The sequence below is a fragment of the Triticum aestivum genome, chromosome 2D (assembly GCF_018294505.1).
Source record: "Triticum aestivum cultivar Chinese Spring chromosome 2D, IWGSC CS RefSeq v2.1, whole genome shotgun sequence".
Taxonomy (NCBI): Eukaryota; Viridiplantae; Streptophyta; class Magnoliopsida; order Poales; family Poaceae; genus Triticum; species Triticum aestivum.
The window spans coordinates 365,744,516-365,816,604 of NC_057799.1; the positions used below are offsets into that span (position 1 = coordinate 365,744,516).

Here is a 72,089-nt window from a genome sequence, read left to right on the forward strand (position 1 = left end):
TTGGATCAAGCGCAAGTTCCTCAAGGCCATGATGCCTTCCCACAAGGCCATGTCCTCCGTCATCTGTCAAAGGCCGGACTTCCACACCTTGTCCTCAAGTGAAGTGTTGGATGAGTTTGTGGCAATGAGGATCTTGGACAAGACCGCCGACAATGCGGTGTTGCGTTCTCAAAGAGCTAAGAAGCCCAACCTTGCTTTGAAGGCCAAAGTTAGTGTGGAAGAATAGGATGAAGAGGAAGAATAGGAGAGCAACCCCAAAGATACAAACTATGCTTATCATGAGCACATGGCTCTCGCATCAAGGCAATTTTGGAGCAAGAAGAACACAAGGCCCAACTTCAACAAGAGCAACTCAAGTGGCACGAAGGGCAAGCAACGTGTGAGGACTTGCTATAATTGTGGCAATGTGAGCCACTTTGTTGCGGAATGCCCATATGAGAAGAGGGAAGACAATGGTGGCAAGCTCATCCGAAAAGACAAGGCCAAGTCTTTCCCCAACAAGAGCAACTTCACCAAGAAGACTCCTCCCAAGGGGTTGGTGGCACAAGAAAAGTACATGAGGATGATGATGATGATGAAGACAGTGAGTCGGTTGCCATGGCCTCCGTTGCCATTGAGAAAACTCCTAGGGTGTCTCTCTTCGACTCACCCAATGAGAACATCACCGCCAAGTGCCTCATGGCCAAAGCCATAAACAAGGTAACCCCCAACATCAAAACTACCATCATTACTACTCCTTCTTTGACGGATTGCATTGATGAAAATGAGGGGTCTAATGGGGAGGACAATGAATTTGAATCTTTTATGAGTAAGCTCAAGGGTAAATCCAAGAAGCACTTTGTTGCTCTCTTGGAACAACTTGGTGAAGCCAATGACATGATTGAGGCTCACGAAGAAACCATCTCTAAGATGGAGGGGCATAGTCGTGACTATGCCGATGAGATATCGGATCTCTCTAACGCTCTTGAGTAATAGCGTGGTCATCGTTTGGCTCTTGAGGAGTCATACAATGATGATCATGCTAAATTAAAGAAAGATCTTGATCATGCTCTTGTTGTATCTCGTGTGCTAAATTCCGAGAAGGCCAAACTTGGGATTGATCTTGCTAGACTCAAGCAGGAGTTTGATATACTTGACAAGGCTCACAAGGCCTTGAAGGGTACTCATGCTAGTCTTAAAGAGTCTCATGATCAACTCCAAGTGAAGCTAACCAAGGAGAAAGCCACTTTTTCTCATATGGTTTTAATTGATAATGCAAATGCTACTAACCCTTGTTGTGAGCATGTGCATCTTGTTGAGGAGAATGCAAAGTTGAAGGAGCAACTTGAGAAAGGCCTTGTGTCATGCATACAAGGTGAGAAGAACCTCAACGACCTTTTGAGCAATCAAAAGGAAGTTGTGGCCAAGGAAGGGATTGGGTTCGCACCCAAGTCCAAGAACAAGAAGAAGAATGACAAGACCAAACGACCTCCTGCTCTCAAGCAAACTTTTGTGAAAGAGGGAGAGGGTGCTTCTAAGGATAAGAAGAACAACGTGAAGGGTTGTGGTGTCAAGAAAGGCAATGCCACCCCTTCCAACAAAGCCGGCAACTTTAACCCTTCCTATGTGTTATGCCGTGCTAGTGATGGACATGTTTATGCTAAATTTGTTCGTTCTCCGTATGAGTACATTGAATGGTCTATTTGGGTTCCTAAGACCCTTGTCACTAACATCAAAGGACCCATTACAAAATGGGTACCTAAAACCAAGCATTGATCTCTTGTAGGTGTTTGCTTCCGGTGGGGGATCATGGTTGCTTGATAGTGGAGCTACTAATCATATGACCGGAAGCAAGGACTTGGTGGTGGATGTGCACAAGATTCCATCTATGCCCACCAATGTCGAGTGGGGTGATACCTCGTCCTCTAAGGTATTGGGACTTGGCAAGTTTGTCATTTCTCATGATCTCACGATCGAGAAGGTCATGCTTGTTGAGTCCCTTGCATACAATTTGCTTTCCGTTCGTCAACTTGCAATCATGGGCTTTGCCATTTTCTTTGATATTGATACCTGGCCCTCTTGTGGAGCAAGACTCTTAAAGTAGCCTTTGTTGGGCATGTCAAGAATGGTCTCTATGTGATTAACTTTTCGGAGCGACCCACTAAGACCGCGACATGCCTAATGTCTAAACTTGATGTGGGATGGCTTTGGCATCGCCGTTTAGCCCATGTCAATATGAGATCTTTGCAAAGTCTCCTCAAGGGGGACCATGTTCGTGGACTAACAAATGTTAGTTTTGCCAAAGATCGTGCTTGCAGTGCTTGCATCGAAGGAAAGCTACATGAGAAGGCTCACCCTCCCACGACCATCATCTACTCAAACAAGCCTTTGGAGCTCCTTCACTTGGATCTCTTTGGGCCTCCATTCTTTGATAGTCTTGGGGGTAGGAAGTATTGCTTGGTGATTGTGGATGATTACTCAAGATACACTTGGGTGTACTTCTTCAAGAGGAAGAGTGAGACCCAACAAACCGTCATCGACTTTGCGAATGAAGCTCAACGTCAACACAATGCAAAGATCTTGATGATAAGAAGTGACAACGGCACCGAGTTCAAGAACTACACCTTGGATGAGTTTCTTAGTGATGAGGGGATCAAGCATCAATAGTTCGCACCTTACACCCCTCAACAAAATGGTGTAGCGAAGAGGAAGAACCGGACATTGATGGATGCGGCAAGAACCATGATGGCGGAGTTCAAGTCTCCATACAACTTTTGGGCTGAAGCCATCAACACCGCGTGTCATGCATCCAATCGGCTCTATCGCCGCAAAGGCTTGAACAAAACTCCATATGAGATACTCACCGGTAACAAGCCCAACCTCAAGTACTTTTGGGTGTTCGGGTGTAAGTGTTTCATTCTCAAGAAACGTGTTCGTTTGTGTAAATTTGAGGCTAGAGCTCAAGAGGACATATTTGTTGGTTATGCTACAAACTCTCATGATTACCGTGTCCTCAATAATTCCACGGGACTTATTGAGGATATGTGTAACTTAGAGTTTGATGGGAATAACGGCTCCCAAGTGGAGCAAAGTGGCACTTGTGATGTAGGTGATGAAATTCCTCCCCAAGCCATAAGAAGAATGGGTGTTGATTTTATCCTACCCATTGAGGAACCCCTTGTGGCCGAAGGAGAAGGACAATGTTCCACTCAAGTGGCCATCACCAACCCAAGACCCACACGCTTCCGAAGAACAAAGTGAAGGCCCTCAACATCATGAACAAGACCAAGGGCAAGATCAACCTCAAGATGGTGTTGAACCACTAAGTGATGCCCAAGGTCAAGTTCGCTCCTCCGAGCAAGTTCAAGATCAAGAGCAAGCTCAAGATCAAGAACAAGCTCAAGACGACGCTCAAGATGATCAAGTAACCGCTCCTCAACTCACTTCTGAGGAGGAATTGGAGCGTCGTGCCGCCAAGATTGCATCCAAGCTCTCTACCAAAGGTCATCTCATGACAAACATGCTTGGAAGCATACGAAAGGGGGTAAGCACTTGTAGACAATTGGCAACCTATTGTGAACATCACGCGTTTGTCTCTTGTGTTGAACCCCCAAAAGGTCTATGAGGTGCTCGAAGATCCGGATTGGCTTAATGCCATGCATGAATAACTCAACAACTTCCAGCACAACAAGGTGTGGATATTGGTGCTAAGGCCAATGGGGAACCATAATGTCATTGGAACCAAGTGTATATTCAAGAACAAGCAAGATGCTCATGGAATTATAGTCCGCAACAAGGCTCATTTGGTAGCACAAGGCTACTCCCAAGTCGAGGGTATCGACTACGGTGAAACCTTTGCTCCCGTTGCTCACCTTGAATCTATTCGTTTGTTGATTGCCTATGCTTCCATCATAATTTCAAGTTGCAACAAATGGATGTGAAAAGTGCTTTTCTTAATGGTCCTATTAATGAGTTGGTGTATGTCAAACAACCCCCCGGGTTCGAGGATCCCTATTTCCCCGATAATGTGTACCAACTCGATAAGGCACTCTATGGCCTTAAACAAGCCCCACGTGCGTGGTATGACCACCTTACCGAGTTGTTGCAAGATCGTGGGTTTGAAATTGGGAAAATCGACCCCACTCTTTTTACTAAGAAGGTCAAAGGGGAGTTGTTTGTGTGCCAACTATATGTTGATGATATTATCTTTGTTTCCCCTAACAAAGCTTTCAATGAGGAATTTGCCGCTCTCGTGACCTCAAAGTCCAAGATGTCCATGATGGGAGAGTTGAAGTTCTTTCTCGGGTTCGAAGTCAAGCAAAGAAGAGAAGGGACCTTCATCAACCAAGCCAAATACACTCAAGACATGCTCAAGAGATTCAAGCTAAGTGATGTCAAGGCGGCTTCCACTCCAATGCCCGTCAAATGCCAACTTGACATAGATCCCAATGGTAAAGCAGTGGATCAAAAGGTATATTGCTCCATGATTGGCTCCTTGCTTTACCTTTGCGCATCTAGACCGGATATCATGTTGAGTGTGGGAATTTGTGCACGGTTTCAAGCCACACCTAAGGAAAGCCACTTTGTGGCAGTCAAGCAGATCTTTTGGTATTTGGCTCATACCCCAAACTTTGGCTTATCGTACCCAAGAGGAGCAAGCTTCAACCTTGCAGGATATTCGGACTCCGATTGGGCGGAAGACAAAGTGGATAGGAAGTCAACTTCCGGAGGGTGCCAATTCCTTGGTTGCTCTTTGGTGAGTTGGTCTTCTAAGAAGCAAAGTTGTGTGTCTCTCTCATCCACCGAAGTGGAGTATGTGGCCGCCGGTAGTTGCTGTGCACAACTTCTATGGATGAGGCAAACTTTAAAGGATTACGGTGTCATTTGTGATAAAGTGCCTCTTTGGTGTGACAATGAAAGTGCCATCAAGATTTCTCTCAACCCGGTGCAACACTTCAAGACGAAGCACATTGAGATTCGGTATCACTTCATCCGGGATCACATTAGGCGAGGGGAGATCGAGCTCAACTATGTCAACACTCATGACAACCTTGCAGATATCTTCACGAAGCCCTTGGATGAAGCAAGATTTCGCGAGTTAAGGCATGAGCTAAATATCATTGATTTGAGCAATGTGGCTTGAACCCTTGCACACCCCACCATACTCAACTTGTTATCTTGTTTAGGTGTAGGCATGGACATAGGGGGAGTGTTGGTCTCTCAATGAACTCTCCCTCCCCCCATTATGCGCAAATTGGTCAACTCTTTCACATTAGCCATTGTTGATGGTACTTGTGCTTCAAAGACGAGTTTCGGTCATGGGCCCAAGGATAATTCTTCGCGGTGCCATACCAATTGACTCAAACATAGGTGGCTCCGGCCACCACCCTCTTTTTGGAGAAGTTATGTTGTGTGTTTAGTCATGTTGTCTTTTGCCTTTCTTCTTCGTGCCGAGCTTGCGTGTGTCGTCTCGTGGTTTAGCGGTTTGGTGTGTCCGTTCGCTTGAAGGTTGCATTGCAAAGGCTGCCTTTTCTTCCTTTTGCGAAACATGCATTTTCTTGGGTCTATGGTACTACCGTGGCTGGCCACGGTACTACCGCAGGAGCTGCGCATGGTACTACCACAACCAGCACGGCAGTAATTTTTTACTGCCGCTGAGGGAGCGGTACTTCCACCCGGGCGGTACTACCGTGATGACGCGTGGTACTACCGCGTAGTCGCGAGCGCGTGGGGGTTAAGAGCGGGCAGGTGGAGTTCCAACTCCCCCATACCCATTCAACTCTTTTCCCCACGTCGCCTCTCTCTCTCTCTCTCCTGCCCAAGAACGGCGCCGGAGAACCTCGCCGGATCTCCGTCTCCGGCCGCTCTCCTTGCATTCCGTCCGGTGGGATCGTTCTCCACCACGCCCTCTTGCCATGGAACAAGGTTTCTCCCCAAATCCCTCTCTCTTTGGTTCATTCTTTAGTCTCTAGGTTTTTGGGGAGATGCATGTTGTTCTTGAGATTTTAGGCCAAATCTTTGCAAGAGTAGGATGTAGGAGAGTAGTAATGCGTAGAGATGGTATTTGGTATGTTGCCCCGTGGTAGACTTGATCAACCGTAGTACCGCTCCATTATCGCGGTTGTGCTCAGATCCATTTGTGCTTCGGATCCGACCTCATGCGGTACTACCGCACCTCCCGTGTGGTACTACCGCTCGTACGGTACTACTGCTCCTCAGGAGCGGTACTACCGCGCGAGGCACGGAAGTAAAATTTTACTTCTGCTCCCACCGCGGTACTACCATGCCCTCCTGGCGTGGTACTACCGTGGCTAGAGCAGCACTAAAATTTTAGTTCCGTACATCCGTGCGGTACTACCGTTAATGTCAAATCACCCATGTGGCAATTACCCAATGCTCTTTCTACTTGTTTCACTCGTTTTGCTGTGGTCTTTGCATTGATCCTTCTCGCTTCTTTTGCGTGTTCTTGTGTTGTGTGTCATAGGTGGTGGCTCCAGTTCCAATGTCCGTCGGTCGAACCATGTTCGCCACACGGGCTCGAAGCTCATGCGCAACCAAGATGAAGCTCCAGAGGGCTCCAATGCCCCCCAATGCAGAACCAATACCACCGCCAACAAGTACAAGGAGCCCTCAATGGGCATGGATGAGATACCACTGGCTGAGTTTGTCACTCAAAGGAAGATCAACCCCTATGTGAATCCCCATGCAAACTTCAGAGGAATGATTTGTTTTGGACCAAGCAGCAGAATCTTATCTATCTGGATGTGATCAAGGCCAAGCAGAACATCTATGTGGACGTACACTGGATTGACATGAATCATTTGAGGCAGGATAAGCACTGTGCCTATTTTGGTGAGGCTTTGGACCTGGTGGAGCAGTTTGACATTGAGGATGTGATCTCTTTCCACCTGGACTTTGACCCTGAGATTGTAGCACAGTTATTTGCTTCGGTCCACTTCCATCCTGACGAGGAACGGAGCATGACCTGGATGACCAATGGACAACGGATGACTGCTAAGTGGAAGGACTTCATGGATTTGCTTCAGGTTCCTGAGGAGGGGCTCAACACACCCGTTGGTGTCCGCCCTCATGCCAATCCCGAGTCAGCTAGCAAGAACAAGCTTCAGCTTACTATGTTGAGAAGACGCTTCCCAGTGGCAACAAGGCGTGGGTTCTGAACTCATTCCTTGACATCATGCATCGCATCTTCTGCAACTCCCTCTTTCCGCGCATTGGAGACAAGGACAAGGTGCATGCATATCTCGTGGATACGATGCTCATTTGTGAGGAGGCGCGTCATGCTCAGACGCAACCACTTGATGTCTCACATATCATGTGGTGCGAGCTTCGGTTTGCGGTGTTAAACCATAAGGTACCCATCTATGGACCTTACCTATTTCTTTTGATCACGAAGACTTGGGAGAAGCTCTATCCCGATGATGAGTTTCTTGCCCCTGACTAGACTCATCGTGAGCCCATCAAGCTCCCATCAAGACCCAGTGGGCCAACACCACTACCCGTGCTGAGGCAGCAGCTACTCAGATGGATGTGGATGAGGATGAGATCGAGGAGGAGGACGCTGATGAGGACAGCTCTGCTGGCTACTCGCCTTCATCTTCTGAGCCTTCTTGGGCTAAGAAGCTGAAGAACAAGATGCAGGCTCTGTTCTGCATGTAGGCCAAGGGGCAGTACAGGTCTCATGTTGCTCAGAAGGAGAGTCGCCGGCGCGACAAGAGGATCTTGAGGACGTTTGGCGAGGAGGTATCCAGCGGGTCCGAGAAGCACATTACCCCAGAGGCAGCTTGGGTGGCAAAGCAGGGCTACAAGTGGACTAATTCTGAGGAGGAGAAGGAGGAGACCATTCCCACTGCCGAGACCGACGAGGAGCGCGACGAGTGATCGTCTCAGCCTGAGCTACCACCTGTGTCATAGGTGTCCTCTCTGCCTTTTTGGTGTCTCGATGCCAAAGGGGGAGAAAGTGTAGGATTTGCGATTTGTGTCTTGTGTCGTGTTGTTTCGCTTTGTCTCTTTGCTTTCGTTCTATTGGACTTTAGTTTGGTTTGTGCTCGTAAGACCAAGTTCACTATCATATGGTGTAAGACATATGCACTCTAGCGTACCTTATTGTCTTTCATGCCTAGTTTCCCGTAAGCCTATGCTATCTTGTGCCCTTTACTTCATGCTCATAGTTATTATCTTGCCTCTTTCCTTAGTGTTAACTATATTGTTGCAAGATATGCCTTGTCTATAAAATATAGGGGGAGTGTTGATCCTAGTATGTGTGCCGTGCAGTCCAAAGCATTTCTCTAAAAAGCACACCTCTAGTGGGAGCCCGTCTATATTTTATAGATGTGGGGTTTGCCTATGTTTTATGTTATATCCCTTTGTGCAAATCATGTATTGTCATCAATCCACCAAAAAGGGGGAGATTGTAAGGGCATATTTATCCCTTAGTTGTTTTGGTGAGTGTGACAATGCGTTTTCGGACTAATCGTGTGCTTTGCCCATTTCAGACATATCGTGTCTAGGCACAAGATGATTAGGTGCCCCTCGAAGACTAGTGAAGACGGCGTTTCTCTACATTTCTTTTCAGTGGATTTGAGTCGTAGGAAAGCCGTACTATTAAGAGGGGGTCCGCGTTGGAAAGGATTGGGTGGAATCTTCACGTACATGTCTGTTCCTTTTTGCACCACCTTTCCTTTGGCACTTTGGGGCATCCTCCGTTTCTCCGTGTCTCTGCAAAATGGAGGACTCCTAGTGTTGCTGATATGGGGCATGCGATAGTACTGCTCTTCAGAGTGGTAGTACCGCAGGCTCTTGCGGTAGTACCGCAGGCTCTCACGGTAGTACCGCTCCCTGGGAGCGGTAGTACCGTGGCCTCAGGCCAGGCGCACTGCTCGAGCGGTAGTAGGGGCGGATGTAATTTTTTACATCCGCGCCCTACGTGGTAGTACCGCTCCGTTGGCGCGGTAGTACCGTGTGCTCTGGCCAAGCACAGCAACAAGAGCGGAAGTAGGGGCGGATGTAATTTTTTACATCCGCGCCCTGTGCAGTAGTACTGCTCCAAGCTTGTGGTAGTACCGTGTCAGATTTTTGCATAGATCAAAACTCAGCGGAAGTAGCCACGGATGTATTTTTATATGTCCGTGCCTTCCCAATCTAGACCAACCCTGCCTTGCGGTAGTACCGCAAGGGGGAGCGGTACTACCGCACCAGCGGCACTACCGCCCTCGGCTCCTATGCTACAGGCCTGGGCTAGCTCCTGCCGCGGTCGCGGTAGTACCGCAGGGCCTTGCGGTAGTACGGTGGGCTCGTGCGGTAGTACCGCTCGTCAGGAGCGGTAGTACCGCTTGTCGCGGGCTGAGTAAGTGGATAACGGTTGGATTTGTTCTTTCACTATATAAGGGGAGTCTTCTTCTCCGAGTTGACTATCTCTTCCATCCCCAAGCTCCATTGTTGCTCTAAGCTCCATTTTTGCCCGATCTCTCTCCCTAGCCAATCAAACTTGTTGATTTCCTAGGGATTGGTTGAGAAGGCCACGATCTACGCTTCCACCAAGAGAAATTTGATTCCCCCCACTAATCCCTTGCGGATCTTGTTACTCTTGGGTGTTTGAGCACCCTAGATGGTTGAGGTCACCTCGAAGCCATATTCCATTGTGGTGAAGCTCCGTGGTTTCGTTGGGAGCCTCCAATTCGGTTGTGGAGAGAGCCCCAACATTGTTTGTAAAGGTCCGGTCGCCGCCTCCAAGGGCACCAATAGTGGAATCATGGCATCTCGCATCGTGTGAGGGCGTGAGGAGAATACGGTGGCCCTAGTGGCTTCTTAGGGAGCATTGTGCCTCCACACCGCTCCAACGGAGACATACTTCCCCTCAAAAGGAAGGAACTTTGGTAACACATCCTCGTCTTCACAGGCTCCACTCTTGGTTATCTCCTACCTTTCCTTGTGCAAGTTTATTGTGTTGCATATCTTGCTTACTTGTGTACTTGTTGTTGTTGCATCATATAGGTTGCTCACCTAGTCGCATATCTAGACAACCTACTTTGATGCAAAGTTTAAATTGGTAAAGAAAAGCTAAAAATTGTTAGTTGCCTATTCACCCCCCCCCCTCTAGTCAACTATATCGATCCTTTCACGCGACCACCATGACACAACTGTGGTCTGGTGGGCTACATTTTAGAATGCAAGCAAATCTTCTTTCATTGGCAAACGAATCTTGTATGTATTACCAGGCCCGTGTTTTCCTTCCAAACAATTAGTCCTTCGAAACGAGATACTATAAATTAATTAATGAGGAGTTCTTTGAATTAGAGTGTGTTTGTCACATAGCGATCTCCAATTCTAACTTGGATTTCAAATTTCACGGTATCCGCGCTACTTTTTTAATACAAATTCATATGTATAAGATGAACACCATGGTAGTGAGAAAACTTTGGATGGATTCAAGCATATGACCACACACATACAAAATACCACAACAATCGAGTCAATATCAACCTTTCCAAACCTAGTATGGCATGAATTCGAAATAATTACGAAAACCATATGCATGGTCCTCAATTCAAATTTACAATGTACACTAAATTGAAACGTCAATATTAAGTCTAGTACTATCTACATTCAAATCTTGTTTTTAGGTCCCCCTGCCTCGGCACACATGCTACATACTTCGTTTATCAATCAATCTTACTCTCCTAACCACCTTACAAAGCTATTGGTTTCTGACACAAGTTTATTCTTTCTCTCCATGTTTCGATCTCTAACTCTCTCAACTACACAACCCCCTTTTCCACTATGTTAACAAATGTATCTCTCTCACACACCCGTCATTGCACTCCATGCCGAGATCTCTCTCTCTCCCTCCCACCCTATCTCGCTAGATACATGCATTGCCTATCTAGACCCCCCCCTCTCGTGCGCACGCACATTGTCTATCTAGGACACTCTCTCAAGATCGTCTCACTCTTTATTCCGCATGGCGGCCCACACTCGCTCAATTTCTCTCTCTCTTTATCTAAGTCTCGATTAACCTCGCTTTCTCTCACACACAAGCGATATATCTCCCTGTTCGGGCCTCGATCGACACACTCTATACTCTCTCACGCAGGTTGTCTATCTAGGTCAGTCTCTCCAAGCCGTCCCACTCTTTCGACCTCATGGCGGCCCACGCTCTCTCAATCTCTCTCTCTCTATGTATGTATGTCTCGATTGACCTCGCTTTTTCTCACACAAAAATGATATATCTCCATGTTTGGGCCCAATTCGACATATTTATATTGTATACTCTCTCACGCACATTGTCTATCTAGGTCACTCTCTCCAACCCATCTCACTCTTTTGATCGCATGACGACCCACACTCGCTAAATCCCTCTCTCTTTATCTATGTATAGATTGACCTTACTTCCTCCCACGCACAAACGATATATCTACCTGTCTGTGACTCGATCATCTCTCAAGCTCTCTCTTACAGCCCTCACCCTTCTCAAAAGCTCAATCGGACAATATCTCTCCATAGCATATATATATATATATCTTCTCAGCGAATGCCGGGCCACACTCACTTTGTCTCTCTATCTATCTATGGCTCGATTGACCTCGCTTTATCACGCCTTCTCTTCCACACATTGAAGCTACCTCTCCATCCCTCACAAAGCCAGAGCTATTTACATTGCGAGGGGAACTCCAACCATGGATTAATTCGTGAGGCATTTATTCCGCTGGGTTTAGATTATATTTTTGTAGCATCCGGCCCACAACTACTCCAAACACCATTGTAACCCCCGCCCCTCCCCCAATTGATTTCCCTCTGGCTCGGTCACCGCTCTCTCGCACGCCCTTTCTCACCTTCCTTGTCGCACCATGGTATTTTTGCAAAAATTAACTCTGGTGTTCTCTTTAATTATTACAAATAAGCTACAAACTACACACCGGGAGTCCACCTGTAATGAAACAAATTTCGACCCAGAAATTAAAGTGCTACAGACTACACACTAGGGGGCCCACCTGTCATGGAACAAATTTGGACCCATATATAAATTAAAAATGAAAAAGGATGAGGATCGAACATGCGACCAGGACCTTCAAGCCGCATGTCAATAGGTAGCATAGTAGCAACCTTTGTTGTACTCCCCTTTGTTGATATAATGTTTTTATATTATCACAATCTATTTAATGGATAACATGTTTTATACTAATTTTAGTACATTAGTGGGACCGGCTCATGAGCACGTACTATTCCCCTTCACTTACTAGTGGGTTCCATGTCTGCTCTCTCTCTCTCCTCCCTTTCTACGTTTAGATGCATGGGCAAACACGAAGAACGCGTGGGCGGTGTTGCCGCTGACCGTATCTGGACGCGTTCACAAGTTACGGCACCAGTTTCATGTACTAGTAGATATGTAACAAGTTTAGGAACAAAAGTGACCATGACGGATAAGTTAGGCTAGTAATAATATACTATTTATCTACTAACAATTAAATGCGTGGATAAATAGATCTATCGCCTAGTGCTCAAACAAGGGGACTGGTCGCACCCTACAAGTATTTGGAATTAATTTCCCTAAAAACTATTTGGAAATGACGTGGTATTCAATATGAAATGTTTGCGATGAGAAGGAATACATGCCGCTTGATGACGTTATATATTTAATTTTATACGGCTCTAGAAGAACATTCAATTGATCAAACCATAGATTTTATTCAGTCTGACTGCGACTTTACATTCATACCACGATCAAACTAAAATAAGCAGAAATGATAAATCCCAAATGTTCGGATTTTAAGCATGGCAATCCGAATGTTTTTCATGGCAAATTTAGATCACGCGGCAGCGACGGAGGCATCTTGCTGCGGGAAGCGGCTCCTCTGTCGTGCTCTGTGTGTCGTCGGGCCACTGACTGGTGGCGACGGCGGCATCTTGCGCCCCTGTCGATGTACTCCTGGACATTGGCCCTAGCTTCAAGGAAGGCCAGAATGTTCTGGACTTCGGTCTCCAGGAGCCAGTCAACTGGCGGGAGGAGGCGACTGGCGTTGGTGCAAGGAAGCGGTCGACGGCGGTGATCCATGTCACTGAGGGGGCACTAACATCGGCGTGGGGACATGCGCTTGCAACAGCGTGGCGAAGACATTCATGTGCACGGGCACCAGCACAAGTGCACGTGTTAGTGCACACGCAGGCGCATGCACTGGCAGGGGCACGGGCGCGTGAAAGTCAGCGGGGACCTCGTGGAACCCCGTGGCTTCAAGCTCGGCGACAATGTGCGGCTCTCCCAGCCCATCAAAGCCATGGGGATCTGGCGCAGTCGGGGCGACGGGAGCTGGAACGGGAGTGGGGACAGGCGCGGCGCCCTTCCGCAAGGCCAGTTCAAGCTCGTCCCAAAGCGCCTTATGTTCTAGAGACTCCGGTTGGGTGTCTTCCTTAGGAAACTGGAAGACTAAGGGCAACCCATCATGATGCGGCATGGCGTATGGTGAGGTCATACTGATTGGAGGTAGACGACAGGAGAATCTGAGAGGAAGAGAGAATATTGTAGCGAGACCCGGGAGTGCGGGGGTGATTTAAACTGTGGCGCCGGCGCCATTAAAAGTGGGAGCAGTTGGGAGGAAGGTGGCCGGCGGAGCCTGGTCAAAGGGCTCGCCTCCCAGTGAGCCTGCACAGCGGCCTACTCGCACACCTCCTGGTCAGCCTGCTTGTGCTCATAGGGATCGGTATGGACGTCCACGGTCCCGCTATCGGTCATTGAATAAAGAGGTTTCGCTCATGTCTATGTGATACCGAACCTATGGGGTGACAAGCTTAAGGCAATCACGATTTGGTGAGTGTTACTAGGACAAGAGTGATGAGAATATATATGTAGAATTGTTCCATTAATATTCGGAATAGTCCCAAGAGGATTCGGAAGCGTTTCGGGGTCACCAGAAGGGTTTCGGTGAATATCAGGTAATACCGGGTATTACCGATAATTATATATAGGTGGAAAATGTCTCGAGGGATGTTAAATTATATATATAATGGTCTGAAAGTATTTATAACTATTTTACATTTATAACTATTTTATATTTAGTTAAATATCAACGGGCCTTAAAACGCCAAGAGGTGGAAGGCAACTTGGGCCACAAAGGCCCAAGTGGGGAGGCGCCTCCCTTCCCCAAGGAAGGAAGCCGAATTTGAGTGGGGAAGGAGTCCAAATCATCCTCCCTTGGCCGGCCAAAGGAGAGGGACTTTCCCTCCCCTTGTGGCGCACCTCCTCTCCCCTCCAACCTATATATACTAGAGGATTTCCACCCTTTGAACATACAAGTTTTGGAGCCTCCTCTAGTTCTTTTAGTTCTAGTTCTAGTTGGTCCTAGTTGACTAACCAGAGCTAGGACAATCTTCTTGTCCTCATAATTACAAGCTCTGTGTGGTTCTAATCTCCTCCCTCTAATTATCCGGCGACGATTAGCTCTAGACGGCGAAGCGCTGCTGGATCGTGAATGCTGCATACTTGCAACCAAGTAGGTCGTGCTTTCGGTCTTCGGTTCGAGGAACTATTCATGGGCAGTTCATGGGACCGTTCATCGACGGTCCTAGGGACTCCAAGTACGATCTACACCGACATGTTCTTCTTCTGCTGCAACTCAGTGATGGTAACGATCGTGATCACAGCCCGTTATGCATCTTCATATTGATCTTGGGTGGTGTAGGAGCGTTTTTTTTGTTTTCTATTATATTTCCTAACATAGGGGTCTCGGTGATACATCTCTGTCGTATCTATAATTTTTTATTGTTCCGTGCCAATATTCTACAACTTTTACATACTTTTGGCAACTTTTTATACTATTTTTGGGACTAACATATTGATCCAGTGCCCAGTCCAGTTCCTGTTTGTTGCATGTTTTTTGTTTTGCAGAAAATCCATATCAAACAGAGTCCAAACGGCATAAAAACTGACGGATATTTTTTTGGAATATATGTGATTTTGGGAAGAAGAATCAACGCGAGACGATGCCCGAGGGGGCCACGAGGCAGGGGGCGCGCCCCTGACCCTCGTGGCCACCCCGTAAGGCGGTTGGTGCCCTTCTTTCGCCGCAAGAAAGCCAATATCCGGATAGAAGTCGTGTTCAAATTTCAGCCCAATCGGAGTTACAGATCTCCGGGAATATAAGAAACGGTGGAAGGCCAGAATCAGGAGCGCAGAAACAGAGAGAGACAGAGAGACAAATCCAATCTCGGAGGGGCTCTCGCCCCTCCGCCGCCATGGAGGCCATCGACCAGAGGGGAAACCCTTCTCCCATCTATGGAGAAGGTCAAGGAAGAAGAACAAGAAGGGGGCCCCTCTCCCCCCTCTCCCGGTGGCGCCGGAACGCCGCCGGGGCCATCATCGTGTGACGGCGATCTACACCAACACCTCCGTCATCTTCACCAACATATTCATCACCTTCCCCCATCTATCTACAGCGGCCCACTCTCCCGCAACTCGTTGTACCCTCTACTTGAAGATGGTGCTTTATGCTTCATATTATTATCCAATGATGTGTTGCAATCCTATGATGTCTGAGTAGATTTTCGTTGTCCTATCGGTAATTGGTGAATTGCTATGACTAGTTTAATTTGCTTGTGGTTATGTTGCTGTCCTTTGGTGCCCATCATATGAGCGCGCACGTGGATCACACCATAGGGTTACTTGTATGTTGATAGGACTATGTATTGGAGGGCGAGAGTGACAGAAGCTTCAACCTAGCATCGAAATTGATGCATACGGGATTGAAGGGGGACCAATATATCTTAATGCTATGGTTGGGTTTTACCTTAATGAACGTTAGTAGTTGCGGATGCTTGCTAATAGTTTCAATCATAAGTGCATAGAATTCCATGTCAGGGATGACATGCTAGCAGTGGCCTCTCCCACATAAAACTTGCTATCGGTCTAGTAGAGTAGTCAATTGCTTAGGGACAATTTCGCAACTCCTACCACCACTTTTCCACACTCGCTATACTAACTTTATTGTGTCTTTATCTAAACAGCCCCTAGTTTTTATTTATGCGCTCTTTATTATCTTGTAAACCTATCCAACAACACCTACAAACATTAAGCATGCATAGAGTTGTATCGGTGGTCGATAGAACTTGAGGGAATATTTGTTCTACCTTTAGCTCTTCGTTGGGTTCGACACTCTTACTTATCGAAAGAGGCTACAATTGATCCCCTATACTTGTGGGTTTCAAGACCTTTTTCTGGCGCCGTTGCCGGGGAGTTATAGCGTGGGGTGAATATTCTCGTGTGTGCTTGTTTGCTTTATCACTAAGTAGTTTTTATTTTGTGCTCTTGTTTTCTATCTTTAGTTATGGGTAGGAAACGCGAAATACCAAAAAACATTAGTTGTACCTACTACACCAATGGTTGAAGAACCACCCAAAATCTATCACACTCCTGAAGCTTTTTACTTGGATCATCTTCGATCCCTTTGTGCTCGTGCTGAAACCCCAACTAGCTTAGTTGAGGGAAAATCTTTAGATGAGCATGCTTGTTATGTGCGACTCCGCATATCTGAAAAAGGAAAACTTTTACTGGATCAAATTCATCATTTGCAATGCTATGCTTGGAATTTATGTGAAATATATGATGTTACTTGTTGTTCTCAAGACCCTAAGAAACACCTTCCCTACCAATGTGAGTTTAGTGATCATGGAATCGCATCTTCGTATGCTAAGGGTGTTTATAATTACTATGATGTTCAACAAATTGAAGAATTTGTTGCTTTCAAGGGTGCTTATGAAATTGCTTCTTTGCTTGAAAAGTATGATGCTACTCTTTACAAATCTGAAAATTTTGCCATACTTAAATATTGTTATGATAATTATGCTTCTAATGCCTATGTTAAACCATATATTGAGGACTCCTCCGCTGTCCAAGAAGAGACTAATATTTTGCAGGAGTCTATGGAAGAAGGAATTGATGAAACTGTGGGCTCATTGGATGAAAAAGATGATGAGGAGAGCGAAGAACAAAAGGAGGAAGAGCGGATTAGCTACCCGTGCCCACCTTCTAATGAGAGTAACTCTTCAACTCATACATTATTTAATTTCCCTTCGTGCTTACCAAAAGATGATTGCTATGATGATTGTTATGATCCCGTTGATTCTTTTGAAATATCCCTTTTTGATGATGCTTGCTATGCTTGTGGCCAAGATGCAAATATGAATTATGCTTATGGAGATGAACTTGCTATAGTTCCTTATGTTAAAAATGAAATTGTTGCTATTGCACCCACGCATGATAGTCTTATTATCTTTTTGAATTCTCCCGACTACACTATATCGGAGAAGCTTGCCCTTATTAAGGATTATATAGATGCATTGCGTTTTACTACTACGCATGATGATTTGGATGAATATAATATGCATGTGCTTGCTGCTCCTACTTGCAATTATTATGAGAGAGGAACTACATCTCCGCCTCTTTATGTTTCGAACACGATAGAATTGCAAGAAACTCCTTATGCTATGCATTGGCCTTTACTTTGTGTGCATGAATTGTTCTTTTATGACATGCCGATGCATAGGAAGAGAGTTAGAATTCGTCATTACATGATATATGTTACTTTGTGCTCACTACTAAATTACAAATCATTGTTAATTAAAATTGGCTTTGATATACCTTGGGATCCGGGTGGATCCATTACTTCAGCACTATATGCCTAGCTTAATGGCTTTAAAGAAAGCACTGCCAGGGAGACAACCCGGAATTTTTAGAGAGTCATTTATTTCTGTTGTGTGCTTTTATAAAGTTTCAAAATAAAAATAATGTGCCAAGATTTGCCTTTAGGATGTTTACATTGCGTGTTGGTTTGTGCGGTACAAAACAGAAACTTTGGCTGTAGTGCGCGATTTTACATTTTTTACTGGAATGTCAAACGGTTCTAAAACGTTTTGCACTGTCTTGCTATACAAATTGTTTATTTTTACAAATTTTAGCAGAATTTTTGGAGTACCAGAAGTATGGTGAATTTTCAGATTACTACAGACTGTCCTGTTTAAGACAGATTCTGTTTTTGATGCATAGTTTGCTTGTTTTGATGGAACTGTCGATTCCTATCAGTGGATTAAGCCATGGAAAAGTTATATTACAGTAGCTACAGTGCAAAAACAAAATATGAATTGGTTTGCAACAGTACTTAGAGTAGTGATTTGCTTTATTATACTAACGGATCTTACCGAGCTTTCTGTTGAAGTTTTGTGTGGATGCAGTGTTCGAAGATCGAGGAGGTCTCGATGTGAGGAGAAGGAGGAGAGGCAAGAGCTCAAGCTTGGGGATTCCCAAGGCACCCCAAGTAAATATTCAAGGAGACTCAAGCGTCTAAGCTTGGGGATGCCCCGGAAGGCATCCCATCTTTCTTCAACAAGTATCGGTATGTTTTCGGATTCGTTTCGTTCATGCGATATGTGCAAATCTTGGAGCGTCTTTTGCATTTAGTTTTCACTTTTATTTTATGCACCATGCTGGTATGAGATAGTCCTTGGTTGATTTATAGAATGCTCTTTGCACTTCACTTATATCTTTTGAGTATGGCTTTATAGAATGCTTCATGTGCTTCACTTATATCATTTGAAGTTTGGATTGCTTGTTTCTCTTCACATAGAAAACCGCCATTTGTAGAATGCTCTTTTGCTTCACTTATATTTGTTAGAGCGTGGGCATATCTTTTGTAGAAAGAATTAAACTCTCTTGCTTCACTTATATCTATTTAGAGAGTTGACAGGAATTGGTCATTCACATGGTTAGTCATAAAATCCTACATAAAACTTGTAGATCACTGAATATGATATGTTTGATTCCTTGCAATAGTTTTGCGATATAAAGATGGTGATATTAGAGTCATTCTAGTGGGTAGTTGTGGATTGTAGAAATACTTGTGTTGAAGTTTGTGATTCCCGTAGCATGCACGTATGGTGAACCGTTATGTAACGAAGTTGGAGCATGAGGTATTTATTGATTGTCTTCCTTATGAGTGGCGGTCGGGGATGAGCGATGGTCTTTTCCTACCAATCTATCCCCCTAGAAGCATGCGCGTAGTACTTTGTTTCAATGACTAATAGATTTTTGCAATAAGTATGTGAGTTCTTTATGACTAATGTTGAGTCCATGGATTATACGCACTCTCACCCTTACATCACTCCTAGCCTCTTCGGTACCGTGCATTGCCCTTTCTCATCTCGAGAGTTGGTGCAAACTTCGCCGGTGCATCCAAACCCCGTGATACGATACGCTCTATCACACATAAGCCTCCTTATATCTTCCTCAAAACAGCCACCATACCTACCTATCATGGCATTTCCATAGCCATTCCGAGATATATTGCCATGCAACTTCCATCATCATCATATACATGACTTGAGCATTTATTGTCATATTGCTTTGCATGACCGTAAGATAGCTAGCATGGTGTTTTCATGGCTTGTCCATTTTTTGATGTCATTGCTACGCTAGATCATTGCACATCCCGGTACACCACCGGAGGCAGTCATATAGAGTCATATTTTGTTCTAGTATCGAGTTGTAATCATTTGAGTTGTAAATAAATAGAAGTGTGATGATCATCATTATTAGAGCATTGTCCCCAAAAAAAATAGAAAGGCCAAATAAAAAAAGGAAAGGCCAAATAAAAAAAGAAGAAAAAAATAGAAGGGACAATGCTACTATCCTTTTTCCACACTTGTCCTTCAAAGTAGCACCATGATCTTCATGGTAGAGAGTCTCTTATTTTGTCACTTTCATATACTAGTGGGAATTTTTCATTATAGAACTTGGCTTGTATATTCCAACAATGGGCTTCCTCAAATGCCCTAGGTCTTCGTGAGCAAGCAAGTTGGATGCACACCCACTTAGTTTGTTTTGTTGAGCTTTCATATTTATAGCTCTAGTGCATCTATTGCATGGCAATCCCTACTCCTCACATTGACATCAATTGATGGGCATATCCATATCCCGTTGATTAGCCGCGTCGATGTTAGACTTTCTCCCTTTTTTGTCTTCTCCACACAACCTCCATCATCATATTCTATTCCACCTATAGTGCTATGTCCATGACTCACTCTCATGTATTGCGTGAAAGTTAAAAAGGTTTGAGAACGTCAAAAGTATGAAACAATTGCTTGGCTTGTCATCGGGGTTGTGCATGATTTGAATATTTTGTGTGGTGAAGATGGAGCATAGCCAGCCTATATGATTTTGTAGGGATAACTTTCTTTGGTCATATTATTTTGAAAAGACATGATTGCTTTATTAGTATGCTTGAAGGATCATTGTCTTAATGTCAAATGATAGACTATTGCTTTGAATCACTCGTGTCTTAATATTCATGCCATGATTAGATTATGTGATCAAGATTATGCTAGGTAGCATTGCACACCAAAAATTATCTTTTTTATCATTTACCTACTCGAGGACGAACAGGAATTAAGCTTGGGGATGCTGATACATCTCTATCGTATCTATAATTTTTTATTGTTCCATGCCAATATTCTACAACTTTTACATACTTTTGGCAACTTTTTATACTATTTTTGGGACTAACATATTGATCCAATGCCCAGTGCCAGTTCCTGTTTGTTGCATTTTTTGTTTCGCAAAAAATCCATATCAAACGGAGTCCAAACGGGATAAAAACTGATGGAGATTTTTTTGGAATATATGTGATTTTTTGGAAGAAGAATCAACGCGAGACGATGCCCGAGGGGGCCACGAGGCAGGGGGAGCGCCCCAGGGGGGTGGGCGCGCCCCTGACCCTCGTGGCCACCCCGTATGGTGGTTGGTGCCCTTCTTTCGCCGCAAGAAAGCCAATATCCGGATGGAAATCGTGTTCAAATTTCAGCCCAATAGGAGTTACGGATCTCCGGGAATATAAGAGACGGTGAAAGGCCAGAATCAGGAGCGCAGAAACAGAGAGAGACAGATCCAATCTCGGAGGGGGTCTCGCCCCCCCTCCGCCATGGAGGCCATGGACCAGAGGGGAAACCCTTCTCCCATCTAGGGAGAAGGTCAAGGAAGAAGAAGAAGAAGGGGGGCCCTCTCCCCCTCTCTCCCGGTGGCGTCGGAACGCCGCCGGGGCCATCATCGTGTGACGGCGATCTACACCAACACCTCCATCATCTTCACCAACATCTTCATCACCTTCCCCCATCTATCTACAGCGGTCCACTCTCCCGCAACCCGCTGCACCCTCTACTTGAAGATGGTGCTTTATGCTTCATATTATTTTCCAATCATGTGTTGCCATCCTATGATGTCTGAGTAGATTTTCGTTGTCCTATCGGTAATTGGTGAATTGCTATGACTGGTTTAATTTGCTTATGGTTATGTTGCTGTCCTTTGGTGCCCATCATATGAGCGCGCGCGTGGATCACACCGTAGGGTTAGTTGTATGTCGATAGGACTATGTATTGGAGGGCGAGAGTGACAGAAGCTTCAACCTAGCATAGAAATTGATGCATACGGGATTGAAGGGGGACCAATATATCTTAATGCTATGGTTGGGTTTTACCTTAATGAACGTTAGTAGTTGCGGATGCTTGCTAATAGTTCCAATCATAAGTGCATAGAATTCCAAGTCAGGGATGACATGCTAGCAGTGGCCTCTCCCACATAAAACTTGCTATCGGTCTAGTAGAGTAGTCAATTGCTTAGGGACAATTTCGCAACTCCTACCACCACTTTTCCACACTCGCTATACTAACTTTATCGTGTCTTTATCTAAACAGCCCCTAGTTTTTATTTACGCGCTCTTTATTATCTTGCAAACCTATCCAACAACACCTACAAAGTACTTCTAGTTTCATACTTGTTTTAGGTAAAACGAACGTTAAGCGTGCGTAGAGTTGTATCGGTGGTCGATAGAACTTGAGGGAATATTTGTTCTACCTTTAGCTCCTCATTGGGTTCGACACTCCTACTTATCGAAAGAGGCTACAATTGATCCCCTATACTTGTGGGTTATCACTCGGCTTGGCCCGTATGCCCAGGAGCTAACGTGGCTAGCACCCCCTAGTCCAGGACAACATCACTCGTAAGTCTGACGTGGCGGACGTGTCCGGGCATCGTCATGTCCGCCCCACATATGGATTGAGTTTAGAGGGTGTCGGGCAGCCCAAACTTTAGGGCTAGATGTGGGGAGTCAGGTTGTAGATGCTATAACCGTCTTATGGGGAAATCAATTATGATGGAAAAACCGGATGGTTGTGAGTAAAACCCAAGGAGAAAATCCTTCAACATGGCACACACCAGGACTTAAGGGTGTGTTTGGTAGCATGTATGTACCTAGCCTGGTTGTTCTCCCCTGATACATGCTGAGTGTAGACATGCTGAGTCCATGCATTTGCTGTTGTTTGGCAGCGGTGTATGCGCTGAGACATGCTGAGCTGAGACTTTGTTTGGCAACCTACATGTGTTTAGACATGTTGAACAATTTCGAATTCCGGGCAAATTTTTTTTTGAATGGTGAACAAAATTGAAAAAACATGAACAAAAATTAAAACATATTTGGAAATTCTGAACATTTATTGAAAGTTTAAACAAAATTTGAAATTCTAAACACTTTTTTGAAAATTTGAATAAACTTTGAAATTCTAAACATTTTTTGTAAATTAAAAAAATGAAATTTTGAACATTTTTTGAAAATTTAAACAAAATTTGAATTTTTGATTTTTTTTGAAAATTTTGAAAATTTTCAAAAATTTAAAAGAATTTTAAAATTCTGAACTTTTTGGAAAATTTAAATAAATTTTGAAATTCCGAACTTTTTGTAAATTTAAACATATCCGAACGTGGTCTGGTGGGTGGGGACGAGGGTCGGGGCGAGCATGGCTGCCTCCATGTACCCTCTCTGGGGTGCATGAGAGGGGCATGGCCGAGGGCCCTTTTTTGCATCAGATGTGCATAGCCCAGGTGAGCCCATGCACCCTACCAAACAAGCAAAAGTGGGTCGGATTGGGAACTTTTGCCCCTATGCACCCTACCGAACACACCCTAAAGGTCAGGACCCGCCTGTCAGGCCGCTCACAAAACTTTAAAAATGAAAAAAATCTAATAAAACGTCTGTTAAATGTGATAAGTGAGGTAAAGAGCTGCTAAATAACGTAATTTATGCGAAAACTTCCGATCTAGTATTAATCAAACATCATGGTAGTACTAGTACTGAGCGAGTCCAAGGCGCGGCGCGTCATCGCCCCTCCCGCACCGGAGACAAGTGTTGTAGTAGACAGTCAGGAAGTCGTCGTGTTAAGACCCCAAAGAACCAGCGAGGCTGATCAACAACCGTTGTCAATGAGGAGAAGTGTCAATCGAAAGGATCCAACCTATAGATGGACAAAAGCAGACGAAGACCGGATCTAAGCAGATCCACCAAGGACAAACACCAAAAGAATCCCGCAAAATCCATCGAAGACACACCTCCACACGCCCTTCAACGAGGCTAGAAGAACCGCCAAGATGAGGGTTAGGCGGAAAGAACTTTATTTCATTTTCAGAGAGCCGTCGTCGCCTTTCCTTCGTGAGCTTGACATCAACCCTAAAAACAAAAAACAAAAAAAACACCTAAAAAGGAGCAGGAGCCCTCCCGCCGGCAAGGGCGGGGATCCTCCGCGCCTCTATAGAAGACAAGGCAGATCGGCGGCGGCCACAGGAGGCAGGGTAGCCCTAGAAGCGTTTGGGGCGTCGCTCGTGGATGAGGAGGAAAGTGTTTCGGCATAGTTGCTAAATAATGTGTTATACTAAATCAGCGAGAATTTATATGGATCGGAGTGAGTATATAAGTATTGTAAAAGAAATTATGATTTCTTAGTAAGGACGGTCATTTGCACATTTTTGTTTGAGCGCTCACAATCTTTGGCTAATTTTGGATGTGCCACCGTGGCTCGACATGCAGAAGCCAGTGCAACCGCGCAGAAACCCACACGGAAGCTTTAAGCAGGGCGGCGCATGTCACGCACCACATCGTTTAGCGCTGTAGGGTAAATCATGCCACGCCACACGTACTGCCGCGCGGGGTCCGCAGCTCACGACCGCTCTTTTGGTTCTTCCAAAAGAGCCCCTGGATGACTGAGCTATTCGCCTAAGCAAACCCGCGGTTAAATATCTGGAGCTTCTGTTCTTTTTGTCCCTGCGACCGCGAGGACTCAAAAGTTAAAAAGGATAGAGAGAGAGAGGAGCGGCCCCTTTCTCACTCTAGGAAGGACGACTCGAGTTGCTCGGGTTTTCTCTCTCTACCCCCTTCTGAAACTATTTGATCTCCGATCGACCGAGGTCTCTCTCTCCGCCCCTCTTCCTTTCCGCTGCCTCGTGCCATGCTGCTACGGCTCCTCCTCCTCTAGCTACTTCTCCTTGCGCGCCTACCTAATACTCTCTCTCTCTCTCTCTTCGTCATCTTCTTCCTCCGATCTCCTGTGGCCAAAGGTACGTGCCTCGCGCGTGCCGACGTCGTGTGTGCCGCGCGCGCGTCTCGGTCTCTCCGACGTTCTAGCGAGCGGAGAGAGAGGGGGGGTGGCGCTGGGCCGGGCCGGGCCGGCCGGGTGGATGGAATGAACCGGCGGCAGCCCGGATGGTCCCGGCTCGGAACCTGCAGCTCCTCCGCGACGCGCATGGCACGCCTTTCATCCGCGACGTTGCCGCCGGCGTCAACGCTCTGACGGCACAGCCGACGCCGAGGCCGAGCCACCACATGGCCCAGGAGCCCATTAACCAGGACCCGTCAAAGCCGCCGCCGCCGCAGGAGAGGCAGGAAGTACACCAGGAGGAGCGCCGCGGGGAGGAGCTAGTAGTGTTGCCGCCGCAGCAGCCCCATCCCGCCGGCACAAGCGGCAGTAGCAGTGGCGGCAGCAGCAGCAACGGAGGCGGCGGCGCCGGGGGAGGGGACTGGTTGCGCCTCGGCCTCGGCCCGGCGTCCCCGGGCCCCAGTGGCGCAGCGCCCGACATCGATCTCTTTGCGGCGGACCGCGCGGGGACGGCGGGGCCGCGGCAGGAGACGCTCCCGGGCATGGACATGCCGCCCGGAGCCTTCCTGCGCCCCGCCATGCCCGGCATTCCGCAGGCGTCGTTACAAATGTCCGTGCCGCGCGCTGGGCCACCTTGGCTGCCGCCTTGGAGCCACGCGGCGCAACAACCGCAGCTGCTTCTCCCGTTCGGACACCGCGGGCTCTACGGGCCTGGCTCGCCGGCCGCGGGCCCCTCCGGCTTCGACACGACCAGGGTTGTGCTGCCTCCACCGGCGGCCACTGCCGCCGCCGCCGCCGGAGTCTGGTTCGTCTTCCAGGCCGCGCCCCACCAGTGAGTGCATACACGTCCTACCACTCGCCGCGACTGCACTAGCTACATGGGTACACGCGAGCATTTCATGTGTTCATCGCTACTTACTCCTCCTCATCCTACATATTTCACTCGCTGCATGCCAGTTGATTAATTCGTCCTTGAATGATCAATTCCTGCAAATGCAGCGCCTTCATCTGCACGTTCTTAATCATTCTTGCTTCGATTCGTGTTGTTTTGCTAGGAGGACTAGCTGTCGGGTGTTTTATTGACTTTGTTTTTTGGCCTCTTGATTTGTGCAGAGGGAGGGAACCGTTCTTGCCTCAGATTCCAAGAAGCTACTTAAGAATCAAGTAATACTCTACAACCCTCTTTCTTTTTTCTTTCATCGTAATCTTATTATGTTGCTTCGATTAGTTGCCTCTCATCCTGCATTTGCATATTCTTTATGCGCCTCCAAATCTGCGAGGCTATGAGATGTATTAATTCATCTAAAAACATGCTTCAAATATAATGTGGTTTATGCTTACTGCTGCGGCGTGGAAAATATGCGAATTTAACATGCGATTTCCTTGTGTTTCGATAATTTTCAGAGATGGGAGGGTGACAGTTAGATTGTTGATCAAGTACCTGGCTAACAAGCTCGGATTGGAAGACGAATCAGAGGTATTTAAATATCAGCACAAGTCTGATTAATATCCGTTTATGTACTACTAGCATTTTGCATTTTATTCTTCTTCCCCCCTTCTCCGGTCTTTTGTGTTATGGTGAACTTCTTTATTTATTTTTATTACTGCCAAGATGCATTGTTTTCCCCTTTGCTTTTTCCAACATCGGTGATGAAAGGAACATCAGAGCTAGAAAAGAGACTAGTACGTGTACGGTACAGATGTAGGTATAAAGAAAATAACATTAGACATATGCTTGCACTCCTGAATGAAATATATAAAATATTAATCAAGCATGACATTAAGGGTCCTGTGTGTGCTTGTTCCTATTGTAGGTGAGGGGTGTGTGTCTTGGGTGGCACATCATCCCCTCACCACTTGACAAGAACTCCTCCATCGGAGAGAGAGACGCAAAGAGGGACTAGTGTGAGGTTGTTAGATACTAGTCTAGATGGTTAGTTATATGGCTTGTGATGGAGCTTTACTTGTTTCTTCTTCTTGCTCTCTGTCGGTTCATGCAAACAATGAAGCTGTATATATATATACTCATTTTATATTGTACTTATTAATTATTAATTATATATTAGGGAGGGAGCCTTGGCTAGCTAAGCTAACTATAGGTAGAGGCGTAGAGCCCTCACAAGCCTTTCTGTTCTTTCTTTTCCTATGCATCCTAGGGGTCAGGATATGGCCAAGGAGCTCATCATTGCCTAAAGCCCTTTCTCCCCAGTGCAATGCCTCAAATGGAGGCATAGGAAGGGCTAGCATGCAATGCATGCAACAGAGGCTTTCAGAGCTATGCTCATATATAGGACACATGAGTAGGCATATATGTGTGTGTGCTCCTACATGCATGTAGAGAGAACCTCTTGCTACGGCGTGGCTAGCCAGTGTGCGCGTCTGTGTGTGGGGCCGTGCTTGTGTAAAGCTATAGCATTGTGAGGGAGGGAGGGAGGGAGGGAGGGAGGGAGATAGATGGTGCATGCCCAGCCCTAGAGAAAGAAAAGCGCTCCTTCACCTACCATGCATCACTGAAAGCTATGCACCATCCTCACCTCACCATATGGAAGCATCAAGTAGGGCTTTCGAGTGTTTGTATGTGTGTGTGCATGAGAGAGAGAGAGAGAGGGGGGGGGGGGGGGGGGGAGTGTGTGCGTGAGAGAGACAGAGAGAGAGTGTGTGTGTGTGTGTGCACCACAACATAACGCGCGCACACACACACAAACACACACCATTTCCTGCTCCATCACGTACAGTGATGGATCCTTTTCATTATGACTCGAGATCTTGCTTCCTTTTGCACTCGATAGGCCTACCTAGCAAGCCTGCATATGTTCTCAGTAACTGCAATGATATATCGGCTCCTTTTTGTTCAGGAGTACACGCATATACAAAAAAAACACAATATAATCACCATGCAGACGGCCGGCCCTACAATAAACCTTTGGTTTTCTTATCTACATTTCTCCATATGTTAATCTACTCATTTACTTTCCTACCTAGCTACATTGCCTGGCTGTTTCATTGACCGATATCATGCATGCATGCACGGTCACGCAGGAATCTTCTTGCGTATATATACAGAAAGAAATATTACATTAATGATTACAATATGTATCTAGGTAACAATATGTAAGCCGTACTCAATGATGAAAGGATAGCTAACTTTTAAGGTGCCTAATATATAATGTATGATATATTTGTTGCAACAACCTTAGGTGATGCGCCTTTCTGTTTGAAGAGTATACTTCGTTCCTTTTCTAATTCTTTGATCTTGGTACGCAGAAGTGTTACCGTGCATGTACATACGAGCCTTAATTACATCAGATCCCGCTTTTGCTTTGAACTCCAATAAATCGAGGCTTTTATCATGTACCGTTTTATATATTTCTGGGAATTGACCTGCTAACCACAGCATGGCCTCACGCTATAGTGTCTCTCGCCCACACCGAGTGCCGAATATGTTTGCTTCAATGGCGTTGCATATACATACAAGTATAACTATATGTATGATGGGTTTCATATGCGCTCACCAATCACCACTCGGCCAGAAATACTCACTAATAAGTTTAGTTGGAAACAAAGTGCAATATAGTTTATTACTTCCAAAATTCACCATAACTTCTTGGGTCTCATAACTAAATGGGGGTCTACTCCATAGAAGCATATAATTAGGTACGACCAGTAAGTTACTATCTACACGCCAGTACTATAGAGGAGAATATATTCCTGAAATAACTAGCATTGACCGGGGCAATGACGAAAAATAAAATTCAGCTTTATCTGTCGTATGCACAACTTAATTATGATATATTTTTTTGCAGTTAAGGTCATCGGATCAACCATGTAGTTGATCCCAATATCCTACATCTTTTCTTGAATTTTTTTCCTATATCCTATATATCTAAGTGTACCATTTAAATGTGCATGCAAGCCATCCACATCATCAAGTGCATGCAGCATTTCCACTTTCCACACATGCAAGCCTCCACATCATAAAAAAAAATCGGCAACATATAATTAACCTTCAATGCCCATTTTCCACCACATGCAAACCCTCTGTATATTTTTATTTTTATTTTTGATACTTGCATTGCTATGAATTTCTACAGCAGTGTGCAGGATGTTATCTAGTTTATTTAGATTGCAAGCTTCACATTCCAGTTTATCTCATTTATAAAAAGTTATAGTATGTAATGCAATAAAATGTTGCTTACCTTATTGGTGGAACAAAGGGAAGACAATTTTTTTTGTCTTCTCTTTTGGTAAGCAGTTTTAATGTATTGATGTTTTTGTGCTCTTTGAACATTATGTCTGGTCAATTTCTGAGTTCAAGCCGGGCACTTGAACCCAGCTAGTGAAAATGTACATCCACTCTCCTAACCAAGTGAGCTATCTTTTGCACACTCACTTATTCACGGAATACACATGTTATAAGGTTTCTAATTGCTCAAACTTGATTTAAAAGTAAGTTCCCTTCTCATTGCATATACCTTAAATTAGTTACATAGGACTTTGAAAGGATTGCACACCACATGTAAGAACTATGTAAAACGTAGGAAAATCTTAATTACTTAACACTTCTAATGTAAATTCCTGAAATTAGGTCCAGAAATTTAACTAATTGTTTTTAAGCATCAGAACATTTAAAGTGAGATATTAGAAGGATTGCTAATATTGAATCACCATGACCTGTATAATCACAAAATCAATAACCTAGTATATCACCATGGCTCCCGTCAATCAGCATGCATGCACGCACGATGTATAGTATAGTAGAATGATTGATCAACTGAACATGCAAGTTGGTGTAGGATTTCTTTTTTCACTTTAATTGTCTCCTACACCCTAAAATGGGCCTAGTTTAACCGGCGCCATGGATGTATAACAATTCGTTTTTCTTTTGTGCAAAGATGCCATTCAAATAAATATTTCCAGGGTCAACTTTGTCTCTACCAGCCAATTCTTTATAATCCAAAACTTTAATGTCAATCAAGGAGGTTCTTTGCTAAAAAGAGGGTGATGGTTTTACCAGGTTAAAATGTGTGTCAGTCTTGAGCAGTGAAAGTTCCCCATGACTAGGGATGCGTGTTTGATTTAACAATCTACACAGAATATGGAATGTGGCCATGCTGCGACTAGGATAATATGTAGTATTAATCAGAGTTTAGTGGCAGCTCTTAGCTAATCAAAAGATTCCATCTGTTGATAGATGCCTTTATATACTAGTACTACACATCATGCATGCACCAAATGGCTCCACCACTTTGTATATGCATACGACTCGTACTTTCTTCTTTGTCTTTAGCAGTCTGATGCTCTTTTCCTCAATTGCTATCTTAGTCGTTCACTTAATGTGGCAGGCATCTATAGCCTTCGCTTAAAAATTACTAAAGATATATAAAACACATATATATGGGGATTGATTGGGAACAAATCCAATGCATCGTGTCTCTCGTGTAGACTATGATGGTAAGTGGTTCAGAGCAATATTGCATTTAATTCACTTGGTCGGAATTTTGATCTGATCATGTCACCAGTCCATAAGTACTTGGTATCCATTTCATACGCTAGAAATATGAATGCTATATATAGAGTATCCTTCATTTTTTTTAGAAAAGGAGGATGACGGCCTCTGCATCTGGGCAATGCATACAACCATTTTATTAATTATTCTCACAAGACCTTACAAAGTAATACAACAGTAAGACTAAAGCCGCCGCCTAAGCAACTCTATCCAGTTGATGAAGGGGCGCAGATAGCCTGGGCCTAATACCAAACAGACATCGCAGCCAAACCTAACATCTAAGACCCGAGGTCCTATCCAGGATGCCTGCCGGGCATGGGTCTCACCGGTCCGGCGTGCACACAGAGGCCGCCGCCGCCAACTGCCACTGCTCCATCTTCAGAACTGTACTGATGCATCAACCTTGCTCGGTCCAGCTATCGTCGACGCCACCACGGCGCCCAACGGTACCTCCTCCCTGCGCGCAGACAGCTGAGCACAGAGCAGGCTTGTGCAAAGTTGTTAGATCATCAACCGACCTTGTGCATGTGCACGGATGCAGCAAACTAGGCTTGGATTTCTTCAGAGTATTTATTGGCGTCATGCCATCGTCGACCTTACCTCACGTATTAACGGACCGTGCACCTAGCTAGCTCATGAAAGCCAAACTAGAAATTCTCATGGGAGACAAAGCCTAAGGGGAAGGTAAGATAGCTTAGATATATAGCTTTGGTTGTGTGGTTAGATGACAAATCGAAGAACCTTATTAAGTGGGTGCACTTGCACTTTGTGGTGGAATATTTTTACACATACGTGCATGCATGTGGCCCCACCTTGGTAGCCAATGAAACAGACCCACCAAATCACCTGTTTTATGCTCGTATGATTGGTTTCGAGAAGAAAAAGGAAAATAATTAATGTGCATGGGAGTGGGGCCATGCGAGAAATGCGTGCACAGTAGAGACTAGAGAGAGACGGCCGGAGAAGTAGAGAAAGAGTGAGGGGGGTAGAGAGAGAATAATGCCAAGTTGGTGAAGGGTGAGGCATCTCAATGAAAGTGAAGCAGGAGGAAGGAATAGACGGATGGACAAAAGCCAAAAGGACCACTAACTACTGGTACTGCTACAACGTCGCAAACACTAGCTCTGCAACTCCGTCTCATGCATGCATTCCTTGGATCGGACGTGTCGTCCGTAGTAGTAGTAGCAGTAGCTAGGGGGTTAAAAGCAGCGGAAGCAACGCACTTTGGACAAGACCCTCGAAACAAGGAGCGGTGGAGAATTGCACCTTCATACTATTACTAGGGCATCCAAGTAGTACGTAGTATTGATTTCCCACTATTTTATGTCCATATATATATATACTGTACTTAACAAAACTGGTAGTAAATAAATTAGCTGCTTTTAGTTACGCTATGTGTAAATTGAGAATCATCGGAGGGCTGGAGGGAGTATATTGCCACCACTCCTCCCTTTTTTTTGTCATGCTTATGGATCGGGGGACCATGTGCATATATGCTAACCCCCTTTTCTTCTGGAGAGACTGATTAATTAGCCAGCTAGACTAGAGGGGGTGCAAGTTGAGTTGAATTGATTTTTGGTGATTTGCACGGGAAGAAATTGTACGTACCAATTGCCATTGGAAATTTAATTAAGAGGGTTTTTTGGCAGAGAAACCTACGTACCAACAAGAGCAGAATCTAATAGTTTAAGCACACCTGAATCACTATGCAGTGCAGCATTAATTGCATGCAGGCACGCACGCCTCGTCCCTCCAACTATTAGCAGCTAAACCAGAGGCGTACTTAACCACTAATCAAGTACGTACGAACCCCACGATGATTATATTAGATGCCGATGGCTCGAGCGTTAGTTGGAGGGTACTTGTTTGTGGCCATGCTAGAATTATATTCCCTCCCTAGCTAGCCAGCGAGCGGGGGCAAAGGGTTTATGCATGCCGCCAAGCCTAACAAAAACGTGTGAGCTCTCATATACAAGGGCCACTGGTTGGTTGGGACCTGGCACATCAATCAAAGCCAGCAATTCCCTTGCAATATATGATAAAAAGAAGAGTATAGTAAGTATAAGATATATAGTAAGTAATATATGGACGTTCCTAAGTGCTCGACGAGTAGTGCTACTACTAGACTGGTAGAGGTAGTCGCTCGTGGGTCACATTGATGTAGCTAGGTGTGCTTCTTTGGGGGCAAAGCTAGGGACGTTGGACGTTTGGCCGGCCGCACAAACATACGTACATCATGGGTCACATGATGGAAAGCCAAATAAGTGCCGAGATTTTTATTTACATATATTGTAGTATATTAGTAGAGGAAACTTATCATACTCCTGTAGAAAACTACACCAATCCAAAGGAAGACAAATAATTAGAGATCTACATACACTATGACTACGTTGGTTTCTTGCACGACTGCTAATAAGCTTATGTGCCGATGTAGTGCATGCATGATCATGCATATAATTGGCACGACATGGACAGCTATTATGAACTGGGTATAATGCTGATCATGGCCTCGGGGATTTCAATAATTAGTACTACTGATCTTTGGTCTTTATATAATTCTGCTTGCTGCCAAAGTGTTGGGCACGTCAAATGGCGTCATATATGCACGATCGATTCGATTAAAGATTCGCAGATTGGCAATAGGTGTTCTTTCCTTTTTGTTCTCTTCTTAGTGTGTGGTGCTTGGTTAGGTTTCTATATATATTAACCCTTTGTCTAGCTTGGCTGTCTTTGATTGGTAGATGGTTGCATTCTATGTAGAAAAATGCACGCCTGCATGATCATGTGAGACCTAGCACACTACTACTTGTCCTATTGCTAGTTTGGACTCGCTGGCAGTTTTTGATGGTTAGGAATATCAAATGGACTTGATCGGAAAAAAACTCATATATCCTTGTACATTTTGGTTGTTAAAAAAATAAGAGTAGAGCTTTGGAAATGTTTAAATAAGAGGATCAATCTCAAAGCACACAAAATGACTACAGCAGCTCCATAAAGAATTTACGCCTTTTACACACTTCTTCCACCATCTAAATATTCATCCTACAATCCTCGTAAGATTGCTAAGATAAGCTTCTATCAAGAATTAGTTAACTACTCTCTCCATTCCTAAATATATGTCTTTTAAGAGATTTCAATATGAACTACATTCGGATGTATAGACGTATTTTAGAATGTAGATTCACTCATTTTGCTCTGTATGTAGTCCAATTGAAATCTCTAAAAAGACTTATATTTAGGAACAGAGGGAGTATATCCCACACTGAAGTGCTGAACTAGTACTGATTTGTAGCTAGGACTTAGGAATGATTTCTACTTGTTGTCTACGAAATTCCATTTGAGACTGACCGCTGCCATTTGAACACCCCCTTAGATAGGGATCAAGATTCTAGCCAGTACCATTTTTTGTGCACTTAAATTTTACAAGATCTAGCTTGAGTTAGATTTACAACCGTATTCGGCTTTTTTCCCCCATGAGCAAGAGAACAGCTAGTATTGAATTTTAATTCACTATAAGGCCAAATAACTAGATGCTCCGTGTCACTCCTATATCTAGATGTTACTACATACTATCGCTTATAGTATCTTAACCAATGAAATTAACCCTCTCAGCGAGGTCACAGATGCGCATAGGATTGTCTAGAGGTAGATATGACGTATTTCTTGTATAATTTTTAGTATTAGGTCATGCACTGGACAACTGATGTATTACTTATGTATTAGGTAATATGTGTATACAACACAAATAACTTGATTTTTTTTATTTGCATGTTGTGTACTTCTAGACTCCAAGGAGACCTACATTTAAACACTTACAGTGTACTAGAGATAGTCAATACATCACGCGTAGGAATTTTTCATTTGCTTCAAATTAATTTGAAGAAAAAATATATATAATTTGCGTGGAACTATATTATACTACAGTGTTATGGTGGATGTTTTTCATGAACTGAACATAGAAATCTTACTCTCAAGGCTAGATATGAGCGAGGTCAAACATCACTAGAAAGTCCTATATATTGAAACTGACACCTAACTAAAAAACATAGTGTGCCATGCAAGATTATAATTTTCACTTGAGCTGGGGCGTTGGTTGCTACATGGATTGTCATGGGGAGAGAGGTTGAAGGGTGAGGATTCTTCAACCTGTAAACATGTGCCCACAAATGAGCCCCATTCATGCATCTAGGCACTGTGCCGCATACTGCCATAAACAAGCCATATCCTTGGGACCAATTTTATTTTCACCAAACCTTGTGTATCTTTTCACTGATAGAAGGAGAGTGACATCATAAGGGTTACATCAGCTCACTAAGCCATGTACACAGGATGGCATGAAAATGAGCAGTGGAGCATACAGAGAAGGGGTTGCTTAGCCCCTCCTTGGGACAAATTATCAGCTTGGTTCGTGATTATTAATTAATTTGAATCACGAGGTCCATTTTGCGCTCTGTACCATGATCTGCTGTCATTGTCAACAATGTCGGTGGCGCTCTCGCTCTGGGTATCATCTAGAAATCATAATCAAGGGTAGGGCCAGACGTCCTTGTCATGCCATGGAAATGGCATGTTTGGTGGAGAAGCACGGTCAGAGAAGCTGGAATACTTGCACGCTCTTGTTGTCATGCCATGGAAGATGAACCATTCAATCAATCAGCATCCTGTGTAGATTAGGCTCAGTAAGTGTTAAGTTTTGTCTTACTTAGATGAGCACTTGTTTCTAGGACTCCACCCATTGACTTGATGAGCCTGAGGTGGTGATTAGTTAAATAAAGTATACGCTCATGGGCACGACAGGTGATAATCAAGGGTTGCAGTAGCTTGACATCTCAGATCTGTGCAATTGCAATTGCAAGCACGTTTAGTATAGTTTAGCTTCGGTTGGTTGGGCTGGGCATCTCATCTCACATGTGGCCGGGTAATGGAATGCCATCATCACAAACTAACAGGGGAATCCGACATCAGTATCAGGCATGCATCACTTGGACCTGCCTGCTCTTTTCTGCATTGTACTTTTAAGGGCATCAGCCATGGAATTGCAATGCATGTTTGTGGTTGCACAAAGGAGAAAGTCCCAATAACATCACTATGTTCCTCTCGCCAGAAGCAATCCCATGCTTCTCATCCATCTTCTCACCTCACTGTAATTGACGCCTTACCTTAAAAACAGTAACATTAATTGATGCCCTGCTAAACTACTTGCTTCACTTGTAATCCATTTTGTGTCCTGTTTGTTAATTTGGTCACAGTTCACTAGCATCCAATCCGTGCATCAGTGTGGAGTCATGTGCGCATCATCATTTCGCTTGCCCTATGAACAAGTTTAGGTTTTTTTGCTGACAAAGTGAAGAAAATGTGTGTGTTTGCAGGTGGAGATTACATGCCGAGGGCGACCGCTCCTCCCGTTCATGACCCTTCAGCATGTCCGCGACAGCATCTGGTGCCAGAGAGGCGCCGTGTCCACATCGGTTGCACCGGACACGTCAACCGCTAACCACATTATGGTTTTGCAGTATGGCAGAAGGCCGTAGTAGACAGTCCCCCCCTCCCTTCTGATGTCACTCAGAAAAATGTAGATTCTACCCCCTTTTTTAACCATTTTCCGGCACGGCACAACGGGCGGCATGACGGACGACAACTCCTGACCGCCTGGGCTCGGAGGCTGCTGATGATCTATCTATTGATGAACCACAGAAGAGAAGGTGCGGAATGGAGCATTTTTTCCCGTAACAAACGGCGCGGTTATTCATCGGCACACCAGACCAGAGGCTTTTTTTCTTGGCCACCCCTTTTGTATACAGGCTATGTTTTCTCCAGCGAATCACTAGAGAAAACAGCTTGGAAGCTGCCTGACATGATTAGATCAAATCAAACTGTGAGAGGAAGGGATTTCACTCAAGAGTGCGCTTCCAAGCCATTGTGGCCTTCGCTTCACCTGATTTACTAATTTGAGGTTCCAGCTGTCACATTTTGTTCTCCGCGGCCTGCTTCCTTTCTTCGTGTTGGAAGCAGCCAATGTTGCCCTTACTACACCGGGCATTTTTTTTGTTTGTCCGCGACTTGTCCATTGAAGATCTTACTTTTCTTTTGTTCAGTGGTTTGTGCCACACAACTAATTTAGTTTCTAACATCTTTCACTTGAGAGATTTCCCCTCCTATTGTATCAAGCCCATAAAACTGTACTACCGAGCATTATTTATCTCTGATGACAGTCAAATGTGCACGAAGTTCATCCTGCAGAGAATAAGAGACATTTCATCTCACATGATGCCAAGAATAATGCAGTCTTCCACTTTCTAAAAAATATACTTACGATACAACTATGCAACACAAAATCTGACAGTAACGCCCAAATCACGCCATGTATAATTTCTGAAGCCTGAAGTGAGACAAGTTCACAAAGCCTTGAGCTACCCTAACGAAACAAATTGCTAGCTTTTGGCTCCGGCCGGGGCCGGTCAGGGAGCAGGCCAACAAGTAATAGAACAAATTACAGCAGGCGCTGATTAATACAACAACAAGGGAGGATTAAGGCAATATAATCAGACGGAAAGCTACACCACATCAGACGTCAATGTGTCACCGAATACCCTCCCCAGTCAGGCGCCACCACGCCAGTATAGGGTCGCCATCACCAGCATGATGCTGCTGCGACGATGAGGTGAGGTCAAGAAGCTCCAAACAACCGACAGAGATCACACGTAGCAGGCATTACAACGCACACTGCTACTGAGAAAGACAAGGGAGGGGGTCATCAGTGCAGCTGCAGGGTAAACGCTATCAAGGCGGCGTAAACATGATTAAGACAAGCTGAGTGAGGTTCACAGCAGGTCGACGGAGCTGATGCCGGCTCGGCTCTAGTTAAAACCCGGCATCCGATAATAATAGAACCGAGCAGGCATAGTTAAGAGAAGATGATGCCCTAAACTAAAAGGTCGGCGCGATAACTTAAAACCAGCCCGCGCGTGCAGGCGCTTGACAGCTGACAAAGCCACCTGAACAACCACATTTCTGAACCCTGAACCTGCGCCTCAACTTTCAACCGGGATAATGATAACAAGGTCATTGCAGTTGTTGCTCCTCACTTATATGATCTCTGCACTATTCCCTAGTGGCTAGTGCTCCCTCGCTACAGCACCTACTGCGCAAAATAGACGGGGAAAGAAACGTGGCGTAAGGTAGCAAACCAGGCGGCGCTTAGAAGAATGTTAATGATGGGAAAACCAAGTGTAGCCGTAAATTCATGCATGCTCCACTTGGCCTTCTTGTCCTGGCGGTGTGTTTCGGTGAAGCTTCTGAAAATGAAGCACGCGGGCGTTGCCAAGGTTGCATCATCCCAGTTAAGATTGGCGTCATCGCCTATTCACAACGTATATAATACGTACTGTTTTGGTTCTTCGGTTCGGGAAATGGTTATTAAGCTGCGTCAGAGAATCATCAGGTAGGGCATTGTCTGATGGAAGGTTCCTTGCACACACGCACACACCGGAAAAACGCACATGACAAATGTGAATTCTGCAGCGAGCTGTAGTAATTCAGATAGATTTCTTGACATAATAAGGACCATCAGCTCCCATGCTGCATGCAACTAACAGTATTTGCATTGATGTTAACTACAGTAAGACGGAATCAGAAAAAACACTGAGAAGAAACAAAAAGAAAAAGGAAAGGGAAACCAAGATACGAACTGTTCCACCCACCTCATCTTCTGTATTAGTTGCAAGTGGAAACTAAGACTTAATTGTTGCATATTCAGCAAAGCTCAACAAATCATGAGGGCCATTAAAGACTTGGGGCTGTCTAGAAGCTTCTGCTTTCAGGTGACACAGAAAGAGGAACAGAAACCAAATGCTATATATTATCCACGGCTTGTCAAAATCATCTAGTACTTGAAGAAGGCGATGATTCAGCTGTGCACTGCAGCTTGCTTGGAATCCATGCAATGGTCAAGACCCAAGAGCAGCTCTATTGTGGAAGCACCATGCGTGCATTTCATCATCGCTTACTTGCTTTAAAGGCTGGAAAACCAAAAGCACTTGATGTAAAAGCAATTGCCATTTACAGTCTAGCACGCACTAGTGAACTTCACACTGCTTAAATAACAAGAACTGAATTGCAAGCTGCTGCGTATGGGATAAAACACTTGAACATAATCATCTATATATCCAAAGGAAGATTGTGTTGTACTAGTTTTGGCAGTTCAAACTTTGATCTGCCAAAACATGTTATGCCTCGGTAATATATGGTTCAGGCTGGCGTAAGCCCGCCGTAGACGCGTAAAAAAAAGATCTGCCATAACATCTTACGTGTAGAAACAGAGGGTATAACTTTTAGCATGGTCTTGATTTGACAGGGAGTTGACTCCAGTTTTGCAGCACAAAGTTTCTGCTTATTTGTAAAACTAAAGACCACGGCCAGAGATAAACCAAGTTGGAATTCACCTGAACTTTGAACAGGTGCGAGGAAACAGGAGATGTCAAAGCCATTAACCATGATAGCATATATCAAGACACTGACAGATTAACACCCATACTGTTGCAGAGACGCTGTACGCAATAATCCACACATGTCACTAGAGAGCTAAAACGACAGCTCGTCATGCATGTTTTTTGCATACTAAAAGTCTCTAAATGATCGAGTGATAGAGGAAAAGTCTTACAATACTCTAAACCGAAAAAACATGACAAAAAAGAAAGGAAAAGAAAGGAGAAGGAATCAGGAAGAACTCCTTTCGTTGGAAAGAAAAGGAATATCTCACTACCTTTCATCATTCAATTCTACGTCTGTATTCGGTGCTTTGCTTTAGGACGCCGCTCTTTTCTCGAACACGACCCAAAGCGTGTGTCATATTGTATTAGTAGAAGAGGAACGCCAACGAAGGCGTCAAGTTATGCTAAACTGGCAAGAAGGAATGCCATAAACACAATCACAATATGTGGTTCGAAGCAATTCATATTCACGATGGGAATGGGCCAACCTTACCCGTTGTCCAGCCCATAATTTCATGGTCGATAGGTCCTCTAGGTCGGCTTCATAAGAAAATTGGGTTTGGGGAGCCGGTCACCGTCAGCCCACCGGGACAAGCGAGTCGACCCAAATTTAGTTGCCCAATGTTGTAGTCTACATTTATAATGCACAGGTCTTTGCAAGGTTGTTATTTCGTATTTGTGTACCCGCCGTCCGTCGTAGGGCCGGCCGCCCGTGTACGTCCCGCCCCATACACCCGCGTCGTACGCATATCGTGGCGTTCGGTAGTTCGATCGGGAAAGGGAAAAGAAAGACACCCCACCCCCGACACCCCATCCCCGCCTATGAAACCCTAGCGGCATCAACGCCGCCGTGGTCCACCGCCGTCACGACGTCGGGCAGCGGCCGTAGTCACCCACGCGCCATGTCGCCGGTGTCGCGTGAAACCGACACCCCATCCCCGCCTAGGAAACCCTAGCAGCATCAACGCCGCCGTGGTCCACCGCCGTCACGACGTCGACCCCGACGTGCCCGTCTAGTCGCGAGCACGGGCGGCGTCCGTAGTCACCCACGCGCCGTGTCGCCGGTGAAACGCCCAGCGCGCCCACGTCAACGTTCTGTCCTAGTACGCGCCCTCCAAGACGTGGGTGGCAGCAGCGCATCGGCGTTGAGGACCCCTCGACGGCGGAGAGTAGGTTCTCTGGCTCTCTTTTTGTTCTTTTTGATTTTTCCATTGCATTTTTTATGCAAAATGATTCCCTACTTGGCTAAATAAGAGAGGAGAGTAGTGACCTCTTAATGATTTTTGTACATTCAAATTTGTATGCATGACACATAGTCATGTCACTGTTGATGAATTTACTGTATTCGCGATGATGTTGTGGAATGTTGGCATTGATCTCACACCTTATTTGTATGTGTATAGATGGAGCAAGAAACCGGATACGCCAGTGATGATTCCGGTAGCGATAATGGATCCTCGTCATTGAATGCGAACCAACCTCCCAGAGACAACTATATGAGTCAGGATGAATCGTACAGTGGTAATGTAAGTGCCTTGAATGTTGACCAAAACATATTGAATACAAACTAGTTCTTTGACACTTACATGTCTTTTTAAATTTGTACAGCTACATGGCAATGATGATGATGAGGAATATGATATAGATGAACAATTTTATGCAGATAGTGCGAGCCAGGTACATTGAAAAAATTATAGGACAATGATTGACATTAAAAATGTATTACCACTTATTTTACTTTAAATGTGCATAGATAAATGCTAATGGTGACAATAAGCGTAAGAGTATAGATGATGACAATGCCGAGAGCGAGGTCGATGCATCTCGTAGTGGGAGCGCTAGCCAAGTAAGTTTTTTACATTATTTATGGTAAGTAACAATACAAGAACAGATTGACATGCAAGGTTATATGTCATATTTTGCAGGGAGGTGTTGATGGTCCTAGCGGGAACGATGAGCACAGCGATGATGATCAGTTTGACCTTGACATGGGCTATGATGAATATCAGCAAGAGTCACTTGATAGGCATTGGGAAGTGATGGCAAAGGCATTCAGGTCATTAGATGAGGTGTACACGTTCTACAACAAGCACGCGAGAGAACGTGGGTTCAGCATCAGGAAGGACTTGCTGAAACGTTCAAAGGATCACGCAAGGACTGTGCGCTTGAGGAGGTATCTCTGTTCCACCGCAGGAAAACGACAGGCCAAGTTCTGTACCATGGAAGGCCGGACCCGCAGGCTTAGACCGGAGAGTCGATTCTTCTGCGAAGCCCATTTGACAGTTAAGGTTGATAAAAAGCGTAATGTATGGTATGTCAGCAGTTTCTCCGATGATCACAGCCACATTCTTGCACGACCGGACGAAGTCCCTTTCCTCCGATCTCATAATCAGATCAAAGCATTTGAGAGAGCAGAGATCTTAGCTATGGCAGGAGCTGGGATAAGAAAACATCTTATTTTTGACAACTTCGTTAGTAGGTATGGGTCGTATGCAAAGTCACCGTTTCAGAGGACAAAGCTGTATAACATGTGCTACAGGGAGAAGATGAAATTGCTTGCACAGGGTGATGCTGATACTGCCATAGGAATCATGTTGACCAGAAAGGACAGAGATCCAGATTTCTTCTTTGAGCACACAGTTGACGCTGAAGGTAGGCTCCAAAACCTGTTCTGGTGTGATTCGCAGTCACGCCGGGATTATCTTGACTACGGTGATGTTGTCGTCTTCGACATCACATACAAGATGAACAGGTATGGAATGTCGTTCATCCCTTTTGTGGGTCTGAACAACCACCGTTGCACTACGGTATTCGTCTGCGCCATTGTTTCCAACGAGACCGAGGCTACGTATGTTTGGTTGCTTAACACGTTCTTGAAAGCTCACTGTCAAAAGAGGCCCAAATCGGTAATTACCGATGGAGATGCAGCGATGATAAGGGCTATCAGGAAGGTGCTTTCTGACGTGTGGCATCGTCTATGTTCATGGCATATTGAAAAGAATATGCAGAAACACCTCAAACATAAGTCATTGAAGGAGTTCAGGGCATTATTGTACTATGCCACTACACATAAATTTTTTGAGGAGAGATGGGCCGCGTTTGTGCGCAAATGGTAGACGGAGAGAACAAAAACATGGCTCCATAGGATGTACAAGAAGAGGATGCTTTGGGCTGCATCATATTTGTCTGGTGGGTTTTTTCTTGGTATGCGCAGTAATCAGAGGAGTGAGAGTCTGAACTCTAGCCTGCACCTCCATCTTGACTATGGTATGATGATCATTGACATGATTGTACACTACGAGAATTGTATCGTTCGCCTCCGTGAGAATGAAGCTTATGATGACTACACGGCCTCATAGACTGTCCCAGTAACAGTGACTGAGTGTGAGACCATTGAGTCGTATGCTGCCAAAGCATTCATGCAGGCAAACTTTTATATGTTGCAACAAGATATGAAGAAGGTACAGGAGCTTGAGGTAATTGATAGACTGACAGGGACCGATAGTCAGAGATTCGTGGTTGCGTGGAAGAATAACAGGGATCACAGATTTAATGTGGACTATACGCCAGGTAACTCGGCAGAAACTATAAAGTGCAGTTGCCGAAATATGACTCGCAAAGGGCTTCCTTGCAAGCATATTCTTCATGTTTTGAATGCACTGAACTTACCTGTGATACCCAAGTGTTGTGTCCTGCGAAGGTTCAAAAAAAAGCACGAGTTGGACTGCCCGTGAAGCGCACCAGCGATCTGTTTGTCTGGGGTTGGTCGAGTGCTGAGGACAGAGCTAGATATAGTGAGTTAACCATCAAATCTGCAGAAGCATCTCATCTCGCCTGCAGTAATCCATTCTTATTCGACAAGTTGATGGTGCTCTGGATGATATTATAGCGAATAAGGACGTTCAGGGGAATGAAGATGATAGTTAGCGAAGCTTCGTGAATGATAATCCATTTAAGCCTAACCGAGATCAGATTCTACTTCGTGATCCAGTAAAGGTTTCCACCAAGGGCGCACCTAAGCAGAACAGTAGAGGTCGCGGTAAGGGTGGCCCAGATGTGACAAAAATGAGAGACCTAAAGCATTTGACGAGAAATCTGGATGAAAATGTAGCTTATGCAGCCTCCCAGGTCATAACAGGAGCACATGCAGCAAAAATGAAGAGTATGTCTATTGTTTGTTTATGTTAGTTTTGTTGTTTCATTTACTGTACATTGATTCACATAGTTTATAATTTATTCTATGCAACAATTGGGCTTGAAGACACAAGTGAGCACGGTGCATCTGTTTTACTTCATCCATTTATATGTAACTCTATGTCTTTTTGCTTTGTTTATGTTAGTTTCGCGGAAATTGGCAATGGTTCCTAGGTGCATATGCACCCATTATCTAAATACACATTTTGAAAAGTTAAAAAATTCCGAACAAAAATCTTGCGTGTATATCCGGACATTCTATGTGCGTGCACAAAGTTTTCAATCAAAAACGAGGTTTTTTGTGGCTTGTGTAAAAAAACAATTTCTGATGCTTCATTACAACTATTCATTTTGCATTTCTTAATCTTTTTTTACACAAGCCACAAAAAAAGTTGTTTTTCACCGAAACTTTGTGCATGCACATAGAATGTCCGGATATACCCACGGGTTTTTGTTCCGAATTTTTCAATTTTTCAAAATGCGTATTTAGACAATGGGTGCATATGCACCTGGGAGCCAAATTCATTTACCGTACATTGATTCTCACAATTTTTAATTTATTCTATGCAGCAACTGGGCTTCAAGACTCAAGTGAAGACGATGCAAGTGTTTTACCTCTTCCATCTATATGAAAGACATTTGTTAAATTTATGTTTGTGTTGAGTATTTTATGTGTGAAATCAAGATTATTGGCTATGAGACTTGATATTTTCTGTCGACTATAATAAAATTACTGTGGTGACAATTGTTATGTTGAGACATCATTATTGTTGATATAAATGTACACTATTCATTGTTTATACTATGAATTATGTACTGGTATTTACTACAGCCCCGTTGGCTGACAAATATATTTAAAAAACTCAATTATGGCTGCGAGTTGTTATATAAAAACGGAAAAAATAGCCCACCCCTCCACGAGCGTGTCTTAATAAGACTGATGTTATCAAGCCCACCGGGCGACTACGACGGCGTTTCAGATCACGACGTGGTAACAGGCCACAACAGGGCAGCCGAGTCGACGGGGCAGAAGATCAGAGGAGTTCAAAGTGACAACGGGGGCTGGGTATTGCTACCTCTTGAGAATGCATTAGTTTTCCCTTGAAGAGGAAAGGGTGATGCAACAAAGTAGCGTAAGTATTTCCCTCAGTTTTTGAGAACCAAGGTATCAATCAGTAGGAGGTTACACGCAAGTCGCCTTGTACCTGCGCAAACAAATAAGAACCTTGCAACCAACGCGATAAAGAGGTTGTCAATCCCTTCACGGCCACTTGCAAAAGTGAGATCTAATGGAGATAATAAGATAAATATTTTTGGTATTTTTATGATATAGATTGGAAAGTAAAGATTGCAAAATAAACGGCGGTAGAAATAGCAAATTGATAGGAAAATAATATGATGGAAGATAGACCCGGGGGCCATAGGTTTCACTAGTGGCTTCTCTCAAGATTGCAAATTCTACGGTGGGTGAACAAATTACTGTCGAGCAATTGATAGAAAAGTGCATAGTTATGAGAATATCTAGGCATGATCATGTATATAGGCATCATGTCCGCGACAAGTAGACCGAAACGATTCTGCATCTACTACTATTACTCCACACATCGACCGCTATCCAGCATGCACCTAGAGTATTACGTTCATAAGAACATAGTAACGCATTAGGAAAGATGACATGATGTAGAGGGATAAAATCAAGCAATATGATATAAACCCCATCTTTTTATCCTCGATGGCAACAATACAATACGTGCCTTGCTGCCCCTGCTGTCACTGGGAAAGGACACCGCAAGATTGAACCCAAAGCTAAGCACTTCTCCTATTGCAAGAAATATAATTCTAGTAGGCCATACCAAACTGATAATTCGAAGAGACTTGCAAAGATATCAAACCATACATATAAGAATTCAGAGAAGAACCAAATATTGTCCATAGATAATCTTGATCATAAACCCCAAATTCATCGGATCTCGACAAACACACCGCAAAAAGAATTACATCGAATAGATCTCCAAGAGAATCGAGGAGAACTTTGTATTGAGATCCAAAGAGAGAGAAGAAGCCATCTAGCTAATAAATATGGACCCGAAGGTCTGTGGTAAACTACTCACACATCATCGGAGAGGCTATGGTGTTGATGTAGAAGCCCTCCGTGATCGATTCCCCCTCCGGCGGAGCGCCGGAAAAGGCCCCAAGATGGGATCTCACGGGTACAGAAGTTTGCGACGGTGGAAATAGGGTTTCGTGGTGCTCTCGGATTTTTTCGGGGTATATGAGTATATATAGGCGAAGGAAGGAGGTCGGTGGAGCCACGAGGGGCCCACGAGGGTGGGGGCGCACCTACCCCCCTGGGCGCGCCTCCCTGCCTCGTGGTCGCCTCGTTGCTTCCTTGACATCCACTCCAAGTCTCCTGGATTGCGTTTGTTCCAAAAATAACTCTCCTGAATGTTTCATTCCGTTTGGATTCCGTTTGATATTCCTTTTCTGCGAAACACTGAAATAGGCAAAAAAAACATCAATTTACACTGGGCCTCCGGTTAGTAGGTTAGTCCCAAAATTAATATAAAAGTGCATAATAAAGCCCATAAAACATCCAAAACAGATAATATAATAGCATGGAACAATCAAAAATTATAGATACGTTGGAGACGAATCAAGCATCCCCAAGCTTAATTCCTGCTCATCCAAAACAGATTTCTCAATGTAATTTTCTTTATTGTGGCATGAATGTTCAGATCCGAAAGATTCAAGATAAAAGTTTAATATTGACATAAAAATAATAATACTTCAAGCATACTAACAAAGCAATCATGTCTTCTCAAAATAACATGGCCAAAGAAAGTTATCCCTACAAAATCATATAGTCTGGCTATGCTCTATCTTCATCACACAAAATATTTAAATCATGCACAACCCCGATGACAAGCCAAGCAATTGTTTCATACTTTTGATGTTCTCAAACTTTTTCAATCTTCACGCAATACATGAGCGTGAGCCATGGACATAGCACTATATGTGGAATAGAAGGGTGGTTGTGGAGAAGACGAAAAGGAGAAGATAGTATCACATCAACTAGGCGTATCAGCGGGCTATGGAGATTCCCATCAATAGATATCAATGTAAGTGAGTAGGGATTGCCATGCAACGAATGCACTGGAGCTATAAGTGTATGAAAGCTCAACAAAAGAAACTAAGTGGGTGTGCATCCAACTCACTTGCTCACGAAGACCGAGGGCATTTTGAGGAAGCCCATCATTGGAATATACAAGCCAAGTTCTATAATGTAAAATTCCCACTAGTATATGAAAGTGACAACATAGGAGACTCTCTATCATGAAGATCATGGTGCTACTTTGATGCACAAGTGTGGTAAAAGGATAGTAACATTGTCCCTTCTCTCTTTTTCTCTCATTTGTTTTATTTGGGCCTTTTTTTCTTTTTTTATGGCCTCTTTTTTTCATTTTTTTTCTTTTCGTCCGGAGTCTCATCCTGACTTGTGGGGGAATCACAGTCTCCATCATCCTTTTCTCACTTGGGACAATGCTCTAATAATATTGATCATCACACTTTTATTTACTGACAACTCAAAAATTACAACTCAATACTTAGAACAAAATATGACTCTATGTGAATGCCTTCGACGATGTACCGGGATATGTAATGAATCAAGAGACATGTATGAAAGAATTATAAAGGTGGCTTTGCCACAAATACGATGTCAACTACATGATCATGCAAAGCAATATGACAATGATGAAACGTGTCATAACAACGGAACGGTGGTAAGTTGCATGGCAATATATCTTGGAATGGCTATGGAAATGCCATAATAGGTAGGTATGGTGGCTGTTTTCAGGAAGGTATATGGTGGTTGTATGATACCGGCGAAAGGTGCGCGGTATTAGAGAGGCTAGCAATGGTGGAAGGGTGAGAGTGCGTATAATCCATGGACTCAACATTAGTCATAAAAAACTCACATACTTATTGCAAAAATCTACAAGTCATCAAAAATCAAGCATTAGGCGCATGCTCCTAGGGGGATAGATTGGTAGGAAAAGACCATCGCTCGTCCTCGACCGCCACTCATAAGGAAGACAATCAATAAATAAATCATGCTCCGACTTCATCACATAACGGTTCATCATACGTGCATGCTATGGGAATCACAAACTTTAGAACAAGTATTTCTCAAATTCACAACTACTCAACTAGCATGACTCTAATATCACCATCTTCATATCTCAAAACAATCAAGTATCAAACTTCTCATAGTATTCGATGCACTTTATATGATAGTTTTTATTATGCCTATCTTGGATGTTCATCATATTAGGACTAATTTTATAGCCAAAGAAAATTACCATGCTGTTATAGAGGACTCTCAAATTAATATAAGTGAATCATGAGAGATCAATAATTTCTGTAAAATAAAACCACCACCGTGCTCTAAAAAGATATAAGCGAAGCACTAGAGCAAAATTATCTAGCTCAAAAGATATAAGTGAAGCACAAAGAGTATTCTAATAAATTCCGATTCATGTGTGTCTCTCCAAAATGTGTGTACAGAAAGGATGATTGTGGTAAACTAAAAATCAAAGACTCAAATCATACAAGACGCTCCAAGCAAAACACATATCATGTGGTGAATAAAAATATAGCCTCAAGTAAAGTTACTGATGGACGAAGACTAAAGAGGGGATGCCTTCCGGGGCATCCCCAAGCTTAGGCTTTTGGTTGTCCTTGAATTTTACCTTGGGGTGCCTTGGGAATCCCAATCTTAGGCTCTTGCCACTCCTTATTCCATAATCCATCAAATCTTTACCCAAAAACTTGAAAACTTCACAACACAAAACTCAACAGAAAATCTCATGAGCTCCGTTAGTATAAGAAAACAAATCACCACTTTAAGGTACTGTAATGAACTAGTTCTTTATTTATATTGGTGTTAAACCTACTGTATTCCAACTTCTCTATGGTTCGTACCCCCCGATACTAGCCATAGATTCATCAAAATAAGCAAACAACACACGAAAAACAGAATCTGTCAAAAAACAGAACAGTCTGTAGTAATCTGTATCAAACGTATACTTCTGTAACTCCAAAAATTATGAAATAAATTGGTGGACGTGAGGAATTTGTCTATTAATCATCTGCAAAAATAATCAACCTAAAATCACTCTCCAGTAAAAAATGGCAGCTAATCTCGTGAGCGCTAAAGTTTCTGTTTTTTACAGCAAGATCATAAAGACTTCACCCAAGTCTTCCCAAAGGTTCTACTTGGCACAAACAATAATTAAAACACAAAACCACATCTAAAAATAATCTAGACGAATTATTTATTACTAAACAGAGACAAAAAGCAAGAAACAAAAATAAAATTGGGTTGCCTCCCAACAAGCGCTATCGTTTAACGCCCCTAGCTAGGCATAAAAGCAAGAATAGATCTAGGTATTATCATCTTTGATGTTGGGAAAGAAAAGAGAAAAATTCTTATATATAGCATTTATCTTTCTATTTTGAGAAAGTACGTGGCCATTAATGGTGGAAGAAAGATTAAGCACGCTACGGAAATTTGCATCTAAGCTAGCCTTCATTTCTTTGATAATTTTATTTTGATAAAAGCACAAAAGAGAGGTGGATTCAACCTTCTCACTCATAGGGTGCCCAAATATAGTTTTCATCTTTTCATAGGTATCTATGGGATCCCCCTCAAGAAAACCTTCTTCAAAAATAGAATCTAAAACTTGCTTGAACGAAGAGGGTAAGCCAACATAAAAGGTTTCTAGATATATCTCAATTTGATATTGAGGCACATAACTAGCTCGGATCCTTAATAACCTATCCCAAACATCTTTTAAAGACTCATCAAGTAAATAACGAAAAATCCTGGGATCATCTTCATCGAAATTATTCAAACCCTCATTGATAACCCCGTTAGGTCTTTCCATAGCATCATTATTTATGAGCTTAGAGAAGACAGAAGGACTATCCAAAGTATTAAAACCCGGGATAGAACCCTTAACCGTTTTTGATTCGGCCATGGCGAGAAAAAAACAAACGGGAGAGAGGCGAATAAAACGGCAAAGGTGAAGTGGGGGAGAGGAAAACGAGAGGCAAATGGCAAATAATGTAATGTGAGGGATACGAGTTTGTGATGGGTACTTGGTATGTCTTGACTTGTGCATAGATCTCCCCGGCAACGGCGCCAGAAATGGCTACTTGCTGGGAGATCAAATCTTGACTTGACTTGGCGTAAGCCTCCCCGGCAACGACGCGAGAAATCCTTCTTGCTACCTCTTGAGCATGCGTTGGTTTCCCTTGAAGAGGAAAGGGTGATGCAGTAAAGTAGTGTAAGTATTTCCCTCAGTTTTTGAGAACCAAGGTATCAATCCAGTAGGAGGTTACACGCAAGTCGGCTTGTACCTGCGCAAACAAATAAGAACTTGCAACCAACGCGATAAAGGGGTTGTCAATCCCTTCACGGCCACCTGCAAAAGTGAGATCTGATAGAGATAATAAGATAAACATTTTTGGTATTTTTATGATATAGATTGGAAAGTAAAGATTGCAAAATAAACGGCGGTAGAAATAGCAAATTGATAGGAAGATAATATGATGGAAGATAGACCCGGGGGCCATAGGTTTCACTAGTGGCTTCTCTCAAGATTGCAAATTCTACGGTGGGTGAACAAATTACTGTCGAGCAATTGATAGAAAAGCACATAGTTATGAGAATATCTAGGCATGATCATGTATATAGGCATCACGTCCGCGACAAGTAGACCGAAACGATTCTGCATCTACTCTATTACTCCACACATCGACCGCTATCCATCATGCATCTAGAGTATTAACTTCATAAGAACATAGTAACGCATTAGGCAAGATGACATGATGTAGAGGGATAAACTCAAGCAATATGATATAAACCCCATCTTTTTATCCTCGATGGCAACAATACAATACGTGCCTTGCTACCCCTGCTGTCACTGGGAAAGGACACCGCAAGATTGAACCCAAAGCTAAGAACTTCTCCTATTGCAAGAAAGATCAATCTAGTAGGCCATACCAAACTGATAATTCGAAGAGACTTGCAAAGATATCAAATCATACATATAAGAATTCAGAGAAGAACCAAATATTGTTCATAGATAATCTTGATCATAAACCCACAATTCATCAGATCTCGACAAACACACCGCAAAAATAATTACATCGAATAGATCTCCAAGAGAATCGAGGAGAACTTTGTATTGAGATCCAAAGAGAGAGAAGAAGCCATCTAGCTAATAACTATGGACCCGAAGGTCTGTGGTAAACTACTCACACATCATCGGAGAGGCTATGGTGTTGATGTAGAAGCCCTCCATGATCGATTCCCCCTCCGGCGGAGCGCCGAAAAAGGCCCCAAGATGGGATCTCACGGGTACAGAAGGTTGCGGCGGTGGAAATAGGGTTTCATGGTACTCTCGGATGTTTTCCGGGTATATGAGTATATATAGGCGAAGGAAGGAGCTCGGTGGAGCCACGAGGGGCCCACGAGGGTGGGGGCGCGCCTACCCCCCTGGGCGCGCCTCCCTGCCTTGTGGCCGCTTCGTTGCTTCCTTGACGTCCACTCCAAGTCTCCTAGATTACGTTTGTTCCAAAAATAAATCTCCCGAAGGTTTCATTCCTTTTGGATTCCGTTTGATATTCCTTTTCCGTGAAACACTGAAATAGGCAAAAAAATCAGCAATTTGCACTGGGCCTCCGGTTAGTAGGTTAGTCCCAAAAATAATATAAAAGTGCATAATAAAGCCTATTAAACATCCAAAACAGATAATATAATAGCATGAAACAATCAAAAATTATAGATACGTTGGAGACGTATCAGGTATAAGCCGGTCGACGTCTCCTTCGGCCGGCGAGGTGAGACTAAATTTGCTTTAGTTTCCCCTGGCGCGTCATCCCGGCGGGGTTAAATGGGCCGGCCCATGGCGCGTCGAGCCGTCGAGAAGTCCGCGCCATCCATGGCCTTATTGGGCCGGCCCACGTCGCGGCTGCCTGTCTCCGCGTTGCCCCGCGGCCGACGCAAGTTTAGTCCCACCTCGCCGGCCGAAGGGGACGACGGCCGGCTTATATACCCGGCGCCCCGTCTCACTTCGAACACGTTTGAATTGCTACGTCGAGGCTGCCCTGTTGGGCCCGGTTTCCACGGCGTGTTCTGAAACGCCATCGTAGTTTCCTGGTTGGCTTGATAATGATGGGCTTATTAAGACACGCTGTGGACGGGCGGGCTTTTTTTTTGTTTTTCTAAACTATTCTTTTTGTTTTTCTAAACTAACTCGCAGCATTTTTTTAATAATGCGCTGCCATAGTATAGTATACAGAAAATAAACGACGACACGATTACATATATGTAAATGTAAACATTATTGTTGTTTTTCTAAACTATTTTTTTCTAAACTATTTTTTTCTAAACTATTTTTTTGTCTTTCTAAACAAACTCGCAGCGTTTTTTTTAATAATGCGCTGCCATAGTTTAGTGTACAGAAAATAAACGACGACACGATTACATATATGTAAATCTAAACATTATTGTCAACTAAAAGAGTAAGTATAAAATCTTTCGGCAACAAATTATCGTGTACACATACAAACGGTAAGTAAGCATATAACTTTTCCGAAACAAGAAATCATGTACACATAAAAAAAGACTGATTATATAGAACAAGAAAGCATATAATTTTTCTGAAACAAAATATCATGTGTACATAAAAAGAGTAATTAAGTATATAATCTTTTTGAAACAAAATAGTGGCCAAACCTAATAAATATGTCTATTACATAAAATTTATAACCAAGTGTGCAAAGCGTTTGGAAAATCTAGTCCTCCAGTAACACCCAATCATATGCAAAACTCCTCCGTGTCGCATCTATTTCTTCTTCTTTGATATCCGAATAACTTTGTTTTTCACTTTATCAAGCTTGTTTCTTTCCGAAAAGATAAGTTGCGCTATCATTACCTCCCTCCAATCATCAGTTGACCTCTGAAAAAAAGTGGTGTTAGCATAGCGTACATTGTACGTCGTAGTAAAAACATTACTTGTGTACCTGTGAAAATAAGCCTGTCCATTTGTCACCCTCCCAATATTAAAAGCATCGAAGGAGAAATATTCCACATGAATTCCTAGTGCATACAATTTACAAAGATTAAATATCTATTGTACATATAGGACCGACATTCTGTCAAAGTAGGTACTCACCCATCATGTTGTTTTGGCATGTCATACGTTTGAATAGGCCATGTGGACACATCCGGATAATTCACAACTCCGGTTGCATTTGCTTCTTGGATATCTTCTCCTAGTTGTTTTCTCTAAAGATATAATTAACATGGTGGAAAGAATGTCATTCGGTATACTAAACAAAACGAATGTTACCAAATACACATTTGAAAGTAAAACCTACCAGGTCCTCAACGAGTTGTCTAGTAACACTGTCAAGTTTTTCGGTCATCAACGAGTCAAGAACCTGAAACTCTCTCTTCCCGCTATGCATGACGATAGTAACCTAGTGAGTGTTTCCCTTGTTTAGAGGAATATAAGTCTGCATGACAACGAGTGTCGGTGTTCTGGGAATGGGGGTCCCCAGACTTGCCTGCCTGCGGCCCATGGCGTGGCTCTGCGGGCGGGCCCGTACTGCCCATCTTCACCAACAAGCATTCAAGACCCTCGCGAGGGGCCAAGCCTCGCGAGGCGGACGACGCAAGACCTCCTCGGGAGCGGCCTCACCAGGTTGGCTCACGAGGGGCGGAGAGTTCAAGGCAAGGCAAACCTCGCGAGATTCTCGTGACGTGAGCCATGACGACCGAGACCAGGCGGGCGCCGGCGCGCAGTGTCCTTGTTTCCTCTTTGGTGCTAAGGAAGCAACCGCAGGCGCGGAGTACCGAGGCGTCAAGCCAAGGTTTCCATATCGGTGCAACGAGACCAAGACTAGCGGGACGGCAGGACAGAGGTCACCATGGAGCCCAAGGCGGCGTCACCACCAGAGCCTTTGGCAGGCGAAGACTACTTTTGTCAGGATAAGCTGTACTAGATGTCCCCTTTCAAATTGGCCGTTGTTGGCTCCCTTCCCACTCAATATTTGGGGAGAGGACCAGGGCCTCTATAAATAGGACTAGCCACCACCGTAGGAGGCAACTGATCAAGAGACAACTGATCAAGAGACAACTGAGCCTCACATCTGATCTTGAGCCAATCCTTAGCCACACACCGAACACAAGAACACCTCAACCTCAGGATGCTGTTCTTCCCCTTCTAACTGTTCATCCTCAGCCCGAGAGGCAATCCACCACCACCACACTGGAGTAGGGTATTACACCACAACAGTGGCCCGAACCAGTATAAATCTTGTGTCCCTTGTGTTGCGAGTTCGTAGAGTTAGCCCTTGAGATCTTACCGAAGCTAGGATGTGGATCGTTAGGGGGAGATCTTCGTGCGCAGCCCAGTGTTCAAACCTTGAGGGTTTTGCCGAAACCCGTGATCCGACATTTGGCGCGCCAGGTAGGGGTGCGCCGAAGCTTCCCTTCCGTCGCTCCGCGTCCCGTCGCTTCATCGTCTCCATGGCAGACGCACGCCGTGCCCGCGCTGAGCGCCGGGCTGCCCTCGCCACCTGCATTGCTCAGACGGCCCCTGTCGGCGGGCCGCCCCGTCGTTCTCCGTCGCCTGCCGCCAACGCCGCCACCGGCACGGTGGGGAATGAGCATCAAGCATCCTCGTTGCACCCCTCGGTGCGGCAGGACGGCCGCATCGCCACTCCATCGCTGACTCCCGCTGGTTCGTTGTCTCATGCTCGTCAAGCTCCCACGGACGCGCGGGCCACGCTCCTCATGACGCACGAGCTCCTGCGCTACCGCCCAGTCGACGACCTCTACGGGGACTGGCTCGACCACATCGCCGAGCTTGTCAGCGCCGCTGGGTGCTCCCCTGCGCCGTCCCTCTCGCTGCCTCGCCCTCCGCCAGCTACATGCGACGTAGCTCACGGAGCACCTCCACCATCTCTGCACCAAGACGGCACCCTGGCGCCAAGGCGCGCGGCTCCACGGCGCGACCCACCACGTCCGGCGCCCGCGCGTGAAGAAAGAAGCTGTCGAGGAGTCCCTCGACCGCAAGAGAACGCTCCACCACTCCCCGCACCTCCACGTCCGGATCGCTTGCCGCGGCAGGGCCTTGCGCCACTTGCCGTGGCGGCGCGCGGGCGCCAAGACCAAGCTCCACCTCCAAGATAGGCCCCGGTGACCACGGCCGGCTGCCGTTCCTTCACCCCCGAGCTGCGTAGCGCCGCCTGGCCGGGCAAGTTCAAGCCGGATCTGCCTCCTCGCTACGACGGCACCCTCGACCCTGCGGACTTCCTGCAGCTCTACGAGCTGAGCATCGAGGCGGCCAACGGCGATGAGAAAGTCATGGAAAACTGGTTCCCCATGGCTCTCAAGGATGGTGCCCGCTCCTGGCTCCTGAACCTGCCTCTAGGCTCGATCTCCTCCTGGAACGAGATGCGCGACCGTTTCGTTGCCAACTTCCAGGGCACTCGCGACCGCCCACCGGCCGCGGGTGACCTGCGCCGCATCAAGCAACAACCAGGAGAGACCCTCCAGAAGTACATCCAGCGCTTCAACAACGTTCGCCTCAAGATCCCCAAGGTGACGGACGAGGCCATCATCTCCGCGTTCTCTGATGGCGTCCATGACGTCAAGATGAAGGAGGAGCTCGCCATCCAAGAGGAGCTGAGCACGTCTCTGGAGCTGTTTAACCTGGCGACCAAGTGCGCAAGAGCTGAGGAGGGGCGTCTCTCCCTCCTCGAGCTCCCGGCTGCAAACCCGGAGGAGAAGAAAGCCAAGGCCAAGGACGTGAAACGCAAGGGAGCAGCCATGCTCGCGGCGGAACCGAACACCAAGCGCGGCAGAGACCAGCCCGAGTCATCCAAGAGCAGCCGACCGTTCTGTGCCTTCCACAACCTGCATAGCTGTTGGAAATATGCCCTAGAGGCAATAATAAAGAGGTTATTATTATATTTCCTTGTTCATGATAATCGTTTATTATCCATGCTAGAATTGTATTGATAGGAAACTCAGATACATGTGTGGATACATAGACAACACCATGTCCCTAGTAAGCCTCTAGTTGACTAGCTCGTTGATCAATAGATGGTTACGGTTTCCTGACCATGGACATTGGATGTCGTTGATAACGGGATCACATCATTAGGAGAATGATGTGATGGACAAGACCCAATCCTAAGCCTAGCACAAGATCGTGTAGTTCGTTTGCTTAGAGCTTTTCTAATGTGAAGTATCATTTCCTTAGACCATGAGATTGTGCAACTCCCGGATACCGTAGGAATGCTTTGGGTGTACCAAACGTCACAACGTAACTGGGTGGCTATAAAGGTGCACTACAGGTATCTCCGAAAGTGTCTGTTGGGTTGGCACGAATCGAGACTGGGATTTGTCACTCCGTGTAAACGGAGATGTATCTCTGGGCCCACTCGGTAGGACATCATCATAATGTGCACAATGTGACCAAGGAGTTGATCACAGGATGATGTGAGTTACGGAATGAGTAAAGAGACTTGCCGGTAACGAGATTGAACAAGGTATCGAGATACCGACGATCGAATCTCGGGCAAGTAACATACCGATAGACAAAGGGAATTGTATACGGGATTGATTGAATCCTCGACATCGTGGTTCATCCGATGAGATCATTGAGGAGCATGTGGGAGCCAACATGGGTATCCAGATCCCGCTATTGGTTATTGACCGGAGAGTCGTCTCGGTCATGTCTGCGTGTCTCCCGAACCCGTAGGGTCTACACACTTAAGGTTCGGTGACGCTAGGGTTATAGAGATATTAGTATGCGGTAACCCCAAAGTTGTTCGGAGTCCCGGATGAGATCCCGGACGTCACGAGGAGTTCCGGAATGGTCCGGAGGTAAAGATTTATATATGGGAAGTCTTATTTTGGTCGCCGGAAAAGTTTCGCACTTTATCGGTATTGTACCGGGAGTGCCGAAAGGGGTCCGGGGGTCCACCAAGGGGGTCCACCAGCCCCGGGGGGCCACATGGGCTGTAGGGGGTGCGCCTTGGCCTATATGGGCCAAGGGCACCAGCCCCAAGAGGCCCATGCGCCAAGAGATAAGAAAAAAGGGAGAGTCCTAAAGGGGGAAGGCACCTCCGAGGTGCCTTGGGGAGGAAGGACTCCTCCCTGGCCACACCCTTCCTTGGAGGAAGGGCCAAGGCTGCACCCCCCGTCTCCCTTGGCCCTATATATAGTGGGGGGAAGGGAGGGCAGCAGAATCTAAGCCCTGGCGCCTCCCTCTCCCTCCCGTGACACACCTCCCTCCTCCCGCAGCGCTTGGCGAAGCCCTGTTGGAATCCCGCTACTTCCACCACCACGCCGTCGTGCTGCTGGATCTCCATCAACCTCTCCTCCCCCCTTGCTGGATCAAGAAGGAGGAGACGTTGCTGCTCCGTACGTGTGTTGAACGCGGAGGTGCCGTCCGTTCGGCGCTAGGATCATCGGTGATTTGGATCACGACGAGTACGACTCCATCAACCCCGTTCTCTTGAACGCTTCCGCTCGCGATCTACAAGGGTATGTAGATGCACTCCTTCCCTCTTGTTGCTAGTAAACTCCATAGATTGATCTTGGTGATGAGTAGAAAATTTTGAATTTCTGCTACGTTCCCCTACAGTGGCATCATGAGCTAGGTCTATGCGTAGTTTCTATGCACGAGTAGAACACAAAGCAGTTGTGGGCGTCGATCTTGTCAATTTACTTGCCGTTACTAGTCTTATCTTGATTCGGCGGCATCGTGGGATGAAGCGGCCCGGACCGACCTTACACGTACACTTACGTGAGACAGGTTCCACCGACTGACATGCACTAGTTGCATAAGGTGGCTAGCGGGTGTCTGTCTCTCCCACTTTAGTCGGATCGGATTCGATGAAAAGGGTCCTTATGAAGGGTAAATAGAAATTGGCATATCACGTTGTGGCTTTTGCGTAGGTAAGAAACGTTCTTGCTAGAAACCCATAGCAGCCACGTAAAACATGCAACAACAATTAGAGGACGTCTAACTTGTTTTTGCAGGGTATGCTATGTGATGTGATATGGCCAAAAGGATGTGATGAATGATATATGTGATGTATGAGATTGATCATGTTCTTGTAATAGGAATCACGACTTGCATGTCGATGAGTATGGCAACCGGCCGGAGCCATAGGAGTTGTCTTAATTTATTTTTTGTATGACCTGCGTGTCATTGAATAACGCCATGTAAATTACTTTACTTTATTGCTAAGCGCGTTAGCCATAGAAGTAGAAGTAATCGTTGGCGTGACAACTTCATGAAGACACAATGATGGAGATCATGATGATGGAGATCATGGTGTCATGCCGGTGACAAAGATGATCATGGTGCCCCGAAGATGGAGATCAAAGGAGCAAAATGATATTGGCCATATCATGTCACTATTTGATTGCATGTGATGTTTATCATGTTATGCATCTTATTTGCTTAGAACGACGGTAGCATAAATAAGATGATCCCTCACTAAAATTTCAAGAGACGTGTTCCCCCTAACTGTGCACCGTTGCGAAGGTTCGTTGTTTCGAAGCACCACGTGATGATCGGGTGTGATAGATTCTAACGTTCGAATACAACGGGTGTTGACGAGCCTAGCATGTACAGACATGGCCTCGGAACACATGCAAAACACTTAGGTTGACTTGACGAGCCTAGCATGTACAGACATGGCCTCGGAACACAAGAGACCGAAAGGTCGAACATGAGTCGTATAGCAGATACGATCAACATGGAGATGTTCACCGATGATGACTAGTCCGTCTCACGTGATGATCGGACACGGCCTAGTTTGACTCGGATCATGTGTCACTTAGATGACTAGAGGGATGTCTATCTGAGTGGGAGTTCATTCAATAATCAGATGAACTTCATTATCATGAACATAGTCAAAAGGTCTTTGCAAATTATGTCATACGCTTTAGTTCTACTGTTTAAGATATGTTCCTAGAGAAAATTTAGTTGAAAGTTGGTAGTAGCAATTATGCGGACTAGGTCCGTAAACTGAGGATTGTCCTCATTGCTGCACAGAAGGCTTATGTCCTTAATGCACCGCTCGGTGTGCTGAACCTCAGCGTCGTCTGTAGATGTTGCGAAACATCTGACATACACGTTTTGATGACTATGTGATAGTTCAGTGAGTAATGCTAACGGTTTAGAATTGTGGCACGAGAGACGTTTTTGAAACGTCGCAGAACATATGAGATGTTCCGAAGACTGAAATTGGGATTTCAGACTAGTGCCCACGTCAAGAGGTATGAGACCTCTGACAAGTTTCTTAAGCCTGCAAACTAAGGGAGAAAAGCTCAATCGTTGAGCATGTGCTCAGATTGTCTGAGTACTACAATCACTTGAATCGAGTGGGAGTTGATCTTCCAGATGAGATAGTGATGGTTCTCCATAGTCACTGCCACCAAGCTATTAGAGCTTCGTGATTAACTATAACATATCAGGGATAGACATGATGATCCTTGAGCAACTCGCGATGTTTGACACCGCGAAAGTAGAAATCAAGAAGGAGCATCAATTGTTGAGGGTTAGTAAAACCACTAGTTTCTAGAAGGGCAAGGGCAAGAAGGGATACTTCATGAAACGGAAAATCAGTTGCTGCTCTAGTAAAGAATCCCAAGGTTGAACCCAAACCCGAGACTAAGTGCTTCTGTAATGAGAGGAATGGTCACTGAAGCAGTACTACCCTAGATATTTGGTAGATGAGAAGGCATGCAAGGTCGACAGAAGTATATTGGATATACGTTATATGAATGTGTACTTTACTAGTACTCCTAGCAGCACCAGGGTATTAGATACCGGTTCGGTTGCTAAGTGTTAGTAACTCGAAATAAAAACTGCGGAATAAACGGAGACTGGCTAAAGGTGAGATGACGATATGTGTTGGAAGTGTTTCCAAGGTTGATGTGATCAAGCATCGCATGCTCCCTCTACCATCGAGATTTGGTGTTTGCGTTAAGCATGATTGGATTATGTTTATCGCAATACGGTTATTCATTTAAGGAGAATAATGGTTACTCTGTTTATTTGAATAATACCTTCAATGGTCTTGCACCTAAAATGAATCTCGATCGTAGTGATACACATGTTCGTGCCAAAAGATATAAAATAGTAATGATAGTTCCACATACTTGTGGCACTGCCATTTGAGTCATATTGGTATAGAACGCATGAAGAAGCTCCATGTAGATGGATCTTTGGACTCACTCATTTTTTGAAAAGATTGAGACATGCGAACCATGTCTATTGGTATATATGCATGAAGAAACTCCATGCAGATGGATCGTTTGGACTCACTTGATTTTGAATCACTTGAGACATGCAAATCATACCACATGGGCAAGATGACTGAAAGGCCTCGTTTTCAGTAAGATGGAACAAGAGAGCAACTTATTGGAAGTAATACATTTTGATGTATGCAGTCCAATGAGTGCTGAGGCATGCAGTGGATATCGTTATGTTCTTACTTCACAGATGATTTGAGTAGATGCTGAGTGTATTTACTTGATGAAACACAAGTCTGAATTATTGAAAGGTTCAAGTAATTTCAGAGTAAAGTTGAAGATCGTCGTGACAAGAGGATAAAATGTCTGTGATATGATCATAGAGATGAGTATCTGAGTTACGAGTTTGGCACACAATGAAGACATTATGGAAATTGTTTCACGACTAATACCGCCTGGAACACCATAGTGTGATGGTGTGTCCGAACATCATAACTGCACCCTATTGGATATGGTGCATACCATGATGTCTCTTATCAAATTACCACTATCGTTTATGGGTTAGGCATTAGAGATAACCGCATTCACTTTAAAAGGGGCACCACGCAATTCCGTTGAGACGACACCGTTTAGAGAAACCTAAGGTGTCGTTTCTTAAAAGTTTGGGGCTGCGACGCTTATGTGAAAAAGTTTCAGGCTGATAAGCTCGAACCCAAAGCAGATAAATGCATCTTCATAGAAAACCCAAAACAGTTGGGTATACCTCCTATTTCAGATCTGGAAGCAAAAGTAATTGCTTCTAGAAACGAGTCCTTTCTCGAGGAAAAGTTTCTCTCGAAAGAATTGAGTGGGAGGATGGTGGAGACTTGATAAGGTTATTGAACCGTCACTTCAACTAGTGTGTAGCAGGGCACAGGAAGTTGTTCCTATGGCACCTACACCAATTGAACTGGAAGCTTATGATAGTGATCATGAAACTTCGGATCAAGTCACTACCAAACCTCGTAGGTCGACAAGGATATGTACTACTCCTGAGTGGTACGGTAATCCTGTCTTAGATATCATGTTGTTAGACAATACTGAACCTACGAGCTATGGAGAAGCGATGGTGGGCCCATATTCCGACAAATGGTTAGAAGCCATGAAATCCGAGATAAATGGATCTTTAAGAAGAAGACGGACATGGACGGTAATGTTACCGTCTATGAAGCTCGACTTGTGGCAAAGAGTATTTCCACAAGTTCAAGGAGTTGACTACGATGAGATTTTCTCATCCGTAGCGATGCTTAAGTCCGTCGGAATCATGTTAGCATTAGCTGCATTTATGAAATCTGGCAGATGGATGTCAAAACAAGTTTCCTTACCTGTTTTCGTAAGGAAAGGTTGTATGTGATACAATAAGAAAGTTTTTGTCGATCCTAAGGATGCTAAAAGGTATGCTAGCTCCAGCGATCCTTCCATGGACTAGAGCAAGCATCTCGGAGTCAGAATATATGCTTTGATGGAGTGATCAAAGATTTTGGGTTTATACAAATTTTATGAGAAACTTGTATTTACAATAAAGTGAGTGGGAGCGCTGCAACATTTCTGATAAGTATATGTGAATGACATATTGTTGATCCGAAATGATGTAAAATTTCTGGAAAGCATAAAGGGTTGTTTGAAAGGAGTTTTTCAAAGGAAGACCTGGATAAAGCTGCTTATTGGGCATCAAGATCTATAGAGATAGATCAAGACGCCCGATGATACTTTCAAAGAACGCACACCTTGACATGATTTTGAAAGAGTTCAAAATAGATCAGCAAAGAAGGAGTTCTTGGCTGTGTTACAAGGTGTGAGTATTGGGTAAGACTCAAGACCTGACCACAGCAGAAGAGAGAGAAAGGACGAAGGTCGTCCCCTATGCTTTAGACGTAGGCTCTACAGTATGCTATGCTGTGTACCGCACATGAAGTCTGCCTTGCCATGAGTTGGTCAAGGGGTACAATAGTGATCCGGGAAAGGATCACATGACAGCGGTCGAACTTATCCTTAGTACCTAGTGGACTAAGGAATTTTCTCGATTATGGAGGTGAAAGGGAGTTCATCGTAAAGGGTTACGTCGATGCGAACTTTGACAATAATCCGGATGACTCTAAGTAGTAGACCGGATTCGTATAGTAGAGCAATTATTTGAAATGGCTCCAAATAGCGCGTGGTAGCATCCACAAGATGACATAGATATTCGTAAAGCACACACGGATTTGAAAGGTTCAGACCCGTTGACTAATAACCTCTCTCACTAGCATAACATGATCAAACCAGAACTCATTGAGTGTTAATCAGATAGAGATGTGAACTAGATTGTTGACTCTAGTAAACTCTTGGGTGTTGGTCGCATGCTGATGTGACCTGTGAGTGTTAATCACATGGTGATGTGAACTAGATTATTGACTCTAGTTCAAGTGGGAGACTGTTGGAAATATGCCCTAGAGGCAATAATAAATAGGTTATTATTATATTTCCTTGTTCATGATAATCGTTTATTATCCATGCTAGAATTGTATTGATAGGAAACTCAGATACATGTGTGGATACATAGACAACACCATGTCCCTAGTAAGCCTCTAGTTGACTAGCTCGTTGATCAATAGATGGTTACGGTTTCCTGACCATGGACATTGGATGTCGTTGATAACGGGATCACATCATTAGGAGAATGATGTGATGGACAAGACCCAATCCTAAGCCTAGCACAAGATCGTGTAGTTCGTTTGCTCAGAGCTTTTCTAATGTGAAGTATCATTTCCTTAGACCATGAGATTGTGCAACTCCCGGATACCGTAGGAATGCTTTGGGTGTACCAAACGTCACAACGTAACTGGGTGGCTATAAAGGTGCACTACAGGTATCTCCGAAAGTGTCTGTTGGGTTGGCATGAATCGAGACTGGGATTTGTCACTCCGTGTAAACGGAGATGTATCTCTGGGCCCACTCGGTAGGACATCATCATAATGTGCACAATGTGACCAAGGAGTTGATCACGGGATGATGTGAGTTACGGAACGAGTAAAGAGACTTGCCGGTAACGAGATTGAACAAGGTATCGAGATACCGACGATCGAATCTCGGGCAAGTAACATACCGATAGACAAAGGGAATTGTATACGGGATTGATTGAATCCTCGACATCGTGGTTCATCCGATGAGATCATCGAGGAGCATGTGGGAGCCAACATGGGTATCCAGATCCCGCTGTTGGTTATTGACCGGAGAGTCGTCTCGGTCATGTCTGCGTGTCTCCCGAACCCGTAGGGTCTACACACTTAAGGTTCGGTGACGCTAGGGTTATAGAGATATTAGTATGCGGTAACCCCAAAGTTGTTCGAAGTCCCGGATGAGATCCCGGACGTCACGAGGAGTTCCGGAATGGTCCGGAGGTAAAGATTTATATATGGGAAGTCTTATTTTGGTCGCCGGAAAAGTTTCGCACTTTATCGGTATTGTACCGGGAGTGCCGAAAGGGGTCCGGGGGTCCACCAAGGGGGTCCACCAGCCCCGGGGGGCCACATGGGCTGTAGGGGGTGCGCCTTGGCCTATATGGGCCAAGGGCACCAGCCCCAAGAGGCCCATGCGCCAAGAGATAAGAAAAAAGGGAGAGTCCTAAAGGGGGAAGGCACCTCCGAGGTGCCTTGGGGAGGAAGGACTCCTCCCTGGCCGCACCCTTCCTTGGAGGAAGGGCCAAGGCTGCGCCCCCCTCTCCCTTCGCCCTATATATAGTGGGGGGAAGGGAGGGCAGCAAAATCTAAGCCCTGGCGCCTCCCTCTCCCTCCCGTGACACACCTCCCTCCTCCCGCAGCGCTTGGCGAAGCCCTGTTGGAATCCCGCTACTTCCACCACCACGCCGTCGTGCTGCTGGATCTCCATCAACCTCTCCTCCCCCCTTGCTGGATCAAGAAGGAGGAGACGTCGCTGCTCCGTATGTGTGTTGAACGCGGAGGTGCCGTCCGTTCGGCGCTAGGATCATCGGTGATTTGGATCACGACGAGTACGACTCCATCAACCCGTTCTCTTGAACGCTTCCGCTCGTGATCTACAAGGGTATGTAGATGCACTCCTTCCCTCTCGTTGCTAGTAAACTCCAGAGATTGATCTTGGTGATGCGTAGAAAATTTTGAATTTCTGCTACGTTCCCCTACAATAGCCACAACACCAGCGACTGTCAAGAGCTCAGAGCCATTCGAGAAGGACGCTTGGGTCGACGCCCCGAGCGCAACGACCGGGGCTACAGCCGAGGAGGAGGACGTGGTGGCGGACGCTGCGATGATCGTGGCCCGTGCCAGGAGTGGCACGACCGGCCTCGTGAGGACCACTGGCAGGATCAGCCTCGCGAGGACGCCTGGAGGGACCAGCCTTGTGAGGATCGTCCTCAAGGCAACGCCAGTCTTCCTTCACTACCTCCACCACCAAGAAGGAACGACGACCACCATAAAGACGAGGGGGTTGGGGGCTTCCAGGAGCCGCATGCTATCGCCTGCATCTTGGGCGGTGCTCAGGCCCCAGCCTCGCAGCGCATCTTCAAACAATTTGCTCGTGAAGTGACCGCAGTCCTCCCCAAGGTTGAAGCCACACGCCCGCTCAGGTGGTCCAAGTGCGCCATCACCTTCAGTTCGGCAGATCAGCTCAAGTGTGCGGCCACTGCTGGCATTCTCCCCTTACTCTATTCACCAGTCATCAGCAATGTGCAAGTCACCAAGACTCTCATCAACGGCGGCGCAGGGCTTAACGTCTTGTCCGTCGACACGTTCGACAACCTCCAAGTGCCATATGACCAGCTCCGGCCTACCAAACCTTTCTCAGGAGTGACCGACGGTTCCACCACACCGATAGGGCAGGTCCGCCTCCCTGTCACCTTCGGAGAACGCAACAACTATCGCACCGAGCTCATCGACTTTGACGTCGCACACATCCGTCTGCCGTACAATGCCATCCTCGGGTATCCAGCCCTGGCCAAGTTCATGGCGGTGACCCACCACGGCTACAATGTCCTCAAGATACCAGGAAGCGGCGGAATCATCACATTCCCGTGCGAAGAAAGAGACGCGGTGTGCTCCCTCAAGCGTGCCTTCCAAGCTGCAGCAATCGACGACCCCGACAGCAAGGGCGAGCGTCCTCCTGAGGTCACCCCCAAGAAGAAGAAGAAGAAGCTGCTCCGCGCAGGACCTCAGGAGGGTGGAGTCACGAGTGGTACCTCGTCAGGATCAGCGCCCGCGCCAGGGGCGCCTCCCTCCATCGCATAGGAAAGCGCGCCCGGTGCCCTTCTCGGGCAGGGCTCGGGGGCTCTCTTCTGGAGGGCCTTAGACCTTGCCAACATTACGAGGGAGGCACTCGGGCACCACTTGGAGGCGTGCTTCATGGCACGTTTCCCTCAGGAGAACACAGGGCGGGGAGCGCCCACCGCTCAGGAGTTCATCACCAGGACCACTCAGGAACTACAAGACGCAAGGGCCATGCGCGGCGACCGCCGCTCACCACGCGCAGCTCCCCATCCAGGCGAGGATGCCGGGCTGCGCGTTTGCATCGACGTCCCAGGGCTCAACAGGGCCGCATCTCAGGAGCCCTTCTGGCCTTCGCGCGTGGGCCCCTGCGAGGGTCCACCGCACAGCTACGTTCGCATGCCTTTTGGCCTGCCGAGCGTGGCGTTCGCCTATCAGCGCAACTTGCGGCGCGCCCGGACGACTCAGGAGGCCAGACACCACGCCGTCCTGACGGAGATGGAGACGGTCCTCAAGGAACTGCCTGGACCCCCAGAGCCTCCTGACGTACCTTCAGCTGCTCCAACATCCCTTCATCAACAAAACCAGGTGACATTTTCCAAGTTTATTTAGCCGGGAGCGCCCCTCGGGCTGCATCATTCCCAGGCCACGTGGGTCCGTCCCTGTGGCATGTATCCCTTTTTCATGTCTTTAGCTTACCTTGTTGGGGGCGCCCCTCGGTCTGCATCATCCCCAAGCCGCTCAGGCAGGACCCGGTGGCATGTATCTTCCCTGCATTTACTTAAGCTAGTCTGCTTTCCATGCTTAACCTACCTATGACTATCGCCTGCTTGATTGGCACTTACCCCAGGGGTTGCTCACTCTGTCACGGCGCTTGTGCTTGGGTCCGTCCCTGCAACGTCGACAAATCTGAGCGGCCGAGCTCTCGCCACGTGTGCCACCTCACCAGGCCCTCAGTGCCCCCATTCTCTGGCGAAGCGATCAGCGGCCGCCCGGCAACCATAATGGCAAACCGTGTCTCTCCTTGTGCTGGCTTGCAGGAATCTCCGGAGGATGACAGCAGGCGGCACCGCGAGCTCCCTCTTCTCCCCTGCAATCCGCTTGCACGTTAAAAGGGGGGCTCTTGAGCATCGCGACTCAGGAGCTCTTATTGGCTCTCCAGCCCTCACCCCCTGGCCTTGACCACGGCACGCGACCTGGCATACCAGCGGCGGCTGAGCTTGCTCGAGGGCCGGGACCTGAGGACGTAGAGCACAAAGGAGAGCGCGGAGAAGGGGGAAAGGCTCATATGGGCCTGGCCTAGTTATGCAACGGACACCTATGCCCGAATCTTCTGCATCATGAGGAACCGACTACGGACCGTCAAGATAAGTCTCGATCTCGGATTGGCTAAAACCGCTAAGGACTAGGAACCACACTAGCCGCAGCCCTGCTGCAGCAACGTCACCGCCCTTTCCTACCACTCGACGGCTGCTTGGGCGCTAAAGGGGACCTCCTGAGCATCGCGCCTCAGGGGCTCTTACTAGACCTCGGGCCGCTCACCTCCTGGCCTTGACCACGGCACACGACTTGGCATACCAGCGACGGCTGTAGCCTGCCTGGGGACCAGGACCTGTCGGCGTAGAGCACCAAGTCGTCGTGAGGTCGGAAAGGGGAGACCGAGCTGAAGCAGGACTCACGCTCGCGCAAGTTCATAATAAGGACAATATAGACAAAAGACACTACAGACCCTTTACATGCCCCCACGGGGTACTCCTTGATTCCTCGCACGGACTTGTCAAGTCGGGCAGTTGCCAAGGCAGCGTGGGGAAGCGGAGACGCCCACGTCCAATCAACTGCCGCGCGTCGACCAAGGCCGCATGCTATTGGGGCCCGCGGCGCTCCGCACTTGAACTTTGGCTTCGCCTCGAAGCCAAGCCCAAGCGCGCCTTGGGCCTGGGGGCTACTGTCGGCGTTCTAGGAACGGGGGTCCCCAGATTTGCCTGCCAGCGGCCCATGGCGTGGCTCTACGGGCGGGCCCGTACTGCCATCTTCACCAACAAGCATTCAAGACCCTCGCGAGGGGCCAAGCCTCGTGAGGCGGACGACGCAAGACCTCCTCGGGAGCGGCCTCACCATGTTGGCTCGCGAGGGGCGGAGAGTTCAAGGCAAGGCAAACCTCGCGAGATTCTCGTGACGCGAGCCATGACGACCGAGACCAGGCGGGCGCCGGCGCGCGCAGTGTCCTTGTTTCCTCTTTGGTGCTAAGGAAGCAAGCGCAGGCGCGGAGTACCGAGGCGTCAAGCAAAGGTTTCCATATCGGTGCAATGAGACCAAGACCAGCGGGACGGCAGGACGGAGGTCACCATGGAGCCCAAGGCGGCGTCACCACCAGAGCCTTTGGCAGGCAAATACTTCTTTTGTCAGGATAAGTTGTACTAGCTGTCCCCTTTCAAATTGGCCGTTGTTGGCTCCCTTCCTGCTCAATATTTGGGGAGACGACCAGGGCCTCTATAAATAGGACTAGCCACCACCGTAGGAGGCAACTGATCAAGAGACAACTAATCAAGAGACAACTGAGCCTCAGGCATCTGATCTTGAGCCAATCCTTTGCCACACACCGAACACAAGAACACCTCAACCTTAGGAGGCTGTTCTTCCCCTTGTAACTGTTCATCCTCAGCCCGAGAGGCAATCCACCACCACCACACTGGAGTAGGTTATTACACCACAACGGTGGCCCGAACTAGTATAAATCTTGTGTCCCTTGTGTTGCGAGTTCGTAGAGTTAGCCCTTGAGATCTTACCGAAGCTAGGACGTGGATCGGTAGGGGGAGATCTTCGTTCGCACCCAAGTGTTTGAACCTTGAGGGTTTTGCCGGAACCCGTGATCCAACAACGAGCATAAAACACAATCAGCACATACTATCGTATGTATATACCGTGTAACCAATCAAACTTACCTTTGGTTTTTTGAAATACTCGTCCTCACATCTATTCACGGGTCCATTACTATGCGACTCTGCTTCATAGTCGTTACCGGCGGTCTTCTTTCCGGGTCTAATGTGAAGCAGCCAATGTACCCTCCAAGTTGTCAACATGAAACGATCGTCATTAACTTTGTCGACCAAATATGATGAGTATGCATTAATTACCTATAAATAATGTGTCAGATTTGACAATGGTATTTTGGAATCAATTGTAATACAATAGATAAAATTAACTTCTGTCGCCACTTAGCCACTCATGGTTAATAATCTAACAAGCTCTCTGCACACTGAGACCATCTTCCGTGCCATCATTGAAAATTTCTGTTTTGGCATGTTTTTGTGAATACTCATGCGCGCGCACGTACTTGATGGACGCTTTCACCACATCATACTCATCACTAGATTTATTAACACCACCATTTTGGAACAATTCTGTAACACACAACTCAAATACTTATAAACGCAAATATATAAATAATTATTACGCAAGAACAATTAGAAACACAAAAAACTTACTTCCTTTGGCAGAATGTTTTGCACGCTTGTTCGGTTTAGGGACCACATAAGGAGACTTGACATGTTGTGATCCTTTGCGCTTGCGCCTGCCAGTAACCTCCTCCACTTCCTCTTCTACTCCTTGAGAACCAAGCGATGCATGCGATGCGATCTCGTCCGTCCCTAAAGATGTGGTCGCTTTTTCATCTGATACTTCAGGTATTTCGATAGGATCATCCATATCACCCTTGAAACTACCCAAGTACTCAGGTGTGCAGTAAAAAGGTGTGTTTCCATGAGAAGTTACATCAACGCCGTCATCATCATTTTGCAAATTCATTTTGGAAGGTGTGCGGAACTGATCTGAATCATCTTTGTGATATACGAACTCTTTTTTCGGAAGTCCACCATCGTTTGCAGACTCATTAATGCCTCTATATAGATTCTATTCTTCTTCCAGGTTACCGGATTTGTAGAAGACGCCTGTTTTGTTCAGTTTCTCAATCATCCTTTGCAAGAAAACATTTCATCTTAGTTCTTCAATACAATACAGTGATGGACATTAAAGTGACATGCTCAAGTGTTACCTGTGCGCATAACTCTGGCAAATGAAGCATTTCCTTCCGAAGCTCATTCATCTCACTCAAAATCCGGTCCATAGTAGGCTTCTGGCTCGAAGCCTCCGAGGTACTGCCCTCTTTCCTCCTTCCAGTAACGTTAGATTTTTTGCTACTAGCTTTCTTGGTTTTCTCCAAAATAATTCAGCCTGAACTCCTCTGTAATGTTGTCACCGATCTACAAATGAAACAAGAGAATTATAAATACAAATTATATGAACACTTAATTTTATTTCATAAATGTAAAAAACAAGATTACTCGGATTACCATCCCAACACCACGACCATATTCGTAGTCGTATTTGTCTCTTCTCACAGCCATATCTTCCGTCTAGTTCCTCATCAGCGGGCTCAACAATGCCAACGGATCATATTTTGGACCGGTGATTGGTTGCACCTTCTCCCAGTATAGGTACTGCAAATCACATAAACAAATTAAATAACATGTTCTTCGATAACATTATATAAAAAATGTTAAAATTAATAAATAGAACGTACTTGCAAAAGGGTCAGGTTCCCCTGTGGCCACTCCCTAACATGGCCATCCTGCAGAAGCTTGCCAATCTCCGACAAACAAAATCGCGAAGTGAATGCATTCCAGTTGAACTTCCTTATCAACTTAATATTTTGCACTAAGGCATAGTACTTCTTCGGAACTTATTCATGAGAAACTAGTGCAATTATAGTTCCTAAGAGAACTAGAAACGTCATCCGAATAAAGTCATCATCCGTGCTCTTATTCCTCACAATCTTTTCGATCAGATCCTCAATCATGATCTTACCATTTTTTTTGTTAACAAAACTAACTGGTATTTTTTTGGTTGCTTTTTCTCCTTCTGTACTAAGAAAACCAAAAACATCCACTCCATTGTTTTTCCAACCAAATATGGAGTACACATCATCAGGCCTTAGTGAAATAAGGCCTTTACTTCCAGAACCATCTTGGACCATGAATTTTTTGCTACATGGATTGTAACCTTGGAGTAAAAAGTGAAGCAAAAAATCACGCAACTTTATCGATGGTATTCTAAACATCCCTGCATATCCGTTTCATAAAACCTGAATTTCTGCCTTGGTGACAGTCTATCAACTAGGCTAACCCACTTTTGAACAGAACATGCAATCACACCGTCGATATTCATACTGCATGAAATAGTTTTCTGTCACATACCATGCAACTGCTATGTCCTTCTTCGTATGAAAAACACACACACACACACACACAAAAACTTACACGACGGCTGACAGTCCTGGCTGGCGACGGTGGGAGGGGCACCGATGGCGTATAGACGGCTATGGGTCAGGGCAGGTAGGCCGGTGCGGGTGCACCAGCACCGTTTGGACGGTGGGGCGACGGGCGGCGTATGTCGGCAGTACGTGTAGATCGTGGTGGCGGCGAGACGGGGTGAAGGAAAGTCTCAAATTGGATAGAACGTATATTTGCATGCACGTCGGCTAAGGACGTCGCCCGAGCGCTGTTTGCGGCGGTGTTGTTAGTGGGACGGGCCCATGCACGCATGCGCGTCAGTTAGCGAGATGGCCGACGATATTTTTTTAGATAGATGGCCTCATTTTTTTAACTTAATCGAACGGGCTAATTTTTTTAAACTTCATCGAACTGGCTCATTTTTTTAACTTAATCGAACGGGCTCATTTTTTCCACGGGCTACAATGACCATGGCAAGCACACACGCCAAATTTTTTCGCGTTTCGACACTGTTTGGAATTTCTACGATTTTCCGGGCCGAAAACCCCTAAAATAGTGCCCGGACGTGATGCAACGTGCGTTTGTTGTCGGATTTCATTCATTTTTGGCGTGGGGTACCCGGGTGGGCCCCCACACGCCCTGCAAAAAGTTGGGTAGATTCCGTGAAAGCGCTCAGGTACTTCATGTGGAAGCCGGTGGTTTCGGTAAGGGGGGATGGCCCCTCGGTTGTATGTCTCTCCTTCGCATCCGCCAAACGGGCTCATTTTTTTCCACAGGCCACAATGACCGTGGCAAGCACGCACGCCAAAACATTTCGCGTTTCGACACTGTATGGATTTTCTACGATTTTCTAAGCCGAAAACCCCTAAAACAGTGCCCGGATGTGCCGCAGCGTGCGTTCGTTGTCGGATTTCGTTCATTTTTGGCGTGGGGGTACCCGGGTGGGCCCCCACACGCCCTGCCAAAAGTTGGGTAGATTCCTTGAAAGCGCTCAGGTAATTCATGTGGAAGCCGGTGGTTTCGGTAAGGGGGGATGGACCATCGGTTGTATGTCTCTCCTTCGCATCCGCCAAACGGGCTCATTTTTCCACAGGCCACAATGACCGTGGCAAGCACGCACGCCAAAAAATTTCGCGTTTCGACACTGTATGGATTTTCTATGATTTTCTAAGCCAAAAACCCCTAAAACAGTGCCCGGACGTGCCGCAGCGTGCGTTCGTTGTCGGATTTCGTTCATTTTTGGCATGGGGTACCCGGGTGGGCCCCCACACGTCACTACTAGGAAAAGGTCTACTAGTGGCGCACCAGTTTTGCCTACTAATGGCGCACTACTGGTGCGCCACTAGTATTAAATACTAATGGCGCACCACTGGTGCGCCATTAGTATCTGGTATACTAATGGCGCACCACTGGTGCGCCATTAGTATAGGCCACGGTGCGCCATTAGTATAGGCCACTGGTGCGCCATTAGTATAGGCCACGATGCGCCATTAGTATTTTTGATTTTTGAAGGCGGGAAAATAGTAGTGGCGCACCGTCTAACCCCCACCGTGCGCCATTGCTATTTTTGAATTTTGAATTTGGATCTGGATCGCGATTTTTTTGCCCATTTTTTGCTCGTTTTTTTTTTGCTTGTTTTTTTGCACGAATTTTTTTTCAAATTTTGTTCTCGTTTTTGGATCTTGTACGTTCTTTTGCCGGAGAGGAGTTCGCCGGAGAGGAGGGCCGAGGTCACCGGAGAGGAGGAGGAGGAGGTCACCGGAGAGGCGCTCGCCTACATCGCTGGAGAGGAGGAAGGAGAAACCGTGAGGGGAGGGGAGGAGAGGAGGGAGGAGGAGCTCACCGGAGAGGAGGGAGGAGGAGATCACCGGAGAGGAGGGAGGAGAAACCGTGAGGGGAGGGGAGGAGAGGAGGGAGGAGGAGGTCACCGGAGAGAAGGAGGAGGAGGTCGCCGGAGTGGAGGAGGAGGAGGTCGCCGGAGAGGAGGAGCGGAGTATGGTGGAGGAGAGAAGGGGAGATGGAGTGGAGGAGAGGAGGAGATGGAGTGGAGGAGAGGTGGAGTGGAGGAGAAGAATGAAGAGGTAAGGAGGAGAGGACCACGCCCAGCCATATATACGGCATAGTAATGGCGCACCGTGGGCAGGTGTGCCATTAGTAAGTTTGAATTTTTTTGAATTTTTTTCCTCTCCAGATCTTAAAAGCCCCCTGTTAAATTCGGATGTAACTTTTCGAGTAGATGATTTTTCATATAAAAAACTTTTTCATCCGAGTTCGTATGCAAAAGTTATGCCCATTTTACAAATTCTCGAGAGATTTTGCAAAAAAGTCGAAAATTCATGTTTGTAAATTTTGCTAACAACTAGACCACATATCACATGGGAATCTTATTTTCTTTTATTTTTTTTGACATTTCTATCATTTTCTTTTATTTTTTTAAAAACTGAAAAGGCGGTCCACCGGGGGGTGCATTCGGGGGAATGTTTGGGCCAAACTACTAATGGCGAACCGTGGGTGTGGTGCGCCATTACTAGTTCAACTAGTAATGGCGCA

The 72,089-nt window shown here is 45.7% G+C and overlaps 1 protein-coding gene across 1 annotated transcript; it reads left to right on the forward strand.

Moving 5' to 3' along the window:
• The first annotated feature begins 24,250 nt into the window (after positions 1 to 24,250).
• On the forward strand, positions 24,251 to 36,086 carry LOC123053172 (protein LAX PANICLE 2). Its single transcript, XM_044476587.1, has 4 exons — positions 24,251 to 25,282; positions 25,564 to 25,614; positions 25,855 to 25,927; positions 35,326 to 36,086. Exons 1-4 carry the CDS (start codon positions 24,558 to 24,560, stop codon positions 35,485 to 35,487), a joined length of 1,011 nt encoding a protein of 336 aa, XP_044332522.1. The 5' UTR covers positions 24,251 to 24,557; the 3' UTR covers positions 35,488 to 36,086.
• The last annotated feature ends 36,003 nt before the right edge of the window (positions 36,087 to 72,089 follow it).

Coding starts and splice junctions, on each gene's coding strand:
- LOC123053172 (XM_044476587.1), top strand. CDS start 24,558: ATGGTCCCGGCTCGGAACCTGCAGCTCCTCCGCGACGCGCATGGCACG. Junction 25,283..25,563: donor TTCCAGGCCGCGCCCCACCA/GTGAGTGCATAC, acceptor TGATTTGTGCAG/AGGGAGGGAACCGTTCTTGC. Junction 25,928..35,325: donor GATTGGAAGACGAATCAGAG/GTATTTAAATAT, acceptor GTGTGTTTGCAG/GTGGAGATTACATGCCGAGG.